The sequence below is a fragment of the Microtus ochrogaster genome, chromosome 26, assembly GCF_000317375.1.
Source record: "Microtus ochrogaster isolate Prairie Vole_2 chromosome 26, MicOch1.0, whole genome shotgun sequence".
NCBI classification, from domain to species: domain Eukaryota; kingdom Metazoa; phylum Chordata; class Mammalia; order Rodentia; family Cricetidae; genus Microtus; species Microtus ochrogaster.
Window position 1 is genome coordinate 2,062,743 of NC_022025.1, and position 66,407 is coordinate 2,129,149.

At 37.2% G+C, this 66,407-nt stretch overlaps 1 pseudogene; it reads left to right on the top strand.

Moving 5' to 3' along the window:
• Nucleotides 1-6,560: 6,560 nt before the first annotated feature.
• On the top strand, nucleotides 6,561-37,385 carry LOC101988928 (annotated as a pseudogene).
• Nucleotides 37,386-66,407: the final 29,022 nt, after the last annotated feature.

The window sequence follows — 66,407 nt, forward strand, 5'->3', positions numbered from 1 at the left end:
AATAGACTTACAGAACCACCGTTCCTGTGGAGACAAGGAAAGCAGAAGCAGCGGCTGGAAGCACACTCTCCAAATTTATAGGCAAACATTAGCCAAATTTATAGGCAAACATTAGCCTGAGGCGAACACGCCCCTTAAGGGGCGGGACTTATCCCTACAAAATGAAATTTGCAGGTGAATGTATGGAGCTAGAAACAGCAATCTTCGGTGAGGTAACCCAAACCACAAATACAGATACTGTATCTTTTCTCTTACAAGTAGTTGTAAGTTTAAGTTTTCAATATGTGTATTTTAATCCAAATGCCTATTCTAACTGTGTAGAAGTCTGTTGAGTCATATACTTTGAATATGCTTAATTTTGGTTTGTGACACATTTATTCATTTGAATCTTCATTATGTAATGCAGTTTATACAATTAAAAAAGCAACACTTTAGTTAAGTATGAAACTACATTGAAAAATTTATTGATAAAAACTAAAGCCAGTGTTGCAATAAGCTCAATGAGCTATACTGGAGAGCTGGTGCTCTCCGAACTTAAGTTTTAAAACTGAATCAAAACCAACAAATTGTTCTGGAAAACCCTTTACTCCTAATTTTTCCATCATGGGAGTTGCTGTATCATACTTAAATCTTAGCAGCTTACAGCTGCAACCTGAGAGACATTAGCAAGAAAGAGGAGCCTCTGAGTCTTCTCTAAGGATTGTAATATCTAAGCACACATAGGTACCAGGACCTGTTGAGAAGAAACTGGAGCTTCCCAGCACACTTAGTACAGGGACTTGTTTAGAAGAAAGTGAAGAAAACTCAATCAATCCCAACAAAAAATTTCTCAGACAATTTCCCTTTGTGACAGCAATAAGGAAAAAAAAATCGAAACAGCAGTAGTCTGAAATTGGTGCAGCCTGGATGGGAAGTATTCATAAACCCTCAGCACAGAAGACTGCAGTTAAGAAAAATGACACATAAAGAGTTCCACTTGAGCCATTTGACAGAAACAGGAAGGCTTATTTAAAACTACCACTCAAGGTTACATTGAATCAAACCATTTTCATACGTCCTTTAAATTTTATTGATGTTTCTTTAGCTTTTGTATTCCATAGGTTTGAAGTAACAAAACCGTTTTGGAGAGTTATACATATCAATTTGAGCTCTGGTTGAGGCTGATTTTTGTTGTTTTGGTTTCATTTTACTATCATTGAAGATGTCTGTTTCCATTCAGGTCTTTTGTTTTGAATATAGCAGTACAAACTATAGCAACAAAGAAGATTATGAAAACTATTATTAAACTAGAAAGTGAATAAATTGTTCTTTTCCTGTGAGGTTGGATTGATTACCACATTTTATGGTCATACATGAGAGTTTGGTTATCCATTTTTACATCCAAAAACACAATGTTGTTTTTGCATCTATTTTATTGAAGAAAGGTACTGCAATGAGTGTGATTTTATGTTAACTTGGCCAATGTAAAACAATTCTCTGCAATCAGCTGTTTCCAAATTCTCAGGAGGATTTCTTAGTCTTTATCATCTGTATCCCACATTTGTCTAAAGAATATAAAATGTTACCAATTAATGCAGCATTAATCCTTTCATGTCCATTTCCATAGTAATTGCTAATGTCCAGAACTGTTTTTTGGATGTAGGACAGCTAGTTTATCTATTCTCAGTTGCACTGAATATTCATAACTAAACTGCTTTTTTCTTTGATTGTTTGGTTTTTCTTACTGCCTTAAAGAGTAATGGTGTTATTTTATGTATATTGTTCATGTCTTCATTTACATTGCCATATGTTATCATTTCATACATGCATTCTCTATGTCTCCTTGAAAGATTTTCGGTTGTTTTTTTGTAATCATAATTCTATTCAATCAGTAATAAATCTATCTAGTCACTCAATTTCAAAAGTACTTTAATTTTATTACTTTTCAAAGAAAACATTCTGATTTTCATATCCAGTTTTTATTCCATATTCAATGTTTCCTCATCTAAGTTTTATATTCTTAACCTTTATACGTAATCTCTTTTTTCCTAATTTCTTCAGCTGAGAAATTTCTTTCATTCACAATATTTATTCTATTTTGATATAAGAATTTAATATCCAAGTTTTCTTAATTTTAAATTTACTTACAAAAGACTAGGCTTTCACTTGGAGCTCATATGCCTGGTTCCTTGTAGTTTGTTGCCTTCCCACCATTCTCTACTCAGCTCTGTGCCTCCCTTTCTGTGCTTTTTCTGGACCAGCTTAGGCTTTGTTAATTGTTTTGAAAAGTTCAACTTGGATGATTGTGAAAGAGCTTTAATATTTGCTAAGAGAATTAAGAGTATGTAAATTATTTTCAGTGTCTCTCTCTTCCATGGCTCTATTGTGTTTTCCATTCCTCCTCCTTTAGATAGGTATTTTGGAGTCAAACAGGCCATCTTTCTAGTTTACTGACCTTTACCTATATTTTCATCATATGGACAGACATATTTAACACTCCCACCAAGGATCCACATATGACTGATTGCATGCAACGTACCAAAGATTTTTGAGAAAATTATTTTCAGCAACTTTGGATACATAACATTTTCTTGTTGTTTCATTCTAAACATGTTTCCAATTCCCTTATGTCTTATTATTTTTTCTATAAGTTAATTAAAAGACTTCTTTTTAATTTAAATGCAACAGAAAGTGGGTGTTACTTTTCTTTTGCTATTTCAAAGTTTAAACATAACTGACACTAAAAAGTCATACAAATATTATCCTATATGACTTCATATTCATATGATTGATGTGAAATTCCCCTCTTGTGCTGTAAATATGTTTTATTACCTTTGGTTAATAAAGAAGCTGTTTTGGCCTATGGCAGGGAAGAATAGTGTAGGGCCCTGGCCTCCCTTATTCCTGGAGTGCTTCTTGAGGACAATTTCTGGTCAGCATGACCAAGCATTTAACCCTTATTCCTGGGACACATTCAGTTTCTAGTCAGATGACTAGCATTCTGTTGGTTCCTGTTTTCCCCTTGCCCCACCTGGTTAAGTTCCTATTTTTCTCCTGCCCCGCCTGGTGGTTAGCTGCAGGGCATTCATTCTATTTGAGATATGGTAATTTCCCTACCTGCCTGGGTGGGGGTCCTTGTGCTGCAGTAGGTACTTAAGGGCTTCCCCAAGGCTGAATAAAGGGCATTCGGTTGATCTCCTTACGAATGACCCTGGTCTCTCTGTGTGTTCTTTTCAATCTCCAGGCCCTTGCCCGACTCGCATTCGGTACAGTGGCGTGCGAACTGTACCGAGGGTGTGACACCGAAATCGGGTGTTACAGAATAGAACTAGTTAAAAAAACTAAACTGAATGCTGTCAGAAAGAAGGCGGAGTCAGAGGACTCCATGCAGCTCCCAAAGCAGAAAGTTGCCAGAACCTTACCAGTAGGACACAGATTAATAGAAATGAATTAATTTAAGATGTAAGAGTTAACTAGGAATACACCTAAGCTATGGGCCAAACAGTGTTGTAATTAATACACTTTCTGTGAGGTGCTAATCTGGGTCCTTTGGATGAGAAGAAAGTGAAAATCCTTTATGCCTGATCCATTTTTCCAGCTCAGAAAATTCTATATTTCTGTGTCTTATTAAATTTTCTGATAAGGCACTTTATGACGCTTTGGATTTTTTAGTATGGCATAAAATTAAAGCTGTCCATCCCTATTAGTTTTGTCACTGTTTGATAAAACTGAGTCAGCTGTAAGAGAATGCTTGCACTGAGGATTTTCCCCCTAAAACAGGTCTATGGAGAGTCTGTTGGAAATTTTCTGCATTAATGGTTGATACTGGAAAGTTTAAACTACTTTGGGTGATGCTGCCCCTGGGAGGTAGTCCTGGGCTATATGAGAAGGCAGCCTGAGAAAAGATCGTGATTAGTCTACCTATAAGTATGACAAACATAGATGACTATTGATCCACAATTCTTAATACCTATATAACTTAAAGACTAAGACTTCATATTAGAAAATTATACAATAAACAACTGTGCAACAAATGAGGAACAGAGAACAGCAACCAAGTCCTGCAGCCAGAAAAGAGGCCAGACGTGCACTTTACATTGGCATAAGTAGAATAAGAGGCCATACCCCAGTGAACAGGTAACTTAAGGGCTATTGGCTGTAGGATTTCCTACAGCAAACTACTGCACTAGTTTGCTCATTCTCCAACCCTATGGACTCTATCAAAATAACTTTGTATCTGTGATGTTAGGTTTAATTCAATTTGACACAACCTACAGTCATCTGTGAGGAGCAAGGTATAATTGGGAAAATGTCTCCATACAATGTGATGTAGGGCATTTTCTCAGTTACTGTTTGATAAGGAGTGCCCAGCTCATTGTGGGTGTTTCCATCCCTTGTTTGGTGATCTTGGGTCCTATAAGAAAGCAGAATGAGCAAGCCATGATGGACAAGTCAGTAATAAGTGCCCCTCTGTAGTCTGTATATCAGCTGCTGCCTCCAAGTTCCTTCCAGGTTTGAGTTCCTGTCCTGACTTCCTTTGATAATTTTGATGATGAACAGTGATATGGAAATATAATTAAAATAAACCTTTTCCTCCCCCAACTTGCTTTTAGTCATGGTGTTTCATTACAGCAGGAAAACCTTAACTAATACAATATCTTAATTCTAATATCAAGGAGCCTTTAGGGATCTTCAGGGGAACCCCATGCTCCATCTAAGTGAGTCCTAGAGTAAGAGATAGACTATCCAATGTCTTCCTGTTAATACCTGGTTTTCTTCAGATTGACAGATCCAAAGGTACACTGTAAATCTGATTATCAAGAGATTCATTTTAAGCAGTCACAGAAGTCTTTGTTTTAGGATACCAACTTTGTCTACAATCAAGTCATGCATCTGAAATGTACTTAAGACTAAGGTTTTATCTCATTTATTATGTGATATCACTCCGTGCTAGTATTTGGAAGACAACAGCCACACTAGAATGCTGTTCAATTTTTCTTAAGACACTTAAACTTCATTTTCTACCTTAATTCAACAGCAGAAAAAAACAAATTCCTGAATAAGTGTCTTTTACTCAAAAGCATGGATAATAAATGGTAAATATATTAACTATGATTACTATCTTCCTACTGGGAACAGACAATCTAGAAAATAGAGGCATAAATCAATAGTTAATTTGTTATTTTTGAAAATAGGAAGTTATGAAGTCATGATTAATTTCATAGAACCATGAAATGACATTTTTTCTCCAAAATTGTGGAACAGTTTTTCTCGGTATGTGGCTTCCATTCTCAATGAAAATAGGTGAGATATTAGTAACCATTCTCAAAAGAATTCAACACTAATATGCTATAGGCAGAGGGACAGATAGAAAGATAACAGGAATGAAAGATTTACCTCTCTTCTTTCTTGACATCTTTGTAATGGGGCAAAGAGAATATACTACTATTCAGTTCTTAGGTTTCAAAGTCATTAGTCATTTCATTTCCTTTCTCTAGCATTTTGTATCATTCCACAATTGCCTGAAGCCCACTGCCCAAAGTGTCCTATTGTATTAGAAAAATAATATGGAAATATCTGTTAGTGCCTCCTACTGGAAACAGAAGTCAGACATTGCTATGCACAACTCACACATTTTTTAAAAAATTTCCCAGGTATACTGATGTATACCTTTAATTCTCACACTTAGAAAGCAAAAATGCAGATCTCTATGAGTCTGAAGACTACTTGGTCTATAAAACAAGTTTCATGCCAGCTGGGACTGTGTCAAAAGGAGACATTTTTAAATTTTTATTTATTATTTGAATGTGCCATATATGCCCAAAATGTATCTGGATCATATCCACTCCCCATCTCTTCCCTACAACTCTTCCCAGAATCCCCATCACATCTCCCTTCCAATCCCTGTTCTTGTTTCATAATGTTTAATTAGTTCTTTCATTTTCAACCCACTGAGACCGATGAGTGCTTCCCATAGGTGCATGGGTGGGGTTACTGCAACACACCTTAAAATGTGACACTTACAGGCTTGGGACAAGAGCAGAACTGAGCCACAGACCTAGGCCAGAACAGGCCTAAGACAGGGCACACCATGTGATTGGGAGCAGATCCAGAACAGGGTGTTAGAGGAGGGGCTGCTTGTTCGTCCTGGCCATCCAGAACCAAAATATCCACACAGAAACTATATTAATTAAAACACTGCTTGGACCCTGAGATATAGCTTCTTATTGGATAACTCTTACATATTAATTTAACCCATCTCCATTAATCTGTGTATTGACACGTGGCAGTGGCTTACCAGCAAAGTTTTGGCCTGTTGGACTCTGTCAGCACTCCATGGATTCTCTCTGTCTTTGCCCTTCTTTCTCCCAGAATTCAGCCTAGCTTTCCCTGCTTACCTAAGTCCTGCCTTGCTATAGGAACAAAGCAGTTTGTTTATTCATTAATGGTAACCACAGCACACAGAGGAAAATCCCACATTACCTCCCCTTTTCTGTTTTAATAAAAAGAAAGGTTTTAACTTTAACATAATAAAATTACGTATAACAAAACAGGCATCAAGTAAGAACAGGAATTGATGTGGAGGTCAGAGTGGAGGCAGGTGTGAGTGGGTGCAACAGAAGGAATCATGGCTGCCAAAGTGTTTGAGTCCATCGGAAAGTTCGGCCTGGTTTTAGCAGTGGCAGGAGGTGTGGTGAACTCCGCCTTGTATAATGTGGATGCTGGACACAGTGCTGTCATCTTTGACCGATTCCGTGGAGTACAGGACGTTGTGGTAGGGGAAGGGACTCACTTTCTCATCCCTTGGGTACAGAAACCAATTATCTTTGACTGTCGCTCACGCCCACGGAATGTACCAGTCATCACTGGTAGCAAAGATTTGCAGAACGTCAACATCACACTACGTATCCTCTTCCGGCCAGTGGCCAGCCAGCTCCCTTGTATCTACACCAGCATCGGCGAGGACTATGATGAGCGGGTGCTGCCTTCCATCACTACAGAGATCCTCAAGTCAGTGGTGGCACGCTGTGATGCTGGAGAATTGATCACTCAGCGAGAGGCCCTTAAAGAGGAAATGAGAAATTCCCTCAAAGAAATGGAGGAAAAGACAAACAAAAAATTGGAAGACATCAACAAATCCTTTAAAGAAAACCAAGAAAAAGCAATCAAACATATGAAAGACACTATTCAAGACTTGAAAACTGAAATTCAGACAACACAAGCGGAGGGAATTATAGAAATAGCAAACATTAGAAAATGATTGGGAACAACAAATGTAAGCATAAGCAGCAGAATATAAGAGATGGAAGAGAGAATCTCAAGTTTTGCAGATACAATAGAGGAAGTAGAATCATCAGTCAAAGAAAACATTAAATTTAACAAAAGCTTAACACAAAATATCCAGGAAATATGGGACACCATGAAAAGACCAAACCTAAAAATAATAGATAAAGAAAAATGAGACGTTCAACACAACAGCACAGAAAATATATTTAACAAAATCATAGAAGAGAACTGTCCCAACCAAATAAAGATATCCCTATAAAGATATAGAACACCAAATAGACTGTGTTTTAAAAAGTCCCCTTGCCATATCAAAACATATATAAATATATAGAATAAAGAAAGAATATTAAGAGCTGCAAAGGAAAAAGGCAGAGTAACATATAAAGGCAGACCTATCAGTATTACACCTCACTTCTCAATGGAGATAATGAAAGCTAGAAGGTCCTGGTCAAGCATTATGCAGACATTAAGAGAGCATGGATGCCAGCCCAGAGTACTATTTTCATCAAAACTTTCAATCACCATAGAAGGACAAAACAAAATATTCTATGACAAAATAAGATTTAACCAATACCTAGCCATAAACCTAGCCCTACACAAAGTACTAGAAGAAAAACTTCAATCCAAAGAAGTTGGCTAAATCAACAAAAACACAGACAATTGATGATCTCACAGTAGCAAATCCCAAAGAATGGAAAAACACACAAATTAACATCACCAACAATGAAAAGTAAATTAATAAGAGATGGCAGTTACTGGTCATTAATATTGCTAAATATAAATGGACCAGATAAGAAATTAAATAGACCTATAACTGCTAATGAAATAAAAATAGTCATCAAAATTCTCCCAAACAAAGTCCAGGACCAGATTTTTTGAGTTCAGAATTCTAAAAGATTTTCAAAGAAGAACTAATACCAATACTCTTCAAATTGTTCCACACAATAGAAAGAAAAAGAACACTGCCAAATTCTTTTTATGAGGCTACAATTACCCTTATATCCAAACCACATGAAGACATTACCAAGAAAGAGAATTACGTTTTACTCATAAACATGGATGCAAAAATACTTAGCAAAATACTGGCAAATCAAATCCAAGAACACATCAGAACCATCGTGCACCATGAACAAGTCAGCTTCATTCCAGAGATGCAAGGATGGTTCAACATATAAAAATTTGTCAATGTAATCTACCAAATAAACAAACTGAAAAATAAGAACCACATGATCATCTCATTAGATGCTGAAAAAGCTTTTGAAAAATATAATATCCCTACATGATAAATATCTTGGAGAAAGCAGGGATACAAGGAACATACCTGAACAAAATAAAGGTAATATACAGCAAGACAACAGCTTTCATCTAATAAATGAAGAGAAACAGCAATTCCACTAAAATCAAGAACAAGACAAGGTTGTCCACTTTTTACGTATTTATAGTTCTTGAAGTTCTAGCTAGAGCAATAAGACAACAAAAGTAGATCAAGGGGATACAAATCAGAAAAGAAGAAATCAAACTCTTACTATTTGCTGATGATATGATAGTATACAAAAGTGACTCCAAAAATTTTACCAAGAAATGTCTACAACTCATAAACACTTCAGTAATGTAGCAGGATACAAGATTAACTCAAAAAATCAGTAGTCCTCTTGTACTCAGGTAATAAAAGGGCTGAGAAAGAAATCAGAGAAACATCACCCTTTTCAATAGAAACAAATAGCATAAAATATCTCAGAGAAATTCTAAGCAAACAAGCCGAAGACATTTATGACAAGAACTTTAAATCTTTGAAGAAAGAAATTAAAGAAGACACCAGAAAGTGGAAAGATCTCATGCTCTTGGGTAGGTAGAATTAATATAGTAAAAATGGCAATCTTACCTAAAGCAATCTACAGATCAATGCCAATTCCCATTAAAATCCCAGCAAAATTTTTCACATACCTCAAAAGAATGTTACTCAACATCATATGGAAAAGCACAAAACCCAGTTTAGCCAAAACAATTCAGTACAGTAAAAGAGCTTCTAGAGGCAACACAATCCCTAACTTCAAATTCTACTACAGAGTTATAGTACTGAAACCAGCCTGGTATTGGCATAAAAACAGACAGGAGGATCAATGGAACCTAATTGAATACACAGATATTAATCCACATACTTTCAAACACCTGATTTATGACAAAGAAGCAAAAAATTATAAAATGGAAGAAAGAAATCATACTTAATAAATGCTGCCAGCATAAATGGATATCAACATGTAGAACAATGAAAATCTGTATCTCTCACCATGCACAAAACTCAAGTCCAAATGGATTATAGACCTCAATATATGGCCAGCCACATTGAACCTCATCGAAGAGAATATGGGAAATACACTTGCATGCGTTGGCACAGGAGACCATTTCCTAAATATAAGACTACCACACAGACACTGAGAGAAAAAACTTAATAAATGGGACTCTTGAAACTGAAAAACTTCTGTAAAGCAAAAGGCATGGTCAACAAGACAAAACAACAGCTTACAGAATAGGAAAAGATCTTCACCAACCTCACATCAGGCAGAGGTCTGATCTCCAAAATATACAAAGAACTCTACAAATTTGTCATAAAAAAACAAATAATCCAATAAAAAATGGGGTATAGACCTAAACAGAGAACTCTCAACAGAGGAATCTAAAATGGCTGAAAGACACTTAAGGAAATGCTCAACATCCTTAGTCATCATAAATGTAAGATTTCATCTTACAACTGTGAGAATGGCCAGGATCAAAAACACTGATGTCAACTTATGCTGGAGAGGTTGTGGGATAAAGGGAACATTTCTGCACTGGTGGTGGGAGTGCAAGCTGGTACAGCCTGTTTGGATTTCAGTAAGGCGATTTATCAGAAAATTAGAAAACCACCTTCTCAAGATCCAGTAATCCCACTTTTTGGATATATATCTAAAGGAAGCTCAATTGTACCACAAAATCATGTGCTCCACAATGTTTATAGCAGCATTGTTTGTCATAGCTAGAACCTGGAAAAAAACCTAAATGACCTTTGACTGAAGAATGGATGAAGAAAATGTCATACATTTACAGAATGGAGTACTACACAGCAAAAAAAAATAACGACACCTCTAAGTTTGCAGGCAAATGTATGGAGCTAGAAAATGTCATATTAAGTGAGGTAACCAAGACCCAGAAAGATAAATATCATATGTACTCACTCATAAGTGGTTTTTAAACATAAAGCAAAGAAAACCAGCCTACAAATCACAATCCCAGAGAACCTAGAGAACAATGAGAACCCTATGAGAGACATACATGGATCTAATCTATATGGAAAGTAAAAAAAGACAAGATCTCTTGAGTAAATTGTGAGCATGGGGATGATGGGAGAGGGTTGAAGGGGAGGGGGGGAGAGCAGAGAAAAATGTAGAGCTCAATAAAATTTAAAAAAAGAAAAAATGTGACACTTGCTTTCCAGAAGCTGTCAACTGATAACTGTTCTTCAGCTGTGTGTGTTTTAGGAGCCTCTCTTCCTTCTGAGCTGTAATTTGACAAGTTTGGTCTTCTGCAGGGCTCTTGTAGGTGACCATAGCTTTTATAAATACATGTGGGCAGCACCCTTGTCATGTCCTGAGAACAGCATTTCAAAGCATGCTGGCTCATTTGTCAAGGTTATTTTTAAGATTTAAAAATACTTACAAATATTTTTCTTCTTACATTTTGAAATCCAGTTTTGAACAAATGGCAACTCTTTAGCTGTTCAAATGAGACTTTTTGTTTTTATTGTAATGTTTTTGAAGCTAATAACGAAACAAAAATGAGAATTAAGAAGATGTGAAACAGGCAGTGGTGGTACAAACCTTTAATCCCAGCACTCCAGAGGCAGAGGCAGGCAGATCTCTGAGTTCATGATCACCCTGGTTTTAAGAGTGAGTTCCTGGTCAACCAGGACCACAGTGAAATATCTGATTCAAGAAATTAAAAAAAAAGAAAAGAAAAAAAGAATATGTGAAATAAATTATACATAGAAAAGAAGTCACTCTTAGTTTGTCATATTTATTACAGTGTCTCTTAATTTCCCCAATTTATTCTCTGAGATCAATTGCTTGTGCCAATCGGTGGATAATAAAGGGTTCAGGTAAAGGTCACTAGGGAAGCTCATCATTATTCTTTTGCTATGTGCTCATTTTAGACTGTTGCATCTGCAGCCAAAATAGCACCAACCTAATGCCATGCAGGACCTATGAATGGGATGATGTGCTTTTTAAATTCTGAAGTGCATTTTCCTCCGTGTGTCTTTTGACATCCAAAACACCTTAGCAAGAGTAATGGCCTTGTGATTTCTCGGTACCTGAAATATGCAATACTATATGAAATTTTGCAGTCCAGTGTTGATGGCTCAGAAAATATAAAAAAGACAGTATTTTGTCCTCTTACATTCATCTAGGAGGTGAAGTGAAGCAGAGAGCTTGTAATACAATTGGTATAAGAAATAGTGTTCAACTAACTGTTTTTTCATAGTGCATATTATTCTGGATGATAATGTATATATGTGAGATGATATATCACAGATATTTAATAGAAATGTATACAGTGTGTCTCCTATCTTGTGGTTATCAAGTTTTGGATAATTACATAAGTTTTTTTTCCTGAATACACTAGATCCAATTTGTATGGAATTGTTTTTCATAGTAACAGTATGTAAAATAAGTATGCATTAATCATCTCTCCATACCTATGACAAAGAACTTGAGACAACCTAAGTATCAAGAATAAAGCTTTTTTAGCTTACAGTTTCAGCGGCTTTTGTCTATGATTAGACAAAATCATTTCATGTAGGTTTCTCATAACGATTGCAGGCTGTGCCTCTACTTGGTTAGAAAGCAAAAGGGAAAGTATAAGGGGAAGAAGTCCCATTATCTCATTTTACAATAGGACATATATCTTAAATGTTTATCTTATACTAGGGACACCCTGGGGCCAGTTTAACACTTGATTTACATGTGTGGTTGTGAGCACGCATGTGTACATGCATGTATATGTATAAAACATTTATATGCATATAAATTTATGTGTGTATATATTATTTATAAATATATAACAGTTATATATTTATATATGTAAACTTTTGCATATATGTATTTATATGTATAAAACAATGGATTCAAATTCAAAGTCTTCAACATACAACATTAACTATTTCTCTTGCACACTGGCTCATAGGAAATTCCTTACAATTTATCTTATGGTGACACATGCAACACTTTCATAATGCTGCTTTTATTGATTATATTTTTTTATTTTTGATAAAGGTCTCCTTTTGCAGTCCTGACTGTCCCCAAACTCATTCTATAGACCAGGCTGATCTCAAACTCACAGAGCCACTTGCCTCTACCCTCTGATTACTGGGATAAAAGTTTGTGCCACCATGTCCAGATGCTCTTACAAATTTTATTTCACAATTCTGTGTCCCTTAAGATGGTTATGTTGTAATTCAAACGGTTGAACTAAACTAGGCAAGAAATTTTTTGTTTTTATTTTTTACAAGAAAAAAAATCACCATTTTAGAAGCTCATTTTATGTTCTCTCTACAGTATCTATGGAAAATTAAACAAAATAGAAAAAACAGGTGATGCATTTGTCTTATTATTAAACTGTGCATCCTCACTAGCAATAAAAAATTTAGGTGTCTTTTCCTCAAATGAACTTTTATTCACTGTCTAACATTTAATTTTCTAGACTGACTCATTATGGGATTTTGATCAACTAGTTATTTTTTCAGAAAGAAGAAAGAGTCATTCACTGATTCATTTCACATAGATAATGAGGGAACTTTAAAAGGATCAAAATACAGGTAAGGTCTTAGGGTTTCTGTTGCAGTGAAGAGACGCCATGACTATGGCAACTCTTATAGCAGAAAATGCTTAATTAGGACTGGCTTAGAATTCAGAGGTTTTGTCCATTATCTTTATTGCAAGAAGCATAATGAGATGCAGGCAGACAAGGTTCCTGAGAGGCAACTGCGAGTTCTACATCTGTATCTGCAGTGTGGGGGCTCACAGATGTGAGTCCTGGTCCAGCTTGACTAAAGGTGAGAGAATTTGAACTTATTTTTGCCCCTTTAAAGTTGTGACAGCTGGTGTGGCTCCTGACCTAGGGTGTGCTTACTTGGTGTTTTGGACATTAAGATGGCCCATAGAGGTGGATCCACTCCACCCTGACCAAAGGTCAGAGAACTCAAGCCCATTCCTGTTCCATTTTAAAATAGGAGGTCTGTCATAGGGTGTGGCTTCCTATAGGACACTTGGTCTAGGGTGTATTCAACTCATATCCTGCCCAAAACATCAAATGCTTAACTCAGGAAATAATGGCTTGATGTCTCAAGTACTGAAGCAAGTAACTGTTCTGGCTGTTCTTTGTGCCATGTTAAAGCAGTCTTTGCCTTCCTCCCTCCTTTTTGTTTTGGGGTATAAAAGCAGATAGGAAATAAATGTGGGCAGATTCAGTATTCACTGAGCTGCCCTCCCAGTGCTATCCTGTGCCTCTGTATTTCTTTCTTATCTCTCTTCCTCCTACCTAACATTTCTAATCTACTCACCCCTACCTGGAACATACAACCTGTCACTTGTCCTAGCTGAACTGTGACACTGCAGGCAGCAGGAGGAGAATGATACACACTAAGCCCAGTTTGAGCTTCTGAGACCTCAAAGTCCACCCTGCAGTGACACACTTCAACAATACCACAACTACTCCAACAAGATAAGAACTCCCAAGAATGCCAGTTTTTATGAGCCTTTGCAAGCTACCACATGTAGTGAAACTGTTTTCCCATATTACCTTATGTTTGTTTGTTGTTTTCTTTCACTAACTCTGGATCTGGCTCTGGTTCTTTCTCTGTCTTTCTCTCTATGTGTATCTCTCCCTGTTTGTCTCTTTGTCTTTCAGTCTCTCTCCCTCTCTCTGTCTCTCTCCACACCTCAGTATCTTTGGCTCTTTGGCTCTCTCTGTCTCTATTTCTCTCTTTTTGCAATTTACTGTGTGTCTCTCTCCATCTGCCTCTCTGTCTCCCTTTCTCTGCATCTCTGGCTCTGCCTCTCTGTGTGTCTCTGTCTCTTTGTCTCATCTATCTATCTATCTATCTATCTATCTATCTATCTATCTATCTATCTATCATCTATCTATCATCTATCTATCTATCATCTATCTATCTATCATCTATCTATCTTTCATCTATCTATCTATCATCTATCTATCATCTATCTATCTATCATCTATCTATCTATCATCTATCTATCTTCTATCTATCAATCATCTATCTATCTTCTATCTATCTATCTATCTATCATCTATCTATCTATCTATCATCTATCTATCTATCCTAGCTACCTATCTCTGTGTCTCTATCTGCTCCTTTTGTGTTTCCATCCTTTACTTTTTCACATAAACAATTTGTTGCTCCTTTTCTTTATTTTAATGGCAAGTCTTAGTAAGTAGAAACCTGTAATAAAGCTACAAGTGATAAAAGTTTAGGGGTTAATATCAACAGAGACTATGAGGAAAATGAAAAAACTAGAGATAAAGATTTATGACTTGATGCTATTCAAAGAAGATCAAGTGTAGTCGGTTGCTAAGAAATCAAATTGATGACCAGAAAGTATGATCCTATTAAGAAATATGAGGTGGGTATATCCTCCTGAGGCACGGTATTGGGACATTGAGATGTATGTCTAGGGGACAATGAAAGGTGTGGGAATGGATAAGTCTGAAATCCTCTTACACTACATCACTACAGGTCCTATATTCCTTGAGGAACTCGATTACCAAATATCCCAGACAAGATGAGTGACTCTTGTGGAAGTGAGAGCAACTTTGGAAATTACATAAAATTCTAAGTTGGCTTTCAGTGTTCAGAAAATATTGTGTACAGGCAAGCACACTGATTTTTCTTGTCAGCACAATCATGAATATCTGTAAAATACTCATAAAGTGTGAAAGGAAATTAGATAATTTTTTAAACTGAGGACTTTTCTGGACCCATAAAGGATCACAAATTCACAAATACATATTTTATTTTAATCGTTTTAAGCCCATCTAGTTCATCCTTCAGAACTTCAATTTTTCTGGGCAGCATAGTTGACAATAAGTCAAAGGTAAAAGGCCCCAATAGTGTATATTTGAAGGACTGCTTACATGCAAAGTTCTGTCCTTCTGAAGAATATAGAATTACTGGAATAAATGTAAGGAAAAATCAGTCAGTTCAGTGTGGAGCAAAAATCTGTTATAACACAGTATTGACATGAAAGCATTCTTCTTTCAAACAAATGCATGCTAATAATAAGACATCATTTAAATTTAAAATTATCATGTGATAGGAGCAATTATATCTTTTCTAACAACTTTATGACATAGAAAGTGATGTCCTCATTCTCCCTCAGTAGTGGAAGAAATGGGAGCAATGACAGGATAGTCACTGTCACAGTCAAAGCCAAGCTGGAGTTGGAGTAGAAGCAACGTTGTCCTTTTCTCTTAAATACTTGCTTTTCTTTTTATGCTTACAAAGACTACTAATTCTCAAGGAAACATAAGCTGCAGAGACTTTTTTCTTGCCTTATATTTTCCAATGTTTTCTAATAAAGCGGTTTCCCATGTGACTGTGTTTAACTCTCTGAATGTCATCTCAAACTTTTATAGCTACTGTTTCCAGCAGAGAGTAGATACACCTGAAGTTCCAGAACTGAAAGATCTTCATCTAGACCAACTACATGCTGTAATCCTCTATAGGGTTGTATAATTGAGGGAAAGTTTAAACATGTGGAAAAATAAAAAGCTTTCTAGATACAAAGTAACAAATAATTGCTTGGAGATCAAGTGTTTCCTGAGTCCTGCTGCTTCTCCCAAGCCCTGCCTATGCTGTGTCAAACACCTTCAGTGCAACCTTGAGCTGAACAAGTGGTGTGCACTTGGCACTGCGCATGTGTCCAGCCACACAAAACTGTTGAGTGCTTGTTGACACTTTGTAGCTCAGATTCAAGACTTGTGTTTGTATTACCGTGCACACAATGCTTTCTGCCTCAATGTAAACATCAGGTTTAATTAGGGAAAGCAAGGACTTATAATATTTTCCTAATCATCATTCCTCAGGGCTTAAATATCAGATCTGCACATCTTTGGGTTGGATTGTGTCATGAAGTTTGATTTTTAAATTTGTGTTTCAGTTGGTGACATTTGTTTGATTAAAAAATAATTAAATGAATTTTGGTATTAAGACAGAATTTCCATGTTTCTAAAATAGCCCCGAATACACATCTACCATTTGTAATGTATTCTTGCATGAAACACACTCTGCACTGATAATTACAAAATTAAATTGTCAAGAAACTCTGAAAAATATAGACAATGTTCTCCGTTTCCACAATATCAAATATTAAGCCAACTTTTGATCACTTAATTTTGCTACACACATGTCCTGTGCACTGAGCATATTTCTTTCCATATGCCTTCCAGTCTTCCTTCCCTCCCTCTTCCGCCTGTTAGTCGTCATTACCCTAGACAGCTTCAGGTTGGTGCAAATGTTTAACAAAGGTCACAGTCACCTGGAAAATGTATTGGATTTTCAGTGTCTTATTCAAGAGGCCCAAGGTTGTCTGATAGAGCTGGTCTAAGGACCAAACTACAAGAGCTACTGCTCTGGTGCTGGTGCTGGTGCTGGCCAAGGTGAAAGTCTGAAGATATGAATTAATCAGTTATTTATTTACAATGTAAATAAAAGTAAATTGTGTCCATACCAGAACAGCAGATGTCCTAAATGATAATGAGTCAAAGGACTTGTGTTAGTCCTTAGGAAAGGCATGCCAGCTAATAGTTTGAGAGATAAGATGGAATTTCAGTATGTTTGTACTGCTTTTCCTCACAGAATATTAAATTAAAAGTTTTATTAGGTCCATTTTAAAGGGGACTACTTATTTTCCCCAAAGGACAAATATTCAGAAGGATTCCATAGATTCAGGAATTGATTAAGACAATCAGTACTAAATTGTTCCACAGCCTATATTTGGTTTATGTCAATAAGTCTTGTGATTATTAATTTTGATAGTCAATGAGATTGATTGACAAGTACTTACGAAGTCAGTTAAGTACACCCCAGATGTGTCTGTATGGGTGTTTCCATGGGGAAGGAGAGAAAACTGACCCTGAATAGCCCCTGATTCCATGGGGCTGAGAATGATGAAATGCAAGGCAGTCTCTCTCTCTCTCTCTCTCTCTCTCTCTCTCTCTCTCTCTCTCTCTCTCTCTCTCTCTCTCTTTTCTCTCCCTCTCTCCCTCTCCCATCACTGCTTCCTGGACACCATGAAGGAAGCTGATCTACTTGGTCACACTGATAGGCTGACATCTTTTAACCCATGAGCCTAAGTAAACAATTCTTCTCTCTAAGTTGCCTTCCTCTTACACATATTTGCTTAGGCATCAAAAACTAACTAACACAAATAGCATGTCAAACACTTCTCTTCTTACTCTAGTGACAAATTTTGCTTAGGTACATAGCTCTCCATGATTAGTTGTGGAATTTCAGATTCCCCATCTTTGAAACCATAACTGTAAACAAAGCTAAAGTTCTGATCAATGAGGTATATATAAGAATGTTGTAGGTAAAGTACCTGTAAAATTTTGCATTTAAGAGAAAAAATTGAGTTATTTTATCCTACTGAGTTTGGAAGCATCTGTAACTTCACTGCACACAGTATCTATAATTGGTCCCTTTGCCCTGGCTCAGCTCACAGGGATGCTGCAGGCCATTTGTGGCTCTGTCATATGTTTTATTTCATTCATTTAGCACTTGTGATGAAGCCTCTTGCCAAAACTTTGCTCTGTGTACATGAGTCCTTTGGTCACAATTTCTGGATTATTTTGATTTGAGCTGTACATTTTCTAAAGAGATCTTAATTAACATGCATTTAGAAGTTTTTGGTATGGTTTAAATAAGTTAATGTAATTGTTTTACATGAAATTGTCCCTTGTTTATAGTAAGCTTTCAGTGGTGTTACCAATGCCCCACTCAAATGAATGCATCCTTCATGGGGATTTTCTATGTACTGGAAACACAGCACCTACTGTAAGTTCGGTGGACTCTGTGGCATATGGCTGGCAATCTATCTGTGCCATTACTCTTACTTAAAGGTTTAATTGGCTATATCTATCCAGAGTGAGCCTGGATGATCTTTAGGAGGATGATTAATCCAAAGCTGTACAGATTCTTTCCTTCTCTGTATTTGCTTGGCAAATACATGTTGGATTCTGTCACCAGGAACTGAATGATAATTAAGGTGCCTGAAAAATGGTTTATGTGGCAAGCAAGGAGGTCTCTAATTCTGCCCATACATATGGCAGACTCATTTACATAGGGCAAGAATAAGGATGGTTCATAAGCAAGTTCAAGGCTGCCCTTGGCCAAGGTTCAGATAAAGGAAAGACTGTAACTGCCCTGGTTATCAGAAGGCACCTACACAGGAGCAATTCCATATGACAATAGCACTTTTTGCCAGCAAAACTCTATTTCTTAGAATCTTTCTACCCTGTGAAACACAGGTAGCTACTGTGTCCCAGAGAAAAGGCATTGTCACAAGGAAACAAACTGGGACTCACTACTCAGACAGTTGGTCAGTCAGTACTCATGCGGGCTAAATGCTTATCCTGGGAAATTAGGATGCCTAGGAACTGAATCTTGGCAAAAAATAATATGGAAAATCATGGGTGAGGAAAATGTTTTCAGTAACAGAATCTCTCTCCCAATGTCAGAGTAGAAAGGACTTGTTTCTTGGGCTGGATATTGAAATAGCAAGTCCAAAATCTGAACTTTAAGTTATTGATAGTCAGAAGTTTCAAAGGACTGAAAAGGTTTGGAATCCTACTCAGCACTAAAGAAAATTAAATTGTGAATTTTTCAGACATAAAACTGGATGAAACTGGAAAAATACACTGAAATACAAATGCCTCATCTTCTGTCTCATATGTGGATCATAGCTTCAAATTTATGTCTGAGTTTAATGAGGGAAGTCTGTAGACACCACATATTGTAGACAGGGATTATGAGAAATAAAAGAGGCAAAAAGTGAAAGAAAGCATACCAAATAAAAATAGAAGCATGGAGCATAATAGGATCCTCCCTTAGCTTCCATCCCCAAGGACTCCCCATGTCAGGGGCTCCCCAAGGAGAGGAAGGCCCCTATAAGCCGTGCCCCAATCCATAGATGAATGTTGACAGGCCCAATCTTATGTAGGCTCAGTACAGGCAACTACAGAGACTGTGAATTCGTGATAGTAAAAGATGAACCACCCGGAAGACAGCATTTAGAAGCCCCTTTGCTTGTCATCCAGCTGCTACATTCTTTCTGGCATCTCTTCCTCAGTGTCTCTGAGTCTTAGATGTACTGGTACAAATGTTGTATTTAGGACGGAGCACCCAACACTCATACTGTCTATACCTTAAGCAGTCATAAGGCTTTGCATTCATCACTGTTCACTGTAAGAAGTATCCTGTTCAGTGCTGAGAATAGCTTGCGTCTGTGTGAATAAACATAAATACTGGGAAGATAATCTGTTATCATTTCAAATTAGCAAATCAAAACCTACCCTTGGGTCTGTGACCCCACAGGCCATAGAGTTTTGGTCATCATTACAGTACCAACTATTTTTGTGGAAAAAAAATCTCAAATCTAACAGAGTACACAGAGGAACCTGCAATGAAGGGAATATTCTAGCGTTTCCAGTTATATAAATGTACCATGTTTTCTTTATTCATTCAATACTCAATGTACAGCTGTGCTGATTCTATTTTTTAGCTATTTTGAAAAGGGCAACAATGAATATGTATGTGCAATCCACTCTACCATAGGATATGAAGTTCTAGGAGTGGATACCCTGAAGGCATGTGAGTGAGTTATAAGGCAGGTCTACTTTTAGCTTTGTCAGGAACCTGGACCATGATTCCCATACTGGCTGTTCCAGTCTACATTTCTAACAGCTGTTTAAATATTCACTTTTCTCTCCATCTCCATCAATCAGCATCCTTTCTTTCTCTTTTTAAGTAAAACAATTCTTGGGGATAGAGAGATGGCTCAGCAGTTAAGAGCACTGGCTGTTCTTCTAGAGGTTCTGACTTCAATTCCTAGGAACCACATAGCATCTCACAACCACCTGTAATGAGATCTGATGCCTTCTTCTGGCCTGCAGGCATATATGCTGTATACATAATAAATTAAAACCTAAAAATAAAGGAAGTTGCTTTAAAAAATTTCTTCCTGGGATGAGAATGGAAGAACCTCTGAGTATTTTTATTTCCACTACTCTCATGGTTGATGACATCGAACACATTCTTCTTTTGAGAACTCTTTTAAATTGCATAGCCCATCTATATTTTGATTGGAGTGTTTGATTTCTTGATTATATGCTCCTATAAATAAGAGATCCTAAAGCTCCACCAAAGAAAACCCCTTAAACTGATAAATGCTTTCAGTCAAGTGCCAGATTACGTAGCTAACATGTAATAATCAGTAGCCTTCTAGTAACTGGCTTTGAATAGTCACATCTACAACCCTTTCAGTACAAATGGAAATTTCAATTACCACTCCAAACAACTTCAAACAGATAAATAAAATTGCATGTCAATAATACTTAAAATTCAGGTGGCTTTATTTCTATATTTTCAGGTATTAGTTGGCAAAATATCCTTGGAAATCAGTAATCCTGAAATATGTTCATTGTGATTCTATAGTTCTATGCCCAATAAGTACTCTCAATTACAAAATGTGTGGATTTGGGGAAAATGAAGTGTTCAAGTAGAGTATTGTTAATTTTGGTATGCTTGAATTATATTGAATTATGTGCATGTAAATGAAAACTGTCATAAGAGCCTTAAGCTGGTGAGACTAATCACAAAATAAGCAATACCATGACATAACTGTTTCAATGCAATGGAACAAAATTCCAGAGTGGCAGTGAGTCTGCGGAAAAGAAAAATAAATAAATGGCTAATGACAAAAGAAAATAAGGGATCAAAAGAGTGAACCTTCAAGGCACAGGGCTTCCCTGCTGGCTGCATCTCTGCTGGGAAGGATGTTAAGTGCGTGGAAGTTCTAATGGAGCACAGAATGGTGGAAGGAGGCTGTGTGGCAGGAATCAGTAGAAAAGAGGTCAAAGAAAGGAAGAGTGGTAGTGATGCATGCTGAGGAGAACAGATTGTTTCGCAGGCAAAATATCTCCACCATCTTGATGGGGGTGACTGAGAAAAGTGCAGAGGAGGCAGCTTCCATAGTCATCTAAGTTAGAATGAAAGCAGAAAACAGCAGCAAGGACTTCTAATGCTGACAGTCCCTCTTCATAAGAGACCTGATCAACCGTGGAATTGGTAAGGAGTCCCATAGTAGAAGCAGGAGGGAGGGAGACACAGCAAACTTTTCCATGGAAAAAAATACCCCTAATATGCACACAATACGAGTCTCTCCATGAGGGTAAACTAATGACATTTCAGGATTTAACGTATGCGGGTATATCATCAATAAAAAGAGCCTTCCTTTAAAAGTATTTTTAAAAAAGAGAAGACACAAAGTTCACTACTTTTGAGATTTGCTGCTCACAACTTTGCAACAACAAAACCATCAGCTTTATCTTTCTGAGAAAAAAAAAAGTATTCAATTCATACCCAGACTAGAAAACGCCTAAGACGGTGAAGAACGGTAAATAAATACAAAGACAGTCTGAAAGAATCTTGTTCTGAAGTGAAATCACAAGATGGGCTCTCATCATCAATCAAGACTACAGTCATCACAGCCCAGATAGGCTGGTAATGGGCCCAGCACAGATCATCAAACCTAAAGCTCCCTGTGCTGGCAGCTCGCACTGAATGGCAATCCCAGGGACAGATGCCAGGCTTTGAAAAACCCTGCTCTAGCAGCAGGGGCTGACTCACTGGCAGGCTTTTCAAACACTTTCCCTGGCAGCTTCAGAAGTTGTGCTAAATCAGTTATGTGATTAGGTTCTTTGGGGAGCCTGGGTTTGCTTATCATCGTCTGTGCCATAGCTGTGGACAACGCACCTATTCACAAAGCAACAACTGGGGCTCTGATCAGTTTGGGACACTGGTTTTCTAAGAAAGAATTATCTATTTTGCTAAAGTTAAAAGTAAGCCTCCCTGTATATAGTTGCCTAGACGAAAATCATAGTCTCAAAAAAAGAAAAGAAAAAGGCAGGTTTATTTTCTTACTTTTTAAGGCTTTCAAAAATTTTATTTATTGATAATCCATATAGGATTGCTTGTGTCTGTGTTCATGTTTGTTTGGGGAGTCACACTGGGTGCCTGTGCATGCATATAAGCCCATACGTATGGATGGCTAAGCAGGTATGTGCATGCCATCATGTGTATAGGGAGGTCACAGGACAACTTTCTGAAGTCTGCTCTTTCCTCCTAAGGCGGGATCCAGGCACCGGAGTCTGGTGGCAGTCAAGCCTCTCCAACATGCATTTTTTACTCAGTGAACCCTGGACACAGTTTCTATATTGACTGGTTGTAACTTTTCGACCCTGAGCCTCACTCGTGTTCATTCTTGATTTTCAAATAGTCTTATTTTTTGACATCAAAGCCACCTACATAGAACTACAAAAGACAGAGAGGTTAGAAATGAAAATTAAGGACTGTCAAAAAAATTGTCACAAATATTTTTCTAGTTCATTTCCTTAAAGCAAAGAGCCTAAAGACAAAGAACGTTTAAGTCAAACAGGACTGAGGAAACCAAGAACAAGACTCAGCAAACAAAATAATATGGCGTATAAGGATGGTCCTGTATCCTGCCAAGGAAACCAAATCATGTTGATCTGTCAGTGACCTTTTGACACCCACATGGCTTTTTTGTTTTGTTTTGTTTTGGCTTGGTTTTGGTTTACCAAATTGGGTTTCTCTATAACTTTTGGTGCCTGTCCTGAAACTCACTTGGTAGACCAGGCTGGCCTCAAACTCATGGAGATCCACCTGTCTCTGGCTCCTGAGTGTTGGTATTAAAGCCGTGCACTGCCACGACCCTGCTTCCCACACAACTTACTGGCTCTCTAGTCTGTTCTTACAGTTTGTTTCCTAGTCTTTCAATGTCAATCGAAGACTTTCTTTCTTGCTACTATTGGATGTGAAGTGTTTATTTTAGAGTAGATTAAAATAACAATTTACTTTTTGCTATTTATCTAAGGCCATGCCTGATAATTTATTGTAATTTGTATTATTCTAACATTGCTCAGTAAAACTTAAAGAATTTTTAAAATCCCCCAAATATACTTTTACATAATTGCATTAACCATTGTCAGAATTCATAACAAAGCTGTATAGGTTAAAATAGCTGCTAACATAAAACTTACACAATGACAATGTAATTAATTTGCCATTGCTTTTATTAGTGAAACTCTTTTTTCAAGCTCTGAAGAGTCTTACTACATGTTAGCGGCAATGCATGTTGATTTATCAAAGTGTAGGTTGGTGTAGGAGTTTCTTCTGTTTGTGTGTTGCTTTCATTGGATAATGAATAAAGGAATTGCCTTGGCCTAGTTGATAGGTGGAAAAGACAGAACTCAATTCCTGGAAAAAGAAAGCAGAGTGAGAAAACTGCCATGGAGCTGCCAGAATCAGACATGCTGAATCTTTTCCAGTAAGCCATGACCTAGTGGTGATACACAGATTAATAGAAATGGGTTAAATCAAGATGTGAGAGTTAGCTAACAAGAGGCTAGAGATAATGGGCCAGGCAGTGATTTAATGAATACAATTTCTGTGTGATTACTTTGGGTGTAAGCTAGCCGGGTGGCTCGGACAAACAAAGGGCCACCCTCCTCGTGTGCAACAGTAGGTAATCACAATGGTAGGCACGAAATAATGGCTTCATGGTATCTTTCTCAACACTCTATGCTGTATTCTTGTGAGACTTTTTCTTTCCGATGTTTTGTTTCTACAGTCACTTGGCAAGGAAGGGTTTCCTAGTTAGAACAGAGGTTGTTCTCACCAGCTTCAAGTGTACAGTGATTCAACCTCAGGACCCTTCCTTCTTAGTTAAGGGAACAACAACAACAAAAAAAAAAAACCACAAATGAGTCAGATCTTATTTTCAGCCTGGGAAGACGGAGATCAGAATTTTAACCATCCAACAGTCCAGTGCTAGAATTTTAGCTAAGACACGTTGAAGAAAAATTTAAGCAGATTTGTTGTTAATTTTCTTTTTTTCCTGCTTCATTATGTCTGCTATAAAGTTATGGAAATAATTTAATTAACTAAACATTTTATTTAGGAAATCTACTTTGAGTCTCTCCAATATAAAGCTTTCAATACTGCATTTAACAGGAAAAATCGATAGGATACTATTTCCTGTTTAATCTATGAGCTCAGTTTATGTCTTCAGAAAAATTTTGTTTTTTTCATTTATTAATTTGGTGAAGCTAGGACTGAACTGCTGGCTGCATACTCAGAAGAAAGCACACCATTGTTGTTCTACACAGCTCCCCTAGAAAACTTTATTTTCTCATGAGGCAGGAAAAAATTTAAGCAGCTGTTCCCTTTATAGAGAGATAGGTACAAACCCAGCATTTTAACATTGTTTAATTTCGATTGAATTTCAAAGACCTAGATGTTCACTGACAAGACAATAAAAGCAGAAATTTATGTTTTAATTATAGGAAACTAATTTTCTTTCATTATTAAAAGTAATTTTCCATTTCGTCTGGATGTTCTATTAAAGGAACACATGTACTAATAAAATTGTGCTCATTTTCCTCCACTTCCACCCTATCCAATATGCTTTTTCCACTTCCTATCACGGGCTGTTTCATTTCTAAGCACATACTCCTCATTATTTAACTGCATCCAAACTCGAAGGGGAATAAAAGAAGAATCAAATTATGCTGGGTGCAATTGCATGATGTTTGGATTGTCATCTCTCACTTCGACTATCTCTTTGCAATGCCAGAGGAATTACAAATGGGCATGGGAGGAGGTACTGGACATTCAGACTGGAAAACAAAAGTTTGGAGATATTTGGTGGTTTCTTCAGCTGGAAGGTGAAACCTGCTCTGGTTTCTCCTACACATCTAGTCAGAGGTGTATAAGCAGGGTGGTGGATTAGTATCGTCAGCTTCTCAACCAGTCAGTTTTCACGCAGGGTTTATATGGCATTACTCCTCCAGTCAGTTTCTTTCAAATAAGTGAAATCACATTCTCTTGATTTCTGGATGTACATGAGTCATTTTCATGCATCTCATAGTAGGAATATAGATAGAAATTACTCCTATGAGTTATTTGTTTTTCCATCAAGACATTCATCAACAGATAAAATACTATCATAACTATAGTTTAAAATTGAACTTGTAAATAATATAATATGCATTCATCTATTTTTTCTCAAAATCAAATTTATTAGTTTGTTCTCTCAGTGCTATGACAAAATCTTTAAAAATGAAGAGATGTTTATTTTAGCTGATTGTTTCAGGGGCTCAGTGTCTTGTCAGTTGGCCTGTAGCACTTGTGCATCATGGAGACAGGAGTGTCTGGAAGAGGTTGTACTTCACACCTTTGTGGACAGGAGTGGTGAGTAGGAAGAGGCAAGAGCAAAACACAGAACCAAAACATGCCCCATTGACCTACTGCCTCCACGTCTGCCCCTCATGGTTCACCACCTTCCAATTGTGTAAGTCATCAATAAAATAATCGAACCAAGTGAGAGCCCTCATTCTCTACATGTCTCAGATAAAGCCCTCATAGACACATCTAAAGCTGTGGTTTAATAATCCCTTGGGCATTTTTAAAAATTCATTCTTATTTTAATGTGATTATTTAAATATTTTAATACTATTTAATTATTTTAATATGTATTTTTCTTCCTTGTATGTATGTGTAGCATGTATTTGCAGAGTCACAAGGGGTCTGATGATTTCACTGGATTCTGCGGAACTGGAATCACAAGCAGTTGCTAGCTACCATGTGGGTGTTGGACAGTGAATCTGTGTGCTCTGTAAGAACAAGGAGTGCTCTTAAGTGTCATGCCATCTTTCTAATCACCTTATCTTTTTAATTAAATCAAGTTGGAAATCAAAAGTAACCATCACATCAAATGCATCTTAATTTTCATGACCTGAACAAGTAAGAGTAAATGTGTGTACATGTCATGGATAATAATGTATTAATTAATTGATAGTCAGATATATAGTTACAGATATAGGTCATGTTTGATCAGATAAATATGAATAAGTACCTAATTAATTATCAATTTTCTTCTTAAATTTATGTTTTATTTTCTTCTCAAAGCTATGACAGTAATTATAGCTTCTCTATATTTAATAAAGGCAACACAAATAAATATATATTTGTTTGTTATTTACAATTTGTCAGGAATCCTCATGCATGTTCTTGTTTTTGAATTTTATGACAACTTTGAAAATTAACTATTATCATATTATGCCCAAGATTCAAATGAGAAAGCATTTTAACACAATTCCTTCTCCAATGACAGTAGGTTTGTGCCTCAGGCTAGACATTCAACATGTTCTAAGAAGTGATTATGACTAATGCCATCTTTGGCACTCTTATTTTGTTTGATTCTCTCCTCAAAATTCATGAGATACTTCTTTTTATATTTTAATTAATATGTCTGAGATAATGAGATTTCCAGTTCCTCCTACCTAGAATCATCCTGATGTGAGATTCCCCTCTGTATGCAATGACTATGTTTTATTAACATTGGTTAATTAAAAAGCCGCTTTGGTCTGTGGCAGGGCAGAATATAGGTAGGTGGGACACTAAACTGAAAGCAAGGAAAAAGAAGGTGGAGTCAGGCAGATAACACATAGTTGACGAAGGAGAAAGACACCAGAAAGTTACTGGTAAACCACAGCCTTGTGGTGATACATGGATTAATAGAAATGAAAAAATTTAAGGTTTAAGAGCAAGCTACAAATATGTCTGAGTCATAGGCCAATCAGTGTTGTAATTAATAAAGTTTCTGTGTTATTATTTGGATCTAGGAGGCTGGGAATGAAAAAGCAGTCTCCTTTTATAATGTTATCCAAACATTTGGCAACAATATCCACATAAAGCCTAAAATAGCTTAAAAGGGGGCTTCTACGCCTACAAAATGGAGTCAACTGAAGCTTCTTGGTACCACATGTTTTCAGATAGACTGTTTGCTGGTGGTGAGCAGATGTGCGACTTCTGTAAGAGAAGGCTTCCTGACTCAGCATCAGCTGCAAAACTGCAAGAGACAGCTTCCTGATTCATGCTGGTGGCACAGATAGCATTGGATCTTTCTGGGGTCCTGCCTGCTGTGGAGCACTTGAATGAAACTCATGGGCAGCATGCTGCAAGTAAGCGGTGTTGGCATGGGCCAGGTGCTTCCCAGAGTCGGGGTAATAAACTCCTAGAACCATAAATAAATGGTGAATGAAAATCTGCTGCTGTAGGAAACTCTACAGCCAATAGCATTTAAGTTAATTGCCCACTGGGGCGTGGCCTCTTATACCATTTATACCAATGTAAAGCCTGCGTCCAGCCTCTTCTTCTGGCTGTGGAATTCAGTTGCTGTTCTCTGTTCCAGCAGAGGATATTGATTTGTGAGTCTACCCCTAAATAGATAACCATTTATTCTCAATTCTGAGCTAGAGAAGAACTATGAATACCATCAAAATTAATAAAGATTTGGTTTGAAAAGGAGAAACCTCTTGAAAAGGAGAAATGACAGTTCATCAACAATGGTAACAACCATACAGGAGGTAAGGAAAGCATATAGGTTTGGGGCAAAGTTCTCTTCTTATCTTGCAGGAAAATACTCATCTTCAAAAATTCAAGAGACCTTGATGTTTGAATGCTAACAGATGAAAAAATTATCAGTCTATTATGGATCAAGACTAAGGAATACGATTTATGAGATCAGTTATTTATACTGATATATATATATAACATATATTTAAACACACACATATATTATATAATATGAATATATAGAATTGGCCTTGGAATTGGACACTGGCTTTGTCCCTCTCTGAATCCAAGCATGTTGTTAAAATAAAAATTCAGAGTTTCTGTCTCATGTCAGGAGCCATGATATGGAACGAAAAAAAAAATGAATTTGGAAAAAAATATTACTTTTCTTCATTTCTATTTTTGTCTCTACCATATCTTCATTGAATATATATATATATATATATATATATATATATATATATACACACACACACAATAAGTTTTCCACAATGAACAATGAATTTTCCTGCAGTAATCTTTGAAGTTTTCAGGAAGAAGATAAGGACCCACGACAACTCTACATGGTTCATATGACGTCATGATGTTGATAGTACTACTATAAGACCTGTTTTGAGTATCAACTGCTCAAGATGGTTCCAACTTGGTTAGCTGAAATGGTGTACTTTTTACAATGTTCTGTCCAGATAGGAACCTCAGAAAAACCCTACCATATACTCAGAGACTATTTTCAATTTTACCAGACAGTAATCTTGGAACTTATTTATCATTTTCTTTCACAGGATCCCTTAGAAAAACATCGCCCCCATGACAGCTGGAAGTAATTCTATAAGACAATGTCTCCTCTCCCAACAATGTTTGTCTTAAGAGTTAGGGACATCATTTAGGAGTTGATTATAATTGGTTAGGGTTGGGGGTTGGGAAGAAATTTTGTAGGCTCAGGGATCTCTTTAAAAAAATGAATAGGATAATAAATAACTGTGAGCTTACTTACACTAATAATAATAGTAACAGAGTGAATACTTGTGACCTATTATTTATAGGCAATTTACATTGGTATAGATTATTGTATATTGATACAAACTTAAATTATATTGAATATGTTTTTATTTTTGTCCATAATATTTGTATAACTAGGTAAAGTTATTTTGTCATATTGTATACATGCATGCTTCTACCTCTGTTTAAAACATTTCTGTAAATTGATACAATTTTAAGATATATGTATCATATTGCAATGTACATTTCTACCTCTGATCCAGGAACTTATACATTGTTTACATTTTGAGGTCATTGTCCTCATTTGTTGCACAGTTGTTTATAGTATAATATTCTAATATAAAGTCTTAGTCTTTAAGTTATATAGCTATTAAGAATTATAGATCAATAGTCATCTGTGTTTGTCATACTTATAATTAGATTAATCAGATTCTTTAGATACATAAAGAATGTATTCTGCATAGATAGGTAATCTTTAACCACTTCAAAGAGCTGTAGAATATTGCATTTAAATAACTTAGGGTTCTGCTGAAGTGAGACATGATTGCTTCTGGCAGCACTGATCTATTCCTCAGAGAACGTTGAACACTGAAGACATTCCACTTGGAGCTTATTTTCTTCTTGGCAAAACTGACCTCTGGGCAAGGAACTGCCCATGTCTCAACCACTGACAAAGTATATAGTATCCAGAAATGGATAAGCAGGACACAAAGAATAAGACTGTCAAATTTTGCCAAGACAGGGTAAGATGGTTTTGAAAAATTTCCTGCCTCTGAAAATGGTTTGTCAGTTACTCCAGGCCCTAGCCAAAGTTGGTTGCTTCAATGTTGCAAATGAGACTTAGGTGATTGCCCAGGTAGCCAATTGTCTCTGTCATTTGTGGCATATTCTGGAAGTTGCTTGACTGCACTTCCTGCTTCCTCAAGTAATACTGTTTCTCTCTCAGATTTTCATTGGGCTAGAAAAAAAAAAAGACTAGATAGTTGTAGTTACTTTTCTTTCTTGACTTGGCCAAGTTATTTATTATACAAGACTTAAACTCATTATGATAGGATACTTGTTGAATATATTTGTTCTTAGGCTTAGTACTCTCTTATTTAAACAAAAGGGGAAAATGCTGTAGGAAATCCTATAGCCAATAGCCTTTAAGTTAATCACCCACTGGGGCATGGCCTCTTATACTATTTATGCCTATGTAAAGCATGCCTCGGGCCTTTTTTTTTTTAGCTGTGGGATTAGGTTGCTGTTCTCTGTTCCAGCCAAAGATATTGATTTTTGAGTCTATCTCTGAATAAATAACCATCTATTAGTCTCAATTCTGAGATGGGCACTGGAGAATCTTGTTATGGAAATTGCCTTCAATATGACAAGGCTAGTCATTTATTTGGGCAAGAAACTTCTCTTGCTTGTGTTGCTTGATGATCTGTTGTATAAACTGGTTATTCTGGACCCAGAGAAAAATAATTGCTGAACTTGCCAAAAGAAGGTGAGACAGTCCTTCAGGTTCCTGCTTCATGAAAGAGTCTACCAGACATTCTGCAGGACACAGAAGAAAGTATCTGACAAACTGCCAATATATATAAAAGAGTCTTTCAAATTTCCTGCTAAATGGAAAAGTCTGCCAGATACTATGGGTTCATAGGCTGAAGATAAACACCCAAACATTACAGTAGAACTCTGGGTGACTGTCCAGGCAGCCAGATGTCCTTGTAAAATCAAAGTTGTTTACAATGCACTTCCCATTTACTTAGGTAATATTATATCCTTCTGAAGTCTTTGATGGAATTGAAGACAGATAGTTATAGTTTTCCTTAGTTATGATAAAAGATAAATTAGATATAAAACTTTAGACTCACAAAGAAATATTGTAATTCTTGCTTGATACCTGTTTTGTTATATGTAATTTTGCTATGTTAAAGTTCAAACATTTTATTTAGACAAAAAAGGGAGATGATGTGGGATTTCCTTCTATATACTATGAATGTATTATTACCATTGCTTAATAAGGAAGCTGCTTTGGCCGATGGCAGGGCAAAATATAGGTAGGTGGGAAAACTAAACTGAATGCAGGGAGAAAGAAGGCAAAATTGGGCAGGTGCCATATAGCTGCCAAAGGAGAAAGACTACAGAACTTTACCAGTAAACCACACCTCATAACAATACACAGATTAATAGAAAGAGGTTAAGATTTAAGCATTAGCTAGACATATGTCTGAGCCAAGCAATGCTGTAATTAGTATAGTTTCTGTGTGATTATTTGGGTCTGGGTGGCCAGTAACAAAAGAGTGGTCTCAGTCTCCGCCATTCCTTCTGCTCATACTTTCAAATCATCGGGTTTGCCATTCTCACCTTTGGTGAGTGGTATAAAAATAGGCTGCAGCTTTAAGGTAAACATTGGTATATTATACAGAGCTATTAAGATCCATTATTTCTACCAAGAGGAAATGATCGTTACTCAGCATTTAGATGAGTGTCCTATTCAGACCAGCTGAATTCAGGCTCATAGCAAGAGGATAGCATTGCAACATTAAGGTGGAACTGTGAAGAAAGAAATATCAAATGGCAGGAGTATATTTTAAATCTCAGGCTGCTCTCTCTACCGCCCAATTCTGCTGTTCATCAAAACCAGAATCATAATGTTCTCCATGGCTCCAAAGTCCAGTTCAATTCCCACCCTCACATAAATGTTTCATATTTAAAAAAAAAAATCCTTTCAGAGCCTCAACACTCACATAGCTTCTTTCAAAATGACAGATAACTTTGGTCTACGGAGACCAATTTCACTGACTGTCTCAGTGACTGCCCCAGTGTAGGTTTTGGACAGAGGGCTCTATGATGGATTTCAGTAACAGCAGTTATTCTGCTGTTCATGAGCTTGATGTTCAGGCAGCAGCTAGAAGTTTTGACACCAAATTCTTAGCCTCAGGTTCAGCACTCTGGACAGCAATCTTCTTCCTGGTTGTCTAGAAGACATCTTCCTTGCCTTGGTATCTGATTTGCAAAGAATTATTAACTGCCGAATTGTCAGACTGACAATCAAGGGAAACTACTAGTTCAAGAGAGCCTGAGATTTTCAGTGCTTTGCTTTTAATGTTTCACAGGAGCTTTTAGAAATGTACGTTCTAAATAGCTATGCTATTAAAGACATTAACAGCATTAATCCATCAACAATAGCAATCTCAAGTAAGTTATTTACTAAAATGTCTACTAAAAGACAAAATCTAGATTGAGAGAAAATAAAAAAAAATCATCTCCATAAATTTTCAGTGATACACATATTTGTCAGATCTGGACCAACTGTGAATTCAGATTCAGCGCTTGCACTTGAAAATGCCAATTAACCAAAATAACAGTTGTTAGGGATAGAAAAAAAAACAGTAGTATTTAAATCCAAAAAAAAGGACAAATGAAGATGGAAGTGATGGAAAGCTCTTAAGGGTTGTGGTTACAAGGCTTGTATATTGAGTTATCAGATAGGTGCAATCCAGGGAGGCTACAATTTCAGAGTGGCCACATATTTCAGGTGCCTTGCTTTTCTGAGACATGAACCTCTGATACTTGTAAGTTTGGGGTCATTTTTAAATTCTGTAAATATAAAGAAAACAAATGATTGAAAATTTTTAGGGGTCAAGGTATAGTTTAGCTCCTTTTCCCAATTTTCAGTTTCTTTTCTCAGAATAGTTGATTCTTATTGATTCTCAAGTTAATTATGGGCATATAAAAAGTTTGTTTTTCTCTGCAATAAAGCAAAGACTGTGAATAAAGGAAGACAGTGGAAAAACTACTTTTTTGAAATGGTAGAAGCAATAGAAATAAAAAAAAAACCTTCCCCTACAGCACAAGGAAGATAACTGAAAGTCAACTATCTTCAGACAAGATAGTGATGTGTAAGTTTTGCAAAGCAGTTTTCACGATTAGATGGCTGTAGCCTGAGATGCTATCTTCAGCAAGGGTGCAGGCAGACAGCACAGCGGTGTGACCTCTGAAACTAATGACTTTGAAAACCAACTGAAAGCAACTGGTTGTTTATGCAAGTCTTCTGTCCATAACACTAGCATCATAGGAAAGTGATGGCAGGAAAGGACAAGTCAGTGCTTAAAAATCATCTTCTTGGCTCATTTATTTAATGACCAATATTTACTGAGTGTCTATGGCAGTAAATGTCTCAGTTATTGGGTATTGAATAACAAATAAGATTAAAAAATCCCTTTACAGATGAAATAATGAATTTGGGAATCAGAAAGATACATGTACCCACCCCACACACAGAGAGAGAAAGATATATAGAGAAAGAGATAGAGAGATGGAGAAACACAGAAATAGGCACTCAGAGAGACACTGAAACAGAACTATAAAGACACACACACATGCACACACACACACAAAGAGAGAGAGAGGAAATGTAGAAAAGTATATTAGCATATATCCATAGGTAAAATAAAGTAGGATATGGTAACAATGGAAAATAAATTTTCTATAATTATAGATTTGATTGTAAATGGTTACAGATTTGAGTGAGAAAGTATGTGCTGATTTACTTTACAGAAATGGGTAGGTAAAGTACAGAAGAACAACAACTAAGAGCCCAAGACAACAAAAAGCTGGAAGAGTCTAGGACCAGGATAAGAGAAGCAATTATAATAGCAGCTCTACTAACTTGGAAAAACATTTGAATTTAGACTGAGCAGACTGAATATAGATTCAAGAAAATAGTTGAGAAAGGATAATAAATTAGTCTAAATAGATGGAGGAGTGTTGATATCTGCTGACAATAGAACTAGAAGGTCAGTGGCTGCTGTGGGACAGTTATTTGTACCCTGTGAATTGTATTTTAATAAAACACTGATTGGCCAGTACCACACAGGAAGTAGAGGGAGGTCAATGAGAACAGGAAAATTCTGGGAAGAGGAGTCTGCAGTTACCCAGACACAGAAGAAGCAAGATGTGACTGCCTCGCCAGATAAGGTACCAAGCCACGTGGCTAACATAGACATGAATAATGGGCTAATATAAGTTATAAGAGTTAATAAGAAGTCTGAGCTACTAGGCCAATCAGTTTATAACTAATGTAGACCTCTGTGTGATTTCTTTGGGACTTAATGATTGCGGGAACCAGGCAAAACAGAAACCCTGACAACAAATGGCACCCACATGGACAACTGCATCCACATAAAGGCTGAGAGAGATTGAGAAGTAATTCTAGACAAAAACGAATAGAGTTAAGCACAGCTTATTGATAGCAGCATTTTCTCAGGTGAACTCTGTTTGCTAGAGGCAAATTCTTCTCATTTAAGAGAGATTTCCTGACTCAGCTTTAGCTGTAAAACCTTGCAACTCATTTGTCTAGAATGTTGGTTACAAGTTGTTATGGATAATGGTCAGGAAAACAACTAAACAAAGAATATTAGATGTGGAGTTCTTGTTTTTTTTTTAAGGTGGGTAAGTGCTGTGGGACAATGGTTTGTACCCTGTCAATTGTATTTTAATCAAACGCTGATTGGCCAGTAGCCAATAGGTGGGACAACCAGGTGGGAAGCAGAGGCAAGGCAACAAGAACAGGAAAATTCTAGGAAGAAGAAAGCTTGGTCCGTAGTCATTACCCAGCCACAGAAGAAGCAAGATGTGACTGCCTCGCCAAATAAAGTACCGAGACACGTGGCTAACATAGACAAGAATAATGGGCTAATATAAGTTATAAGAGTTAATAAGAAGTCTGAGCTACTAGGCCAATCAGTTTATAACTAATGTAGACCTCTGTGTGATTTGGGACTTAATGACTATGGGGACTGGACAGGACAGAAAACATCAGTCAACAAGTGGCAGAGTTCTTTCCTGGAATACCCTGGATATTAATCCTAGCATGGATAAAAATGAGAGAGTTTAGGGATAAGTCCCGCCCCTTTGGGGGCGTGTTCGCCTCGGGCTAATGTTTTGCCTATAAATTTGGCAAGGGTGCTCCCAGCCACTGCTTTTGCTTTCCTGGTCTCCATGGGAAGGGTGGTTTTGTAAGTTTATTTCTCCATTAAAGATATATATATATATATGTATATATATACATATATATACATATATACACACACATATATATGTATATATATATATTTACAATCTGTCTGCATTCGTTACGCCGTTACAAGAGGGGGGGGGGGTCTGTGGCTTGGTATGGTGACACATAATGCCTATATTCCAACTAAGGCTGTAGCAGGTAGACTATTGGTTCTAGGCTAGCCTTAACTATATAATCATTTTGAGGACAATTTAAGCTACATATGAGATATTATCCCAAATAACCATAGAAAGGTTAAACAAAGAAAGAAACAATCAAAATCTTCAAGGAGAAGTGACAACAAGGAGTTCTATATTAAACATAAAATTATTAGATTGTTTAGACAAAAGTTAAGCCAAATATATCAGAAACTCTGTATACAAGTCAGAGAGAGGTTAAAAGTGAAATTACAAATTAATGAGTTATTGTTTTACCATGATATGTTGATAAGTGAAATTAAAGACAAGAGACAATCACTTATAAGACATTAAAATAAAAGTAGATGTGGATGTTAAATTTCAGATTGCTCAGTAAGTTAGAAGTAATGATGAAGATTATTTCTCCAAAGTGACTGAAGGATAAGAGAAATAAGATGAAAATTCACTGTATATTTCTTGCTTATAATTATTTTGGCCACAAGAATCAATTTGGGAAGTGCAAGGTTATATTAGCTGCATAACTATTATAGTCCACCTAGTCTAAGGTATATTTTTCTTTTCCATATTTGCATTTCCCAAATAAGTGTGTGTATCTTATATTTAGTGACATCATAATTTTTCACAATTATTTGGCATTGTTTTTTCTTTGATGGGAGTATGTAAAACAATAGATCACCTTAAAACTGATATTTGTAGATCAGAGTATACTTAGTACGATGGTAATACATCACACATGCAAACAGTAGCATTTGTATCTGTGTGTCTGTTACAGTTGTGATTTGGAACATTCTTCAAATGTTTGTGCACTGAAGACTGGGTCCTCAGCAGGAGGCACTATTGGGGGAGGATAGAAACTTTAGGACACTGGTGGAAGAAGGTTATGGGGATCATGCCTTTGAAGGATACACTTTTGCTAGACCCATCATACCTCCTCTTCCTACCCTATATCCTTCCTGTGTGGTGTAACGCAAGCAGCTTCACCTTTCCCCTGCTGTACTCTTCCATATTGACACATCTGTCATCCCCCAAGCTTAAATATCCTAAAAGCAGTAGACTCTCTTGGTTGTGTACTGATTTCTCTGGAAACCATCTACTCTTTTCAGTTGTTTTACTCAGTAGTTTGCCTTAGAAACTTAACTAACAAAGCACTTGCCTTTACCTCTCTCTCTGCATTACATCATCAGAAATGTGAGCATTTTTTCCCAAGAATTCGTGTATATTTCATAACGGAAATATTAATCTCATAATGGAAAAACAATAGCCAATATTTCAGGAAGTTATTACATATTATATTTGAGAAAGTGATTCATACTATACTTGTGTTTATTATATGCAGAAATACCTAAGAATGAATATTTTAGTCTTATATCATAAACTCATAAGTGACAATTTGATATTCATCAAGAAAATCAGTTCAATTATTCTTTTAACATTTGTAGCTAATGTGATTTGAGTAAAGTTTATTGAGTATTTTCAATTTCTAGATAGAACAATGTATTAGCAAAAACTACTAAAAATTTTACTCATAGTAATTTGGCAACCAAACTTTACTTTCAAGCACTTGATGGTTTCCCTGAGAATAAAATTTAAATGTAACATGTATCCAGAAGCCTCATATCCATTGCACACCGGTCGCACACAAAAATTGCTCTTGGGGCTGGGGAGATGGCTCAGTGGTTAAGAGCATTGCCTGCTCTTCCAAAGGTCCTGAGTTCAATTCCCAGCAACCACATGGTGGCTCACAATCATCTGTAATGGGGTCTAGCACCCACTTCTGGCCTTCAGGAATACACACAGAATATTGTATATATAACAAATAAATATACAAAAAAAAGCAACAAACATTAAAAAAATTGCTCTTCTATATAAAAATTTGTGTCCTGCACAAATCAAATCTTGAAACATTATTAGAAAATATGATGAGTGCATATTTATGGATAATGAGTTTCTGCAAATGCTTCTTGCTAGGGATGACAACTTGCCTTATGCGAGGGAAGTTGCTTGATTGGACTTATTTTATAATTTTCATACAACTTGTTCCTATCAGTTTATTATGTCGCTGCTCCCTTTAACAGGTAAAGATGAGCAGTTATCCCAGTCTCCATGTTTTAAGCAACATTCTCATCAGCATCGATGCAATAATGAGTAAGGATCAGTTAAACACAGGCTCCACAATGGAACAAGGCACAGAGTTTTTCTCTCTTAATCCCTTTGAATTTAGAAGGAGAGAGCCTACTTAAATTTGTCACCTGAAATGAAGGGTCAGCAGATTGGAGGATATTGGCTGCCACTCTTTTCGACATTTCTAATCAGTCAACCTTGATTGGCCATGCAGTTGGATTTTAGCATTAAGAAAATGATGCTACATTTTCTACTAATGCTTTAAATGAAGGCAAGATGCATCTTGATTTGAAATTTTAAAAAAATGGTGAGATCCAGCTTTCATGTATTATTCAAGCCTTATCCATGACAGTCACAGATTTGCAAAGTTAGTGTTCTTCAGCAAAGCATTGGGCATCTTTATATGCCTTTTAAAAAATGATTTAGATTTAAAATTGCTAATGCAACTTAGAACGTATACTAACACATACCATATTATTTTTCAACCTATATTTTTATCTAAAGAGAAAATAATTATTACCAATAAGATGACAAAAACCTCATCTGGAAGTTGCCCTTCTCAGTATGATATTTTAATTGAGGAATATCCCCTATGTGATTTGTTATTTGAACACTCAGTCTCCAGTTAACGGCACTGTTTTGACAAGGTTTAGGTGGTATACCTCTGCTAGGGGAAGTATAACACTGGTGGTAGAGTTTGAGATTAAAAGCCTCTCACCACTTCCAGTTCCCTCCTTCTGGTTTCTGATTATGGTCAAGGAGATGAGCGCTGGGCTTCCTGCTCCTGACTCCATGCCTACTGCTTGCTGCCATGCTTCCCTTCTATGGCGCAATCTCATCCCTCTGGAACCATAAACACAATAGCTCTTTCTTCAATATGTCCCCATGATCAATGAGGTTTATCACAGATACATCAAAGTAACTAATACACCTAGCAATCATGATGGTAATTTTCACTTCTGGGATTGGAACGTACATTTTTCTTAGAATAGTAGTATCTTCATTACTTTTATATTTCTGTGAGGAGACATTATGGTCTAGGCAACTTAGAAAAAATTATTTATTGAGGATCATAGTCTCAGAAAGTCAGAGTTCATGATCATGATAATGCTGGGGAACATGGCAATAGACATGCAGCCATGAATCTTGCCAGTAGCTGAGGGCTTATATCTTGATCTACAAGTTGAAGGTAGATAGAGAACTAAAGCCTGGGCTACTGAATAATTCCCACCCCCAGTGTACACCTCCTCAAATAAGGAAACATCTCCCAATCATCAACAAATAGTTTCACCAACTGACCAAGTATTCAAACATATTCACCTATTGGGGATTGGGTAGAGCAATCTCACTCAAACTAACACAAGTAGCAAGTTCACATGAGACTCAAGAACTATATTCACAGACAAAGTGATACAGATCAATGGAGGGAAGAAAATGATGACACTTTAAGGTCACATACGTGCAATATCCAAAATCAGAAGTGGATCACATTTTGAAGCTGTGTGTGGTCTATGGGTTTTATATTAGGTCCATGTAGCAGGTATTTACTTTTGTTTTACAATTGCATGTATGTCTTACATACTGACCATTTTTATGCCCCACCTACCTACCATCCCTTCTCACCCTCCACACTAGCAGCAAATTTTTCACACATTCATGTGAATTTGCTTCATTTGTGTCCTACCAAAAATAACCAGGGCCACTGTATGACTTTGAAGCTGTCCACTGGACTGTGGTGATTTGGCAGAGCTATACAACAAAAGACAGTTATTCCTCATATCAAATCTAGTTATAGCCAGTAGTAAGGGTAGAGTTCTGTGAGACCCTTTTCTATCCTGGATGATTATTGGCAGACTGTTCTTGTGTGGGCCCAATACAGATAACCAGAGTTAATACGACTCAAGTACTCTTCACTTCTATTTAAAAAGTGTGTGTGTGTCTGTCTGTCTGTCTTTTTGTCTGTTGTCTGTGGGTGTGAGTGGGTGTGCACTTGGATATGAGGTTGTATGTGCCTGTGTACTAGCACAGTAGCCAGAATAAGGTCTGGAGCATCCTCCTTTAACACTTTCTGTCTACTCATGTGAGGCAAATTCTTTGCTAGTCTGAGCCTCACATTTGCTCTGCTAGGGTGTCTCTGTTCTTCTTGAAGTTGTGGTTATAGGCATGTATGCAATGACAAGCTCGTTGTGTGGGTGCTGGGAAAAGAACTCCAGACTTTTCTACTCTACAGCAAACTCTCTTAACTGCTGAGCCATCTCTTCAACCCCTACACCAGAGATTACTTTCTTTTATGATGTTTCCCTGGGATGCCTTGATTTTTTCCTAAGAAAAGATCATTTTATTTAGTTGTAAATACGATTGTATAATTTCTTGCCTGTGCCTTCTGCCCATTTCTAACACCTTTTATATCCTTATTCTGATCTTGACCAAACTCTTACAAATGTAGCCCATCAATGTATTTTATCCGAGATAATTCATTTTTCTGTTGCTTGAATTATCTGTTTCTATGTCTCCATTGTCTATTTACACTTGAGAAATTTTAATTTTAGCATATTTTCCACCAGGCAATAAAAGGTCTTTTGGAATCTGTGTTTGTGGTGAGAAACTTGGAAGGCTGAATGTCACTATTTGAGTGTACTTTCTACTCTTACATATCATTTCTGAGAAAAAGGGGATGCTATTACTTATTTGTTCTGGCTGTTGATCTATGTGTGATTGTGTTTCTGGCTTTAAAAATTTCAGTTACTCGAGAAAAAAAATTACTTTTTTTTTGTTTTACAACTGATTCACAAAACACATATCCATTGTTTTTATGCCTCCAAAAGTGTTATCAGGATATTTCTCTATGGTTTCAACACAGAAGATGGAGATCAAAATCCTCCAAAAAGATTGGTTCCATAAGTAATTTCCTGACTGCTCTAAGACAGCAAGTGATCCTGGATCCTGGACTCTCAGCTTCCTCAGAGTCTATGGAGAAGGCTACTCTTCATTATCACCACTATAGATTAAATGAGTTACCTGAAGATGTAAAATGATCACATTTTCTTCAATAAACTGCATTGCTCCTGCAGTAACTAGGATAAGGAGGGAAGTCTTCCATATTTGTGTTTTTTCAAGGTCATACTTACAGGGAGAAAAATAACCACTTCTGGCTGAGATGCTAAGAGTAGCTGAAAAGCCAGCCCTAAGCAGATGTTAGAAATAATAACAATTCAGTTTATCTAGTAACCTAATATATGTTGAGAAAAGAAGAAAACATATATAAGATTAAAGCAGCAATAGTTAAGATTTGTGTTTTCTTCTGTTTGTGGCACACAAAGTTTATATAAATTGATCTATTTATACTTATGACCAGTTCAGAATCTGTACGATCTTCATCAACTCAGGCATGAAGAAATTGAGACTCACCACATCTTCGACTTCATTCAGTTCAAGCAGATATAAAGTGGAAAACTGTAATTTGAAACCATATAAAATGGATTATTTCCACTACAACATTCTGCAGCATAGAAAAATTGAGTGAGTCTAAAACACAAACTACTTTTAAACCACAGTCTAAAATGTTGCTGACAATTCATGTCAAAATCGTCTGTCATAGTATTTCAAGAACCTACGCTTAGATTTTTTTCACGCTATTCCATCTCATTTTGTGAACATTTTGGCTTAAGATAAAAAAAATCAAAACCACTAGTCCTTTTTCCTACCAGAATAAGTGATGACTGTGATATATTTTGTCCAAAGATTGCAATATGATGGAAGAAGTCAGCCCATACTCACTAAGTTTTATTAAAAACAGCAGCAAGTAGAACACTAACTTTTTGTCAGCCACTCAAATATTCATTGCAATCACTTAATGATGTCGCATTATTGACAAGAAAACACAGAACTTCATGGGTTTTAGATCCTTACAGGTCTTAAATTTGAGAAATATGGGCATTGTTTCTCTCTAAAGCTTGTGATAAATACTTATATTCATGAGAATTGAGGATATGTTGATATATGGGAAAGTGGTTAGCTTTCGTCTGACAAACTTAGATAACAAAATGTAGACTAATTAATTTATTTATTCATGCATATGATTTAATTATATTTTATTAATTGAAAAAAATCAGCTGTGGGGCACTAGTTCAGTTATCAAAACATTGTCAATGATGTTTATTGCCTGAGTTCATTCATCCAAACACCGTGGATTTGTTTTTAAACAATAACACATAATATAAAATGCTAGAGGACAGAATTGTTTCTTTTTAACTTGCTTTGGAAAAACACCAACAGTAAATAAACACTGGACATTCCAAACAGAGGTAATTAAGCTCTCTTTAGTCTTTTACTTTAAAAACTAACTCTGGTTACCTAAATACACATAGCATATATATATATATATATATATATATATATATATATATATATATATATATGTTATACTGCTATTGTTTTTATTTTCATCCTCTGAACACTAGATTACTACTGAGCATGCTTAAATTGATTGCTATATTTGAGAACAGTAATACTGATTATCAAAGAAACTTGAAACTGCTAAAAAAAATCTAAATTTTCAATTGAATAGATAATTTTGGTAAGAATATGTTATCTTAAATAGTTTTTTTCTAAGGAAAATAATAATAGAAAAAGAAGAAGATTGATTTATTTTGTTTACATGACTCACTAAGGTGGAACCAATGGAAATTAAGGAAACAGCAGTGAAGGGGAGGAAGCCCAGCCCACACAAATGCAGTCACAATCCACTTCCATTTGCATGTCTAGGGGAATGGACTGGGACTTCCCTGACTTCAAATAAAGTGGCAAGAGTTTTACATCCCACGTCAGGTCCTCATGAACTGCTGAAGGTGAGCCTGTGCTGGGATTGGCAGTAGGGGAGCCTCCTGGAAGTCCTGGACAGTTGTTTTATTATTAGGTCCTCTGTCAGGACAATGAGCTTCACATAAGAACATGCTAAAACCAGAGGTCCTCTGATTTCAGTCCAACTTTCCTGAATCAGAAACTCTGGTGTTAGATGTTGTAGGAGCTGCGGGCCTCTTCCCACAGTCCGGCTCCCAGCCGCCTGGCTAGCTTATGCCCCAAAATAACAACACATAAATTGTATTCATTTAAACACTGCCTGGCCCATTTCTATTAATGTGTGTAGCACCGAGGTGCCCTTACTGGGAAGAATCTAGCCTATGTCCATCCTGGGTCAGAGCTTCATCGCGTCTGCCCCAGAGAGCAGAGCTAAGGTGTATGAGCTCACTTTCTCTTCCCTCCAGCATTCTGTTCTGTTTACTCCACCCACCTAAAGGCTGGCCTATCAAATGGGCCAAGGCAGTTTCTTTATTAGCCAATGACCTTCCTCCATCATTTCCCCCTTTTCTGTTTAAACAAAAAGGAAAGGCTTTCACTTTAACATAACAAAATTACATATAACAAAACAGTTATAAAGCAAGAATGACAGTTACAATATTTACATCTAAACTTACAGATCACCATCCCAGACAACAGCCCTCTGCGCAATCAGGAAGGGAGTCTAGTTGCCGGAAGCAGAGCAGGAAGTGAAGAGAGAGAGGAGAGGGAAGTGGCCACTTTATTAAAGGGAGACAGACCACGTCCCAATGGGCTGGTATCTCAGCGGCTATTGGCTAGAGGAGCGGAAGGACCTCCTGCAACAGTTAGAGCCAAGTAGTTTGGGGTCTAGTAAATTCTCTGAGTGATTCTGATGCATCTTGAAGTTTGAGAACCACTGAACTAATGCAATGTTCAAAAAAAGGATGGAGTCTTGAGTCCTTAACAGCCAACCTTAATACTCTGGGTTCTTGCTCACCTGCTCTGATTAGAGATTTGGGTGAGCCAAGCACAGTAAGCACTATGAACTTGAATTCTTTAGTTGTAATATGATGTCTTTCCTCTCGTTCTAACCATGGTTTTTACTTCTGTAAACTTAAGCTTTTAACATTTACCCTATGTGCATATGTCAATCACTTCTACACAGCATGTTGACAAGCTTGTCACCTTGCTTTGGCATCCTACTTCTCTTAGCCCCACCCCAGCACCTCCAGAGGTCCTTCTGGAAGTGCACCTTTAAAATACAACCAGCCCAGAGCCCATATGTCTAACCAGCTCATATATTAGATAAACTCTAGACCATGGTCAAGAAACAGACAACCACAAATAATTCCTGCCACCCACTGAAACTCCCAGAAGCTCTTGAAATCATCAAATCTGGAGTCTGACTATCTCTCCTCACTTGTCCCTTCTCACTGGATGTACAATCAAGGCTCTCATCTGGCATTTTCTTCTGCCTCAGGACCAGTTCCTGGCATTACATAGACGTCCGTCTGTCTCATAATCAGTCCTGGCATTACATATATATGTCTGTCTGTGAATAATGCTCCCAGGTCTTGGAAACTATTAACAACAAACTATCTTTTCAGTGGTTATTAATTTCGTATACTCTGGACCTGCTATACATAGTTTTCTTTCTTTTTCCCCCACTTTTTAATTTCTTCCTATTGCAATCCACTCCATAAGAAGGACACACAGGACTCAGAACCTGTAAGCAAATAATCTGCTCTGTGACTGAAACCCTGTAAAAACTGACTTCAATTTACTCAGAATTAAATTTCAATTTGAAATTAGGGGGATAAAAAATAAAAATAGCTGTCAAGCAAAATTCTACCTCTGAAATTCATTTTCATGAACATAACAAAAATTCTTCCAAAACTAGAGCCAGCTGCTGATTTTTTCATAAAATATTTGAGTTGCTAAAGAAATTCAGCATGTTCTTTGTACTATGATTTATATAAGGTTTTTTTAAAATATTGTAGGTATTCCCAAGCATTCTTTTCATGCTACCACACTGAACACAAGTATGATGCCATTATAAAGACTATAATATGTATTTTTTATTAGGAGGAAACAGCAACAATAAATAACTCAGTCTTTGCCTTCCTCAAGAGAATATATAAATCGAGGCTGACACTTGGGGTGAAAAATTATAATATACATTAAACAAAATATCAAATGTAAAAAGAACTAAATTATACAAGAAAATAGTTTCCCTGGTAGAACAAGGCAGTGTGCCCTCTTTGGCATTGGCCTGCATTGGTTATTTCTATGAATTGCTCAGAGTCAGCAGTGATGCTTTATTATGTGTTAATTCTTGTTCATGAATGTATATTTCAATTTTGTTTGTAGCTATTTTATTTGCCAAGGACTGAAACTCAAAACTAAGAACACAATCTCAGCTCCACTGACCTTGTCGTTCAGGTATTCTCTGGTGTGCCAACTTAGAAAATTGCAGAAGATACATTCATCTTCATCATGTGTATTTGAAAGCTGTTATTGGATTTTTAAATTAAATAGTTTACAGCTTATTTCAGAGTCCAAAATTTTCTGCCAATTTTTCTATCTTATGAGTGATTTATTTGTAGGTCCAGAGCACCAGAGGCTATAAAGCTGGGTCCTGAAAGATTCCTGCTCCACGTGTAGATTAAAAGGTTTATCTCACTGTAGCTGAAGCTCACTCCACACAGATGCCAAAGCCCAATGGCATGCAGCATGCCCTTATAAGTTTAATAGTCATTTGTGGTCAAAGCCAAGGAAACACTAGTGTCAATCTTCCTTATGAAATATACTTTGGGAAGCAGATTTTTTTCAGTTAGTTGAGGATTATTAGTCACTATCAGCATACTTCAAAATTTATAGGACCAGTAGCTTAGCTTTCATCATGATAAATTCGATGAGATTATATTATCCAAATAGGTTATCTATAATTGTGGTGATATGAAAGATGGGTATATTTCAGGTAACATCATTTTGTTCATAAGACTTATTTGGTACTAAGAATTTTAAAAAAGAGTGAGAAATATCACCAAACCTGCATGTTTTAAATGTTCTAATTTCTTCATATTTGTAAGCTTTATAAAAAAATTTAATTTATTTATAAGTCTGTGTGTGTACTTGAGTATCATATCCTTGGAAGCCTAAAGAGGGTGTTTGTTCCTGGGGTTGGAGTTGTAGGTGGTTGTGAGCCACAAAAGTGGGCGCTAGGAACTGAACTCTACAAGAGCAACAAGCCCTCTTAACCTGTGAGCCTCCCCAAGCCCCTTACAGACATTCAGTCTCAATATTTCTTTGTCTGGGAGCTTCTTACTTACTCTTCCATCACTCCCTTAGCCCTCAAGCTGATATAAAAACAACTGTGTGAAAACAAATATAATGGTAATAAATTTAATGTAATTACCACAGTTACATAAATGTGTATAGGTATATGATGTTGCACTAGGTGCTTGGGAGTGTATTATCATTCTAACCTTTAAAATGGCCCTAAGAGGTTCATTTATCTAGATGAACTCTGATCTGAGTAACCAATGTTGTGGAAGTCTGTAATGAGACAGACAAGGTTAGAATCTAGGCACCTAGTGAAAAATGGTTGATCATGCACACACTGCTTAGTCTCTGACAAATATTTGACTTAGAGTGATGACTGGAAGGTATCTTAGAGAGAATTTGACTCATAATATGAATAATACCCTCACACTGACAATGATAGGATTGGCTCCCTGACAGCCAATCCTGACTGATTTCCAGGTCTGCGTCTTCACCCATTCCACCTAACAAAGACTCCCCTCTTGCACCACCAACAGCATTTTGCTAGAGCTGGCTGTACTTGCTTGGAAGATAGTTAGAAATTCTAAATTTGGGGCTAAATTATTGGCAGTTGTGCAGTCATGGTCTATGTTAACTTGATACAAGCTGGATGGAGAAAACCGCAATTGACAAACACAGCTGTAGAACATCTTAATTACTGATTGATTGGGGAGGGTCAAGCCCTTTTGTGGGTGCTGATACTGCTAGACTGGTGGTCCTGGAATCTATAGCCATGAGAGCAAGCCAGTAAGCAACACTCATCCATGTCCTCTGTATCTCCTACTGCCTCCTTATTTAGTGCCCTATTGGAGTTCCTACCCTGACTTTCTTCAGTAATGGACTACAATATGGAAATATAAGCCAAATAAATGAGTTGCTCCTCAACTTGATTTTGGTCATGGTGTTTCATCACAGCAATAGAAACCATTACTAGGACAGCAGCTTACATTGAGCCCTGGTGGGAATGTATACATCAGGAAAATCTGGAAGCTCTATCCATCAGGACTTCTCCGCACTTCCTCTGGCAGATTCAGTTTGCAAAGCATGAAACACACATTGGTTCACTTTTCTCGAGCTTCTGTTCAATTCCAAATTCCTAGAGTGCAAACAGGATTACTTAGCATTGTCACAAAAGGGTCATTGGCAGACCCTCTGTTTAGGCTCCCAGTTCTTTTATCACACAACATGTTTATGTTGTTTAGGTAATTGTAACTCAACATTCCCCAAACATTATTAACTCTGTCTTCATTCAATGATTCACAATCTCTTGACTCTCTAGAATTCTCTTCAAATACTTGGTGTATAGTGTGAGCAGTTGTCGAAGAATTGAGTCCTGAAGTTGGAGTTATGTGATCAAAAAGTCTGAGTGTAATGTGGGTGAGAGCTTGAACTTAACTCTTCTGAGAGAAGATGTAGAACAAAGTTTAATCATTGGAGAGAGCTGGGAATACTGGAAGATTTGGAGGAGGGAGGAGGCAGGTTGGTCAATGTTATTCAGATACCCTTTTGGTAACTGAATATCAAAATTTGCTTGTTTATTGGACATCTGAGCAGTGTCAGGCATGGGAGCCTGGGAATAGATAGGGTATGAACGTAAAGGAAAACCAAATGATAATGTTCTGCTAAAGAAATGCAATATTCTGCATTGTTCATAGATCAATGTCATACCCATGCATTATCAAAGAAGCTTCCTCCTGCAGTAGATGGAAATACAGAGTTCCACAACTGGTCAGTGTGCAGGAAGTGAGAGACTTTGGAACACTCAGTCATAATGGGGTGTCTCCATCAAACTCCTCCCCTCAGGGCTCAGGGTACACTGCAAAAGAGGATGCAGAAAAAGAGTATTAGCCAGTGGGGATCAAAGACACCAGTAAAATACTACGTTCCAGACACATCAAGACTGATGCACATATGAGCTCACAGAGACCACCGGAATGCACACAGCCTGTACAGAGTTCCAGCACTGAGATGTGTAATGGACACATGCACCCATCCCTAAACCAGAAGCTATCTCCAAGTGGTAACTGCTAGAAAAGTAAATTTTCATCTCTCCAATAGGTATACAAGCCATACTTAAGACTAGGACCCTTGCCAAGCACTAGATAGCCAACACAAAACTAACTCCGTTGTATCTTGAGAAATTTTTTTTATCTCATTTTGCTTGTTCTGTGCATTGTTTATCTTATTGGTCTTTTGCTTATATTATGGTGTTTTGTGCGTTCTTTTAATGTGTTTTCTCTTCTGTCTGTCTCTCTGTCTCTCCCCCCGCCCCATGTGTGTGTGTATGTGTGTGTGTGTGTGTATGTGTAAATGTCTGCATATGTAAGGGATTTCTCTGACTCTTTATTTGCCTTTGTTTTCCCTATTGTTGTTTTATTCTGATTTAGTTTTTTTTTATTAGTTTGATTGTGAAAGAAAGAAAGAAAGAAGGAAGGAAGGAAGGAAGGAAGGAAGGAAAGAAAGAAAGAAAGAAAGAAAGAAAGAAAGAAAGAAAGAAAGAAAGAAAAGAGTTTGTTGGGTGGAGAAGTAGAGAGTATCAGGGAAGAGATGTGGGAGGAGAAACCATGACCAGAATTTATCGAATTAAACACCAATTTTCAATTAAAAGTAATAAATATTTTTTTTAAATGAGTCTTGTACCTTCCACAGAATATGCAATCTGGTGCTCCATCTTTCTGAATGAACATGCTTTAAGGAAATCCCAGAGCCTTCAGAAAAACAATTCTGGATTAAAAGCAGAGATCTGAAAGCACTGTTTCTCAGAGACATGCAGGAAGATTTACAATCGCGGGTATTTTACAGGCACCAACAGACCAGGCCTCTGGAGAAGGAAGAAAAGTGTCTATGTTCAGACCAGTCAAGAAATATCATAAAAATAGCTAGGTCACACGTTCAACATAGCTTAACAAGTATGTTTGTTGAGTTACCAGTAGTATGAAATCTTTTAATTTTAATAACAATATTTTTGGCTAAAATTGATAGAAATAACCCCTCACTTTAGTTTTACTAAAGTCTTACAGAAGTCGGCTAAAAATTGATTTTATATTTGTGTATGTGGTTTTTTTAAACTGGGTTGCCGAAGCCTAAAAATCTTTTTTAAAGTGCATATAAATATTGTCTAAATAAAATTATATTTTTACACAATACTTGGTTATTTTAAAAGTAACACCATGGTTTTCATATACTACCCACACAGCTAAATATTTTAATAAACTTTATTTTACATATTAAAAACTGGTGTTGTGAAAATATTCTAGCCACACTTCAATTTTCCACCACTTCTAAACTGTGCCACCATGAGAACTCTTAGGTCCAAAGCAGCACAAAACTGATAGTTTTGGTGGCATTGCCCTGAACAGAAGGAATTGGACTGGTAAACAGAAGGATTGTTACAGGGTAAACAGAGACAGGAAGGTGAGTTTCTGTTTACCAGGAAGCTAGCTCCCTTAACCTGCCCCTAAGGTGAACTACCTAAGACAAAGGCATCTGTCAGTCTAAACAGCCTGTATCAGCTGTTGTTGACTGTCATGTAAAATCTGCTTCCTTTTCTGCCACCTTGCTTCTCTTTACCGCCATGGGCCAAGCCAGAGACAACCTTTGCAGTCTCAAACCTTTCTTTCCATAGAGTGGTCCAGTTCAGTGGTTTAACTGTACCCTCATTCGCAGAGATAAACTCTTTGGAGAACATTCTAGACACTATAAGTTTTATTTATGCTAAATTTACTTATTTTATTTTGCCCTTGTAACTATTTTTTATATACAAGTCAGCATAAAAACTTGGCTTTCTGAAAACTTATTTGTTTAAAATCTTCAACATTTTGTATGAAGGCTCTCTGACAAGGAGCAAGGTAGAAGTAGTAACAATGTATTTTCTCTAACTGCCCCCTATATTGTCTTACTGTCTCTTAAACTTTTCATGTATGAATCATTTTGCATATAGTAAAATTTATTGGTAGAAGCAGTGGTTTTCAACCTGTGGGTCATGACCCCTTTGGGGTAGTTGAATAACCCTTTTACAGGGGTTGCCTAAGACCATCTTAAGACACAGAAGCTTATATTACAATTCTTAACAGTAGCAAAAACACAGTTATGAGCAACAACAAAATAATTGTATGGTTGGGGTCGCCATGACATGAGGGACTATATTAAAGGGTCACCGTATTAGGAAGGCTGAGAACCACTGAAAGGGTTCTGGCAATACATTCACCATCACCATGAAGACACAGTTCTCCTGCCCATGGTTTCCAGTCACTAGCTGGGGCATTTCTTTCCGTTATTGCTAGCTATTGGTACTTACAGATATGATTTCTGATCCTATGATCTTGTCTACTAATTTGAAAACATTATAATTTACCAACAATGCTTGAATATATAAGTGGTTTAGTTTATTTCATTTATTTGCTGTAGGTGTTCATATGGACTGGGTATACGCCACAGTGGATGTATATAGGTCAGAGGACAACTTGTTCCAACACATTCTTTATGTCCCACCATTATGGGAGTCCAACGTTATTAAACTCTGTTGGACAGTCTCAGCCTCAAGCATTTGTGCTCACTGAGCCCTCTCACTAGCCCTATGGTGACATTTTGATATGAATTTTCAAATGGCTGAACTGAGAAAACTGATATATCCTATACTTTAGATACTTTATCTTCTGTATTAGATAAAATCCTCTAGTCTTGTCTTTACCAAGATACTGAGTAATGGAATCTTACAGCATGAATTCAGCCTTTATTTTGATTTCTTTTTTACAATCATTTCACTGAGGTTCATGATAGTCGTTGCACATATTTGAAGCTATTTCCTTGTACGTTCTAAATATACTAATCTGTATAACTCTAACATAACTTATTTTCCACTCATTAATTGACAGACATTAGTTGTTGCTTTTCCATAGTGATGAATTTTAAATTTTAGACATTAAAACATATTTATATCATTTTTCTCTTTCCTTCTCCTCCCTCTAACCCATCCCATGATCCATAAGCCACTACACATACTGGATTCCTCTTTAATTTGTAGCCTCTTTTTCTTTAATTATTATAATTATATATACATAAACATACTAATAACACTTTCTCAGTCTACTAAGTATAGTGTTGCTTGTTTGTATATGAGTTCAGAACTGACCAACTTGTGTTAGGTAATCAACTGGGGAGCTCATCTTGGTTTTGCTATTTCCCCTGCTCTCAGCATTCTCTTACTTGCTGTAGTTCTTTGTCTGTGTGGGGCCTGTGAAATTTGCTTCTTTAATATTAGCATGTTAGTTGGTAGTGTACTTGCTTAGGTCTTGTTTGGACATCATGGATACCAGAGCAGATTTTCTGATCTTCTGCTCTGAGAATCTTCCCCGACTCTCTTCCACAATCTTTCCTTAGCCTTATTAATACATTGTGCATGTCTTAACTGGGCTGAGCAGCCCATGATTGGCTGCTCTTCACATTTGACTAGTTGTAGTTTTCTTTAATACTCTCTGTCTGTTACTTCTTTATCCAAGAAATTGGTTATTCATCAAAGAGAAGCTTCTTTAGTGAGACCTGTAGGAGCTCTTTTGTTATACAGATAAAAATTTAGAATGTAGTTGAGATTTTTCTGGTTTAGTAGTTTTTTACTGTAGCTTCTGACAATCAAAATTAAAACTGCTGTACATTTAAATAAATTTTCTTTCTCTTTTTTTGGATTATTCGAGACATTGTTTCTCAGTAGGTTTTTGGTTCCTGTCCTGGAACTAGCTCTTGTAGACCAGGCTGGCCTCGAACTCATAGAGATCCGCCTGCCTCTGCCTCCTGAGTGCTGGGATTAAAGGCGTGCACGACCACCGCCCGGCTTAAATAAATTTTCATGTGAAAATCTGGCTTCATTTCTTTTAGAATAATTTTCTCTTGAAAAAAAACATTATATTCATAAGACTGGGATTACCAGACCTCATTATAAAAATGTGGGTAGTTTCCTGTTTTACTGAAAAATTCACCACATCAGTATAGGGTTTACATTCTCCCAGACATCACATGAACATTTCATTATACTTTGTCATTGCCAGAACTCAAAATTGACATTTTTGGTTTTGTATAAAGACATCCTAAGAGATAGTGATATCATCTTCTGGCTTTACTTCTAATTTCAAGAACAACTTATAACAGTGAGTAGCTTTGTGATGGCCTGTCAACTATGCATGTCTTTGACATGGTTTTCATCCTAAAATATGCTCACATTGTTGTTCCTGTGCTTTTAATTTACTTGGTAAATGTGAGTCCCTTGCATTTTGGTGTAGAAGTTCTTTAGAAACATATCCTTTACAAGCCTATCTTTTTCCTACAATTAAATTTGCTATAACTTATATTTCTTCTCCCCTGGTTCCATGGGATTTAATTTTTTTCTTTTTCTAAACTCAAAGATAAAGAGTTCAATTCACTTTGAGATGTTTTTCTATTGCAATATAAAAATATAATTCACAAAATTTTACTCAGATAGCATTCCTGCATCTCACTTCTTTTAAAAATTTTATTCAGTTCAAAATGTCCCTTGTGACTACCTCATTGATTTCATAATATTTAGAAGACCATTTTCAATTTCCAAATATTTGGAGAATTTTCCATACCGATTTTTTATTATTTATTCGAGTTTAGTTATTTTCCTTTCTAGTTCTTTAAATCTATCTAAGTTTAAAGTCCAACATATGGCCTTGTGATGAATATTTTATGTATGCTTTAAAAGAATTGCATTGTGTTCTTGTTTAGAGGAGTGTCCAATTAGGTCAAGTTGATTGATGATGTTGTTCAAGTCTCATCCATTCTTAATGTTTCTGTGCCTTCAAGAGAGAACAGTGGATGTCTCTGCATGTGGTTGTAAACTTCTCTGTTTCTCCTCTCATCTTTCATTTTACTTCAGATGTTCATAAAATCCCAATATCTTCAAAAGGAGTTAACCTGTTCAGCATCATTCATTTTCCTTCTTTATTATGATGACATTTTCTGCTCATAAAATTGCCTTAACTGGCACTGGTATAGCTGATGACTCTTCCACTTGCTGCTTGCCTTGCAAACTTTTTCAATCGTATTAACTTTAACATAGCAAGATTTATATACTTAGAGTAAATTCCTTGTAAGTAGTATGTCTTTTCTTGTTCCTATAATCTACTCTCAAACTCTAAGTCCCTTCAATACTATCTAAAATTATACAGATTTTATTAGTACTGTTTTGATTGTACTTGAAACTATTAACTTTCTAATTGCCTTTCCTTCTCTTACCCCTATTTTCCCTTCATTGTAAACTTTATTTTAAAATACATAAAAATCACTTTATAATTTCCATATTGTTTCCATAGTAGATGGTTAGTTTAAGTAACTAATCCAAAAGTTATTTACTGACAGTTTTGTGGCTTGAGTCATTCTTTATAGTCATTCTTATAGTGATTTATTTGTCCCTAATTGATGATGTTTTTTGTGCCCAGTCACATGTCTCATAATTTTCATAGAATGTCAGATACTGTAGAGCAGAAAAGTATAATGAAAATATAACTTATGTCTTAAAGTAAATACATGTCCTCTTATAAAGGGCATAATGGAAGGTTAGGATCAGCTAAATCTCTTGGGTTTTTCTTGATGTCGACCTACGACAAGTGCTACTCCACTGTATACTGCCTGCTCTTTTTTTTAAGCATAGAATGCTAGAGTGTCTGTTCTAACATTCTTATCCACAGGGGACTCTAAGTGTTAGTCTTCTGCATTAGATGAAATCTACACACCCTTCATCAGTGTTGAACTCCTATTGTTTCTTATTCAATGTTCAATTTTGCTTTGATAAAAATAGTCTATGCCATCTTTGTGTAGCTTCTGTTTTAGACAGGTTCCAAGACCTAGACCTTAAGCTCCTTGCATCTTTAGAATCCTTGGTCTTTTTTTTTTTTTCATACAGCCTGAGCTTTCAAACAATGTTTCATCTCAAGGCTGTCTTAACCACCATGGAGACTACAGGTTCTGGGACAAACACTCATTCCATGTTTCACAACATGCACCTTGCTTAGATGTTTTTCTCAGAGGAACGGACTATTTCTGCCCATATCTGTCACTCTTCCTCGTGTTTGTTCTTTGTCTGAGAGGAAGATCCAGGAAAAAGAACACAAACTTTATATCTTTCTCCTACACATCTATCCACCATTCCTTCCTTTCAGGGACCCTCTTTGGCCAGCTCTGATCCACACTTTATGCTGAGCTGCTAGTGGAAGCCATTGAAAGGGTTTACAAGTGAATGACTTTTATTGTGGTTTGTTTGATTCTATATTTTTTCCCTAGTTATTTTAAACTTGCCCTTTAAGGTAGCTAAAAATTTTAGCTAGTTCATTGCTAACATTTCAATTGGAACTGGAGTTGCGGGCATTTTTCAGATTCCAAGCCAGTTTCGTGGGTGCTAGAACTGAACTCCAGCCTTCATTACTGAGCAGCAAACACTCTTAACCTCTGACCCTTACCTGCAGACCGTCGATACTTTTAACAATATGTATCACTTATTATTAGAGATGCTCAGTAAGCATTGTTGTAAATAATTTTTATCTAGCATTCAAGGGTTTCTTTTCTATTTATTTATTTTTTAAGCTCACAGACAATTTTATTGAGTTTCAGATAAAACAAGAAAGCAGACAAGCTGTGAATCCCAACAGCTTTCAGACAAAAGAAATAGACAAGGAAGAGAGAAAGCCATGTCAATTGCAGTGGACGACCTCAAAGAGATGCTTCGCAAAAGGAGATTCAGGCTTTAGAGTATGCTTTAGAAAGCCCAGAGTTTCTAGTCTAGGCTATGGCAAGTATCCAAAAGAATATAGAACTTAGAAATTATGGCTTCTTTTTCTTTCTTTTTTCTCTTTCTTTCTTTCTTTCTTTCTTTTTTCTTTCTTTCTTTCTTCCTTCCTTCCTTCCCCCCCTCTAATTTTATCAATTCTTTGTAGATTTCATATCATGCATCCCGATCCCACATTTCGCCCTGTCTCCTTGCATTGGCCCCTGTTTTGGCAGCCTCCCCCCAAAATAAAACCAAATTTAAAAGAAGTGCCAAAACCAAGGAAAACAAAGAAATAAAACAAAACGAAACAAAAACTAACAAAAAAGACTCTTGTAGAAGCTGTAGTGTGACTCACTGAGTCACCGTTTAACCTTTAGTTCATTCATCTTTACTTAGAAGTGTTCATTGCTGAGTCATTGGTCTGATTTGAGGCCTCTGGTTTCTGCTAAGCCACGGATAATGGGCTCTCACTGGGGCTCCTCTTGGATATCCTGTTGTTGTCCTGTGTCGTGGAGATCCAGAAGTATTGTCACTATAGTTTTGTTCCTTTCACATGCTCGGACAGTTCATAGATGTAGTGAGTGTTTGGGCCTTGGTGGTAGCTGGGCTTGTCAGCCTGCCAGCTTTTCCTCTACTCACTGTCCAGAGGAGCTCTCCAGGACAGCCATGGACAGCTCACCAGATACAGCCTGAAGCAAGGAGTTGGGCTGGTTTTGCTCTCCTGCCCTCAGAGCCCTCAGATCCGGGTACCCCACACATATGGGGGTGGGGGAAAGAAGGATATAATACAAAATAAACTAATTTAGGTGCACCTATTCACTTGCAGTTTCAGAAATATACAAATAAATATGATAAATGAAAATAATCACAGAAAAAAAGACTAATTAGTATAAATTTCAAGGCAGTTATTGTTGGGGAGTAGATTAATTGGAAGAAGGTTCCTAAGAGCTTTCTAAATTTTTATAATGTTCTGTTTCTTAAGCTGAATGCTTTATACATTTCTGACTATATTTTAAAAATAGAAATTTGTGGGCTAGGGTTATAGCTCTTACTTGATATGTGTGAAGACCTAAGTTAAATTCATAACACTATAGGTGAAAAAGAAGGGAAAGAAAAATAAGAGATTTTTAAAATAAAAATGATAGCAAATGATTCTCAACTATGGTTGTCTTGAAAATTCCTGATTGATGTTGGCTTTTTAGATTTTTAATGACAACATTAGGCCCCTGGTATTGTTCCACAGCCCATCCCATTGTCTTGTTGAAGTACATGATAAAAAATAAACAAAGCCTCATTAATTCTCTATAATGGTACTTATCTAAACAAAAGCCAATAATTCTCATCTTTAGAGCTATACTTCTCTGTTGCAGGGTAAGGGCCTGCTTGTTCATCCCGGCCTCCTGACTAATTTACACCTGAAATAACCACACAGAAACTGTATTAATTAAAACACTGCTTAGCCCATTAGCTCTAACTTCTTATTGACTAACGCCTACATCTCAGTTTAACCCATCTCTATTAATCTGTGTATCACCACATGGCAGTGACCTACCAGGAAAGAATCTGCACGTCCATCTCCAGTGGCTCCATGGTATCTCTCCCCTAATCTTCCTCCCATCATTCAGTTCTGTCTTCCCCGCCTCCCTCCGTTCTATCAACTAGGCCAAGGCAGTTTCTTTATTCATTAATGCTAATCACAGCACACAGAGGGGACTTCCACATCACTTCTCCTGTTTTTGTATCTCTAAACCCTGATGCTCTTCCCTGTTTTATTTCCTGCCCTTTGTCAATTGAATTTTGTTTTAGTGAAAATGGTTGACTCACTTCCTCATATGTTTAATTGGGTCATTGGCAAAAACACATCTCAGCACTCAGTCTGGCTTGGGTTTCAGTTAACGTCTTATTTGTCTACCTAATTGTAGTTGCAGAAAACACTGGCAATTAAAATACCAAATTTGAGAGAGTAGTCCAACATAATTTTTAGCCTTTAGCTTATATTTACACAAAGAAAAATGTGGGAACCTAATTCTTTTCCTGGACTTGAGTGGCATGGCAGACCTTGAGAGTTCTCTCCAGAGCCAGTGATGAGGCATAGCCAAAGTGAGGAGGAAGATGAGTCACTAGCATAGGGAGCAACAGTGATAATTAGTTTACAAAATAGTGACGTTGTGGTTCGAATGCCAATGACCCCCATAGGCTCATATGTTTGCATATTTAGTCTACAGTCAGTGGAACTCTTAGGAGGGCTTAGGAGGTATGACCATGTTGGAAGAGGTATGTCACTAGAGATGGGTGGACTTTCGGGTTTCAAAAGCTTACTCCTTTTCCTACTTAGCTCCTTCTCTACATATCCCAGTCTCTGCCTTCTGCTTGTATATGAAGAATGGAAGCTCTCAGTCATTGCTCGGGCACCATGTCTGCCTGTTACCATGCTCTTTGCCATGTTGGCCATGGACTCACTCTCTGAAACACACACACACACACACACACACACACACACACACACACACACACAGAGAGAGAGAGAGAGAGAGAGAGAGAGAGAGAGAGAGAGAGAGAGAATAAAGAAAGATAGACATAGAGAGAGAAATAAATCAATAAATTATGAGTTCCCTGTGATCAATAGCATCTAATTGAATTTTAAAAACTATGTATTTATTTTTGCATATATATGTGCACATATGTCCCAGCATGTATGTGGCATGGTTTGGGGTGTCATTTCAATCAAACTGAGATGACAAGGCTTGCACAGCAAACTTTCTCTCTGACCCTCTAACTCATGTTTCACTGCATCACTAAAGAGACATCTGCAGAAGCCAAGTGAAAAATTCAGGAATTAGATTTGTTTTTTATATATAATAATCTATGTAATATATTATTGATTTTGTTGAGCTCTAAATTTTTTTCTGCTTCCCTTCCCCTTCAACCCTCTCCCATGGTCCCCATGCTCCCAATTTACTCAGGATATCTTGTCTTTTTTCTATTTCCCATGGAGAATAGATTTATGTATGTCTCTCTTAGGGTCCTCATTGTTGTCTAGCTTCTCTGGGATTGTGATTCGTAGGCTGGTTTTCTTTGCCTCATGCTTAAAAGTCACTTATGAGTGAGTACATATGATAATTCTCTTTCTGGATCTGGATTACCTCACTCAATATGATGTTTTCGATCCATTTGCCTGCTAATTTTAAGATGTTGTTAATTTGTTCTGCTCTGTAGTACTCCATTGTGTAAATGTACCACATTTTCTTTATCCATTATTCAATTGAGGGGCATTTAGGTTGTTTCCAGGTTCTGGATGTGACAAACAATGCTGCTATGAACATAGTTGAACACATGCCCTTGTGGCACAGTTGAGCATCCTTTAGATATATACTCAAAAGTGGGATTGCTGGATCTTGAGGAAAGTTGTTTCTTAATTTTCTGAGAAATCACCATACAGATAGCCAAAGGGGCTGTACCAGCTTGCACTCCCACCAGCAATGCAGGAGTGTTCCCTTTACCCCACAATCTTTCCAGCATAACTTGTCATCAGTGTTTTTGATCCTGGCCATTCTTACAGATGTAAGATGAAATCTTGCATTTCACTGATGACTAAGGATGTTGAGCATTTCCTTAAGAGTCTTTCAGCTATTTTAGACTCCTCTGTTGAGAGTTCTCTGTTTAGGTCTCTACTCCATTTTTTATTGGATTATTTGTTCTTTTGATTACCAATTTCTTGAGTTCTTTGTATATTTTGTAGATTAGACCTTGGTCTGATTTGGGGTTGGTAAAGATCTTTTCCCATTCTGTAGGCTGTCGTTTTGTCTTGTTGACTGTGTCTTTTGCTTTACAGAAGCTCTTCAATTTCAGGAGGTCCCATTTATTAATTGTTTCTCTCAACATCTATACTATTGAAGTTATACTTAGGAAGTTGTCTCCTGTGCCAATGCCTTCAACTGTACTTCCCACTTTATCTTCTTTGGGGATCAGTGTAGCTGGCTTTATGTTGAGGTCTTTAATCCATTTGGACTTGAGATTTACACATTGTAATAGATATGGATCTATTTTCATTCTTCTACATGATGATATCCAGTTATGCCAATACCACTTGTTAAGTATGCTTTCTTTTTTCCATTTGATACTTTTTGCTTCTTTGTCAAAAATCAGGTGTTCAAAGGTGTGTGGATTAATATTTGGGTCTTTGATTTGGTTTCATTGGTCCTCCTGTCAGTTTTAATGCTAATACCAGGCTGTTTTCAGTACTGTTGCTCTGAAGTAGAGTTTGAAGTCAGGGATTGTGATGCCTTCAGATGTTCTTTTAATGCACAGGATTGTTTTGGCTGTTCTGCATTTTTTATTTTCCATATGAAGTTGAGTATCGTTCTTTCAAGGTCTGTGAAGAATTTGCTGTGATTTTGATGGGCACTGCATTGAATCTGTAGATTTCTTTTGGTAAGATTGCCATTTTTACTATGTTAATTCTGCCTGCCCGGGAGCATGGGAGATCTTTCCACTTTCTGGTGGCTTCTCCAATTTCTTCTTCAAAGATTTAAAGTTTTTGTCATACAAGTCTTCTACTTTTTTGGTTAGACTTACTCTGAGATATTTTATGCTATTTGTGGCTATTGTAAAGGATGATATTTCTCTAGTTTCTTTCTCAACTCATTTATCATCTGTAATGAACAGGTCACTGGCTCAGTCCTGTTTCTGTGGAGTTCACCATCCCAGGCCTGTTCTGCCCAGGTAGCTGGCTCAGTCCTGCCTCCACAAATGTCCCTGGTCTGGATCCACTCCAGTTCGCTGTCTCAGGCACACTCTGTCCTATGTAGCCAGCTCAGTCCCATGCCTGTGGAGCTCATCGTCTCAGGCCTGCTCTGGCCTAGACTGCTGGCCCAGTTCTGCTTCTGCAAATGTCCCTGGTCTGGATCTGCTCCTGTTTCCATGGATTTCCAGGTGTTAGATTTGTGAAGACTTCCCTAGTACAATTTTACTTTAAGATTTCTATAAAGTATAAAGTAATGATGAATAATTTTAAAGAAATAAATTACTTTTGAAATAGTTTTATCAGATACAAATTTAAAAGTTTTAATTTAAGAACACTGCCCCTTTACTTCTTCCTTCTGTGGCTTTTTGCAAGACACTTGGTTTTAGTCATACCCCATAATCCCTAAGTAATCTTTCTTGGTCTTGCAGAATCTGCTTTATAAGCTCTATACTTGTTAAACAGTATATATTGTGAATGTTTCTCTTTCTTCAGGTTGTTTTTAAACAGAGTTGCTTATCCCCTGGAGCTTATCTCTCTGGTTTCTTTTATCTCATGCTAAAGCTCACCCGCATCCTCGACTGATTTTCCGATTTTCCTCTGTCGTGTTTTGCCAGTCTCTGTGCATTTTTATCCCCTCAATTCTCTGCACCTCACAATGAGAGCTAGATTCTAGTCAACTTTAGGACTCTCTGTTCTTTTGGACAATCTAAAGCAGCTTTAGCAAAATCTCGCTGAATCATGTTCAGTTGTCATGTTTCATCCCATACCTCTTCCTTGTCCCAGTGCATGTAGTCATGGCAATCCCTGCCCACAAACCCCAGAAACTACTTGTGATATAGCAACAGACAATTTTTCAAGAAATGAATTAATATGTCTTTTCCTAATTTGCTTTAAAAAATCTTCACTATTTTTGTATTCCACTGTGTCTATTTTCAATGATGCGCATTGCCCTCCAATCTGTATCACATAATAATATGAAAACAATAACCATTAGAAACACTCATTATGTGTCAAACACTACTCTACATGGTTTGCACACCCTAACTTACATAACTTAAAACAAGACATTTTAAGGCTATTATCATATTTACTGTGAATTTAATGAAACTGAAACATAGCACTATCAAGTAATTCTCTAAGATCCTAAATTATGAAACAGTGCAATTAGGATTACAGAATTTAGTAAAATTTGCTTCACATACTTATCATCTCAGTTTCATGAATATAATGTTGTGGTATATTTGAATATAAGTTAACTAGTACCCTTATGAATCTATTATTTCTACAGTGAAATATTGAATTTATTTTTAAAGAATTTTGGTTTTAGAATAATATATTGCTTAAAGGAAATACATTTTATCTAATTTTGAAAAAATAAAAGGTACTGATAAATACTTTAGAATTTAAATTTCCATAGATAAATAAATTTGACAAAAAACAATGATACTATGATTATTATGAACCAGAAATACCTTTCTCAATATATCTGCCTAATTATAGCTAAGGTAAAAATGAATTAACTTCTAATATTATCATATATGGAGATTGAAATAAATTTTCAAAGTAACTCAGGAACACGATAAGAATGACACCATGCAACCATATATTTGATCATAACTTAGTATTTAATTTATTACTTCATCACAATTCAATATGTATAATAGAGTCTGCAATGTGGGTTCTTCACATTAAAATGCAAACTAACAGAGACCAAGCACGTCGTGTTTGACAATGACACATTGATTCTAATTTCTCGCGTTCTAACAGCTTCTACTGCATACTAACAGTGACAGCTGTAAAATATCTTGCCATTTATTGTTCATGTGTGTCCCTCAGTTTAATTCACCACAAACCTAGGTGGCAATGACTACCTTAGATATGATTTTCAAGGATATAATCAAATTTAGAGCAGTGGAGCCCCAGGGAAGTGAATCAGCCTATTATTGTTAGAGGGGATTAATTAAAATGTTTAATGATTCTGAAAGCCAAGTGAAGTCAAATTTGAACTTTTTCCTTCCTAATAGAAATGTTGTCAATTATTTGGTATCTCACTATTATTCCATCATGAAGGCTGGGACGACAATGTTGTCACTAGTCAGTCATCATCCTCTCATAATTAATGTCTTCCACTTCTTACATCTCTACTGATACTACCTCTTCTTTGTAATTTCAAATTTTTCCTAATTAGAAAACTCCATAACCTGTTTCTCCCATTAACCAGTTCGCTTTAGTTCCTGTCCATAGGATTATCTTAATCTCCTGATAGAGTCACTCTAGAGAATCTTCAACATGCAGACAGGATGTCTAGATTTGAACTCTGGAACATTTAGCTAGTGGCTTTGGGCTTGGGGAAAAGTTATTCAAGCTCTTAGTTCTCCAGACCATTTTTTATGTGTAAACTTTAAACAGTAATAGGAACTGATTCAATAAAATTATCATAGTAAGTGAAAAATGTTTGAATTGTAAGCATCAGTATCAGATACTATAAGCAATAATAAATAAAAATTTTAGAAGGTGAAGGACAGCGATGCCAGCAAGGAAAGAGATGTCTTGATTGAGGGAAGTATTATAGGGTTAATAGAAACCTGGCTCTAGAGAAATTCCCAGGAATCCACAAGGTTGACTCCAGCCTAAGATCCTAAACAATAGAGGAGAGGGAGACTGATCTTGATTTACCCTGTAGTCAGACTGATGAATGTTTTAAATATCACCATAGAACCTTCATCCAGCAATTGATAGAAACCGAGACAGAGACCCACATCGAAGCACTGGACTGAGCTGCCAAAGTCCAATTGAAGAGTGGGAGGAATGAGAGTATGAGCAAAGAGGTCAAGACCACGATGGGTTCGCTGACTGAAACAGTCTACCTAGGCTAATGAGAGCTTGCCAACTGCAGCTGGACTGGTTATGTTTTCCAAAAGTAAAGTTTTAAAACATTTGAAAGTATTACTGCCGGCCTATTAAAACAAATGCCAGTAGAAACTACCTATAGACCTTTTTCCTGGCTTTTTATATTGTAGAAAATTTCATCCAACTAATTTTTATTAAAATCCATAATGGTACCCAATATACACATACCTTAATCCTGTAAATTTTATACTTCTAAGAATGTGGTTGAGGATAGTAGGGAAAATACCACAACACAGGCTTGAAAAAGGAGTACTTTCCAATGTGAAAAGTCCTACAAAGGAACTATGTCTGAACAACACAAACAGGATGTGAGGGTAAAAGCTCCAGTTGACCAAAGACTCAAGGCCACTGCCCTGAGTTTAGAGCAGACTCCCTCCAGAGGCTTCTCTCGAGGTCCCACATTATGGTGTGGTATGAGCATATGTATACATATCTCTGGTCCAAAGCAATAATGCACTTTTGTAAAGTAAGGTGTGAAAGCTTCCTGTTTTCTTGTCTGTTGCCCTGCTTCCTAAATAACAACATGGATATGATCTAAAGAAGATCTTTGTGAGGAGCAGTGAATCCCAACATCCAAGGATGGAAACACGAGGAGGAAACGCATCACTAAAACAAAAGGATGCAGCTGGGAGACTGCTGCTGATACACAGATCATGGAGAAGATCTGGACTTCCCGTGTGTCCTGGAAAACTAACAGAAAACTGTTAGTCCAGGCTGATGTTATTTAACGTCAACTTTCAAATGCTTTATTTGGATGCTATTACAAAGAAATTTTATCTTGATTAAGCAAAAATTGGAAACTGAGGGATGGGGTGGGATGGGGGAAAGGGGAGATGGGGAGATGTAGTAATAGTAGTGGCGGGGCTGCTCCCCAGCACCCCGGCCGCCTCCGGCTAGCTTATGCCCCGAAATAATTACACGGACACCACATTCTTTCAATCACTGCTTGGCTCTTTAGCTCCAGCCCTTTTCTCGGCTAACTCTCGCACCTGGACTAGCCCATTTCTAATCATCTGTGTGTAGCACCCCAAGGTGCGCTTACCGGGAAGATTCTAGCCTACGTCCATCCTGGGTTGGAGCTTCATCGAGTGTGCCTCAGAGAGCAGAGCTCTCGCCTCTGCCTGCAGGAGTGGAGCATCGTGTCTCTCTGAGGCGTCTGCCCCCTTGAGGAGAGCTGTCGAGTCTCTGAGCTCACTTCCTCTTCCTCCCAGCGTCTGCTCCTCCCACCTATGTTCTAACCTATCAGGTCAAGCAGCGTCTTTATTTAATCAACCAATGACCTTCCTCCATCAGGGAGAGAAAAGTGAGAAGGGGAGGATGGGGAGAGATTGGGGGAATGGGATGGTTGGGATGAAGGAAGGGTGGATATGGGAGCAGGGAAGTGTATATCTTAATTAAGGGAGCCACTTTAGGGTTGGCAAGAAAATTGACTCTAGAGGGGTTCCCAGGGATCCAGAGAGATGTCCCCAGCTAGGTCCTTGGGCAGCTGAGGAGAGAGAGCCTGAAATGGCCCGATCCTATAGCTATACTGATGAATATCTTGCATGTCACCATAGAACCTCCATCTGGCAATGGATGGAGATAGAGACAGAGACCCACACTGGAGCACCGGACTGAGCTCTCAAGGTGCAAATGAGGAGCAGAAGGAGGGAGAACATGAACAAGGAAGTCAGGACCAAGAGGGGTGGACCCACCCACTGTGACAGTGGGGCTGATCTATTGGGAGGTCACCAAGGCCACCTGGACTGGGACAGAAAAGCATGGGATAAAACCGGACTCTCTGAACATAACGGACAATGAGGGCTGCTGAGAAGCCAAGGACAATGGCACTGGGTTTTGATCCTACTGCATGTCCTGTCTTTGTGGGAGCCTAGCCTGTTTGGATGTTCACCTTCCTAGACCTGGATGGAGGAGGGAGGACCTTGAACTTCTCACAGGGCAGGGAATCCTGACTGCTCTTTGAACTGGAGAGGGAGGGGGAGGGGAGGGGGCGGGGAGTAGGGGAAGGGGAGAGAAAAGGGAGGCAGAGAGGAGGTGGAAATTTAAAAAAAAAATCACTTATTTATTATCAATATTTCTGTGGTAATCCTAGCGAATGATGAGGCTATTTCAGACCAGAGTGATAATATTGATAATGTGTACAACTTAAGCAGCATATAATAGCATGTTAGTAGATATGACATAGTTTAATAGTGTGGGGGGGCTGTGTGTGTGCATGCATGTGTGTGCGTGTATGTGTGTGTGTGCGCGCGCGTGTGTGTCTGTGATATACTGAGAGGAAATATAAGAAGTCATGGAGAGCAAACACAGGTTCTTTTGGCTTTAGCATGTGAGTGAGTGAGTGATGGTGCTTTTACTGGGATGAGGAAGATTGATGGAAAATCATGCAGTGGACTAAATCAAAAAGTTCTATTTTAGACATATTTAATTTAAGATGCCCATTAGTCATTTAGATTATGACACTTTGGATTATGAATTCGGAGATCAGGGGAAGTTCGACATGAGGACATATGTTTGGAACTCATCATCCAATTCATTGTAGTTCAAGCAAATCAACTGGGTAACATGATATAAAACACCTTTCAGAGGAGCAATATAATAGAGGTCAAACCAAGAGTTCTGGGTCACTTCAGTTTTCAAAGGCTAGATAGAAGGAAAGATCTCCAAAGCTGAGAAAAAAAGTGGCAAATATAGTATTATGTAAAACAAGAATGTAAAACAGAATTTAGATTGAGGCCTGAAATCTTGGTGCAGTTCCAATAAACTTGGAGAGCACTGTGAACTTAATAGACACAATGTAAACAAAGTAGAGAGGACAAAGCGTTGACCTGCTAGAAAGTTTAGGGCAAATGGGAGACGAAAGTCATTGAGAGCACTAGGTTATGGTTTCCCTGTGAAAGGACGAGAATAGAGAAATAGGCAACAAAGTTACTCCTCATTCTAGGCTCTGTTTTCAATAAATGAAGAGGGTGGTGCTGGAGGGATGGCTCAACTCTGCCAAATGACCCAAATTCAGTTCTGAGTATCCAGGTCATATTTACAACTGCCTGCATGTCCAGCTCCAGGGGATCCAATGACTTCTGGCCTCTGTGAACATACCTTTCACATGTATAAACTCACATATAGATATATACACATACATATAATTAAAAAATAAAGATAAACCCGTTTCCATCTTAATTTTAAAATGTGGATGTTGTCCTATAAAATGTTACTATTTATCATAGCAGAAGAAATTGTTGGTATGAGAAGACAAGAGAGAGAGAGTGAATAAGGATTGGAAGAGAGGAAGGTTAGAGACAGTGGCCATGAGAGTAGAACTGTTCCTTCGTGGAACCATAGACACCTCCTTATAGTGTCGTTTCCGAGGAAGTGGTCATAAGTGTGCTTGATGTGGGATTAAACTGTTTTGCTTGTTTTTGTATTGGTAAATCAATAAAATTTGAGGCCATCCCTTGAGACATGAAGGGTTGAACAGAGAAGAAACGTGAGTAGCTTAAGAAATGGGAAAGCTCATTTATCAGGGAAATTTGATAGAATTGTCTAAATACTATTGAACGATTGAATGTATTGATGACATGTCATATATTGAAGTTACTTTATTTGCCACTATTGCATATATTTTTATCAGCTATATTCAGTTTCCTATAAGGTAACATAATGTGAAATGTGTTCAGCTAGTTAGAGTCGCCCTTTCATCCACGTGACTAAGACAAAAATGATGTCATAACATGAGGGATATTGTTGTTTTGTATGTGTGGATGTTTGTTTGTTTTTATTCTTGATGTTTGCAAGTAAATATTCTAAAGATAAAACATAAGAACTGAACCTAAATATTAGCTTGGAAGCTGAAATTAATGATATGTAATGAAAAACAAAACAGTCAGTTAGTTCAGTTCTACTAGTAGCAAAAGCAGGGAGAGGACGGTGGAAGAAGAGGAGGAAGAAAAAAAGCAGACAGGAATGATGCTTTTACAATCGATCTAGCTACGTGACAACAATTTTTATTTAAAAATGTGACACACTGTTCTGAATTTAGCCCATGGGCCATTTCACCCACTCCTATATTGATGAAAGATCGTGGACTCTACTGGTCTAAAACCACACCCAGAGCTAGATTCTACTTTACACATTCAGGTCCAGGTTTAGGCCTCAGGTCCAGACTGGTGAGTTTCTCTATATTTTGCTAATATAGCCAGTGAATGGGATGGTACTAGCCCTACTCACACTTCATCTCAGGCAGAGCAGTCATAGTAAGTAGAGATGCATTTCACAGATTGATTTCATCAGGCGATGAAAGGAGACAGAGACAGAGACCCACATTGGTGCACCGGACAGAAATCCCAAGGTCCAAATTAGGATCAGAAGGAGAGAGAGCACGAGCAAGGAACTCAGGACAACGAGGGGTGCACCCACACACTGAGACAATGGGGATGTTCTATTGGGAACTCACCAAGGCCAGCTGGCCCGGGTCTGAA